General features: G+C 46.0%; 1 protein-coding gene, 1 long non-coding RNA gene and 1 pseudogene across 2 annotated transcripts in view; all 3 read left to right on the forward strand.

The window, feature by feature from the left end:
* LOC132808620 (zinc finger protein 420-like) overlaps positions 1 to 2,999 on the forward strand; it is an 8,545-nt gene extending 5,546 nt beyond the window's left edge. Inside the window, exon 2 of the mRNA XM_060822182.1 lies at positions 2,352 to 2,999. Within this exon, the coding sequence (XP_060678165.1) occupies positions 2,352 to 2,960 (609 nt within the window). The 3' untranslated portion in view covers positions 2,961 to 2,999. The remainder of the gene's footprint in view (positions 1 to 2,351) is intronic.
* An 8,224-nt stretch (positions 3,000 to 11,223) lies between these two features.
* LOC132808621 (gastrula zinc finger protein XlCGF26.1-like) lies at positions 11,224 to 32,323 on the forward strand (annotated as a pseudogene).
* An 8,896-nt stretch (positions 32,324 to 41,219) lies between these two features.
* On the forward strand, positions 41,220 to 43,780 carry LOC132808614 (uncharacterized). Its single transcript, XR_009642123.1, has 3 exons — positions 41,220 to 41,327; positions 43,000 to 43,083; positions 43,559 to 43,780. It is a non-coding gene; the product is annotated as an uncharacterized LOC132808614 (long non-coding RNA).
* The last annotated feature ends 28,309 nt before the right edge of the window (positions 43,781 to 72,089 follow it).

Here is a 72,089-nt window from a genome sequence, read left to right on the forward strand (position 1 = left end):
CTACCCTATCCAGTCATTTCTGCTGGTGGGTGAGACCAGACCTCAAGATTAGTTGGAGTAGATGAGGAGGAACTGCTTTTCCCAGAGAATATATGTAATTCTCTGCCCAGGGAAGCAGTAGAGGCAGCTTAATTAAGTATATTCAGGACACAGTTAGATGGGTTTTTGCATGGTAAAGGTATTAAGGGTAGTTGGGACAATGCAGGGAGGAGGAGGTGAGACAATGGAGAGATCAGTCATGATCTAAATGAATGGCGAAGCAGGCTCGACGGGCTAAATGACCTACTCCTGCTTCTATTACTATGAAACTCTAACCCTGCATTTCCCATGGCTAACCCACCTAACCTGCACATCTCTGGACACTATGGGCAATTTAGCATGGCCAATCCAAATCAAGGCCAGTGAGCAATACAGTGATGTGAAAAATGAAGATCTGAGAATGACAGAAAGACATGGAGAGTAAATGTACCGGTAATCAAAATTGGATTCTAAAGATCACAAAAATTGAAACTAAAAATGGTATGTCTGAATGTGTGCTGCATTGCAACAAAAACGAATGAATTGACTGCACACATTGAAGGGAATAATTAAAATATGGGACTCCTTACAGAGATGACAAGGATTGGATCCTCAATATTGAGGAGGTGATCAAATGGAAAGCAAGATAAAGGTAGAGGGTTAGCACAGATAATCAAAGCACTGATCACAGGGTAATCTGGTGTCACCTCAGATTTCAGGTCCTGATTTCTCACCCCTCCTGGATTTCTGCTGATGCTTTGCCCCCCCCTTTTTTTTTACACCTTCTGGAACAATAAGTCAATCCAGACCCCCAATCTCCCAGCCTGTTAACCATCCAGACCCCCAATCTCCCAGCCTGTTAACCATCCAGACACCGAGTGTAGTCACGGCAGGGAATAAAACAAGAAATGTGAACCAAAATTAGAAATAAGTAGGTGCTTGTGCTTAATATTGTTCAATAGGAAGTAAACCAGAAATACTACTCTCCCAGGATTCCTACAGTGCCTTATTTGAGGAATTCTCTCACCCTTACATCAAGCTATTAGTACCCACTATGATTTACAACAATATCATCAAAAACAAATTTCTGTTGTCAAATTGACAGAGATATACAGCATAGAAACAGACTTTTTCTCTCTGTCATGCACACACCTGCACAAGTCCATGGGGGTGAATTTGTTTGCAGAATGATATTTGCATATGCATTCTATTTTCCTCAAAAAATGCACAATCTGCAGGCAGTTAATACATGTAATATTTTGTAAATTTCACATTGGAAATAGAACCAGTCTGACTCTAGACTGGGATACAGACAGATTCTGACCTCACGCCTTTAATGCATTGTTTGAGCAGAGGTGTCTCCTTTTGTTATAAAGCCTTAAATTTATCCTGAGAAGGTGCCTTACAGGAAGTTCTGAGATTTACATATTAATGATATCTGCAATCCATTGTAAAAGATGAAAGAATTAACGATCCAGGTTTGTTCAATATATCATTTCAATGCCAGGACATTGTAATATTTTTCCATTTTGTGTCTGGTTGTTCATCAAAAACCTGCATTGCAGGCTCACCCTGTATTGACATTTTTTTTGCTTCCCAAAATCAGACCTGCTCACTCTCCGCAATATCCCAGTGTTGTGAAAGATATTAAATTTCAGGTGGAGTTATCCAAAACTCAGATGTCTATCTTGACGTTTTTGCTTTTCTGCCCCTATACAATCCTGAATCAACACCTTCAGGAGAAGGAGTTAGAGCGGAGGGCAGGAGAGAGAGAGAGAGAGAGAGAGAGAGAGAGAGAGAGAGAGAGAGAGAGAGAGTGGGATAGTGCTTTCAATTTTGTGGAATAACAACACAAACAAATTGCTTGTTCTGAATTTTTATTCTGGACGGACAGTAATGAATTTTGTAATCTCCTTTTACAGAGTATTTGAAGATCTGAAGACGGAAGTTTCAAAATCAACAGATGAAGGACTTATGCCCAAAATGTCGACTCTCCTGTTCCTCAGGTGCTGCCTGACTTGCTGTGCTTTTTCAGCGTCGCACTTTTCGATACTGACTCTCCAGCGTCTGCAGTCCTCACTTTGATGTCAATGTCTGACAGTCACTCAATCCATTGGGACCACAACAATTTTTGACTGATTCTGTGAGAAGGAGCAAAGCTTTTTGGTTCCTGTTTCAGTCCGTTTTCAGCATCAGTGGGACTGGATGAGAGACCCTACTGTTGGAGTGCACTGAGTGTGGAGCCTGAAATAGTTATAAGGCCTGGGAAGAGGAATTCACGGAGGGGAAGAGCTCTACACGTGTTGTGTGTGGCTGAAGCTTCGGCCATGGAGAAACCGTGGAAGTGTGGAGACTGTGGGAAAGATTTCCGTTTCCCATCTGCTCTGGAGATTCATCGTCGCAGTCACACTGGGGAGAGGCCATTCCCCTGCACCGACTGCGGGAAGGCCTTCAGCAATTCCTCCAACCTGGTGAGGCACCGGCGAGTCCACACGGGGGAGCAGCCCTTCAGGTGCTCCACATGCGGGAAGGGCTTTACCCAGGCCTCCACCCTGTTGGCCCACCGGCAGGTCCACACTGGGGAGAGGCTGTTCATCTGCACCGAATGCGGGAAGGGCTTCAGCAATTCCTTTGCCCTGCTGACCCACCAGCGGGTCCACACGGGGGAGAGGCCATTCCCGTGCACAGAGTGCAGGAAGGCCTCCAACAGTTCCTCTGACAGGCTGAAGCACCAGCGGTTCCACATGGGGGAGAGGCCCTACAGCTGCCCAGAGTGCAGGAAGGGCTTTACCCAGGCCTCTGACCTGCTGAGGCACCGGCGGGTCCACACAGGGGAGAGGCCATTCACCTGCTATCAGTGCGGGAAGAGCTTTAGCCGCTCCTCCCACCTGCAGAGTCACCTGCGGAGATCACATGCCATCGCAGGGGGTTTAAAGCAGTGACGGCTGGAGACAAGGTATGGATTTAAATTGGTGCATGAGGCAATACTTCTTCTAATTTATGGTTATGCCAAGGATCCAATTACAAAAGGACAGCTCTGTGCTGACAAATAGTAAAGAAAGTGGGGGTGAGGGGGCAGGGGGAGAAGTGTGTGCACTTAGACCCTGAGCTGTTTTTAAAAAAAAAGATACTTTTTCTACACCTTTTTGCTGAGGGGATCTGAAGCTGTAACAAAGTTGGGTTGCAATAAAGGGTTACCTGAACTTACCATCGGGCTCAGACTCTCATTGAAAGCTTTGAGCTCCAGATGGTTTTTGTTTTAAAGCTGCTCTATTCGTTCAGCCTCCTGCACTAAGTTTCCAATGTCATGTATCAGATGGAGCAGTGAATGAGTAGCTGGTATCATTAGAAATTGTAAATTTTTTAGGGATGCAGGTTTTGCGTTGTTTTATCAGCATTGTAAAGTTTCCTGGTGGAAGTGTGGGCTGTGTTCACTAGAAACGTTGTGGAGGTGTCAGTGTTGGACTGGTGTGCACAAAGTTAAAATCTCACAACACCAGGTTATAGTCCAACAGGTTTATTTGGAAGCACTAGCTTTCAGAGCGCTGCTCCTTCATCAGGTAGCTGTGGAGCAGGATCCTAAGACACAGATTTTATAGCAAAAGATCAGTTTCATGCAACTGATAGGAGATATTGAACAAACCTTGATTGCTGTTAAGTCTTCCATCTTTAGAATACGCTGCAGGTTTCTGTTCATTAATATGTAAATCCCAGAACTACTTTTAATTCATGTTCTCAAGATGACTTAAGGTTTTATAAAAATAGGTGACATCTCAGCTCAGACAATACATGAAAGGTGTGAGGTTTGGTCTGTCTGTATCCCAATCTTGAATCAGACTGGTTCTACTCCCAAAGTATGAGTTGATAAAATATGACATGGATTGATTGCCTTCATTAACTGCCTGCCGATGTTTCCACAAAAAGCACACATTGAATCTATCTACAAATATAACACTGCAAATGCAAATTCATCCCATGGACTTGTATGTGTGTGCGTGCATGAGAGAGTAGTGTGAGTGCGTGTATTTTTGCATGTGTGTATGATGGAGTAGGAGCCTGTGAGGGTGTGTGCATTGGTGGATTTGTGTGTGTGTCTGAGAGAGACCATATGTACGAGAGAGGGTTTGCGTGAGTGTGACAGAGTGTAGGGTGTAGTGGGGTCACCAAAGGTTATTCTCATGCGTTCTGAACTTGGCCATCAACCTCTGCTCAGCCACTGAAAACAGTTAAGCAGTGACACAACACACATCGGAGAGGACAGAGTGGCACTTGTCTCACAGAAGGTGGGAGGCTCTGCATGCTATCATCCAGGGTAAACACATACTGGAGGACCTTCGGCTCAGATAGAGTCAGCTGGAAGCCAGGCTGCAGACACGGTGGTGGTGGTGGTGGGTGGGGGGATCTTAACCGGACACTTTATTCTGGGAGATGGTCATTCCCCTCAGGACAGTCTTCTGATTGGGTCTGGGATTGTCTCTGTTCTCTGCAGTTGCCAGCAGGAGGCCAGATGATATTATTGTCTGTCTGGTGCCAGGATTCAGGAACCGATAAGAAGAGGGAGAGAGAATGGATGGTGATGACTCTACCTGGGAAATGGCTTATTTTTAAAATTAAGAATAGCTAAAATGATATATTCAGAAACATTAGTAAAGCATGTTCAATTTCATTAAAAAGCTGCAGACATCTTTTGAAACTTGCATTGAAATATGTGCAGTTAGGCCACAATTGAGGACAGGCTGTCATGGGTGAATGGCTTATTCCTAGTCTTGTGAAATTGGCTCTGACTATGTCGAAAAAGAATCATAGAATTGTCGAGCACAGAAACAAAGCCTTCGGTCCCGACTGACCAGATATCCTAAATTAATCTAGTCTCATTTGCCAGTACTTTGCCCATATCCCTGTAAACCTTCCTGTTCATGTCCCATCCAGATGCCTTATAAATGTTGTAATTGTACCACTTCCTCTGGCAGCTCATTCAATACACACACCACTCTCAGCATGAAACAAGTTGCCCCATAGGACACTAAGTTTTCCCCACTCACCCTAAAACTAATGTCTTCCACTTCTGGACCTTGCCACCCCAGGGGAAATACCTTGTCTATTTACATTATCTATGCTCCTCATGATTTTATAAACCTCTATAAGGTTACCCCCTCAGCCTCCAATACTCCAGGGAAAACAGCCCCAGCCTATTCAGCCTCTCCCTGGAGCTCCAACCCTAACAACATCCTTATAAGTCGTTTCTCAACCCTTCCAAGTTTCTCAACATTCTTCCCAATGAGTGATCAATAGAGCTGTGAACAATCTATTTTTGTTGGGGGTGTAAGAGAGGGCATTTCTTGAGGCCAATGAACTTTCACACTGTTTTTATTTCTAATCCGAGGTCCCTCAAATTTTTCCCCATTTACCCTAAACCTTTGCCCTAAGCCTTAGGACCCCGACCCTGGGGAAAAGATATACAAAATTTGAGCAGCCAGACAAAATGCAGTAGGACTAAAAAGTCGAGCCACAGATGGGGAAAAGAAAGTGGCTCCAGCCTTTTTTCCTCCTCCTGGCATTTGGACACTTCAAACCTGTCAGTAATACCAGCTCCCAGGATCTCCAGCCTCTCTGTCAGCAAGCACTGCGCATGCTCCTCGGAGTCAGCAAAAAAACTGTGCCGCCAGCTGCTCGGTGTCCGCGCACACGGCTCGCGTCCTTCTTTTGATGGACCAATAGGAAGCACTGGAGGACCGGAAAGAGACTGGTCCTCCTGCCAATCAGAGCGCCCCTATTGTCCGAATACGGAAGTTGGAACATGAGCTTCGGAAGTTGCTGTTGTTGCTCCTCTCTCTGAATGAAGATTGAACTTCACTCTAGATTGCAACCTCCTTCCTCTGTCCAACATCTGTGAGTTTGGCACTCTCTTTTCTCACCATATTTTTCGTTTCTTTTCTAAATTCTGAGCTTCAGTTGTTGACTTGCAGCAGCTGAAAGGAAATGGGGTGAATCGGGGGTTGGGGGAACAGACTCTGCAAACGTTGGTCCAGGTCTGTCTCCATTGGCAAACGCATTAACACAACGTGATGATTTTGCCTTTGCTGTGGAAGAAAATGCAGAAAAAATGTCATTGTTTAGATGCTTATAAACTGGGATGTGGAGAAAGTGAGGGCTGCACATGCTGGAGATTAGAGTCGAAAAGTGTGGTGCTGGAAAAGCACAGCAGGGCAGGCAGCATCCGAGGAACAGGAGTGTTGGTGATTTGGTCACGAGCCCTTCATCAGGAATGATGTGTGGATGTACAATGGGGTCTCAGCGTCCTTCCACACCAGTCACTGCCAGTTGTCAGACAGGTGTAGCAAGCAATCAGCAAGGCAAGTGATATATTAGCAAGAGTTCAGAAGTTGGGATGGCTTTCTGTGATCAGGCAGTCATTGAATATATTCAAGCCTGTGTTCATCTGATTTCTGAACAACAAAGAAGTGGATGGTGATGGGGGAAGGTAAAAATAATGGTTTTAAGACCAGTATAGAACAGTTACAGTCATACAGCACAGAAACAGACACTTCAGTCCAGCTAGTCCATGCTGCTATATTCATAAACTAAACTAGTCCCACGTAGTTTGGCTCATATCCCTTTGAACCTTTCCTACTCATGTACTTATCCAAATGTCTTTTAAATGTTATTACTGTACCTACATCCATCACTTCCTCAGGACATTGATTCCACACACAAACCACTGTCTTTCGAAAAGAAGGTGTTCCTTGTGTGTTTTTTTAAATCTTTCTCCTCTCCTTGAAAGTTTGCACCCTAATCTTGAAACCCCCACCTGAAGGAAACAGCACCAGCCACTCACCTCATTGACACCCCTCTTGGTTTTATAAACTTTATAGGTAACCTCTCAACTTCCTGTGCTTCAGTGAAAAATGTCCCAGCCTATCCACCTAGATGTAGGTATATTCATATCCAGTTATGATCTGTTCGATGCTGGTGCATGCTCGAAAGACCAAATGGCCTACTCCTGCTCCCAATTCTCTCACTCTGTGTCCAAGACAGCAAGAGACCATAAGGCAGAGGATCAGAAAGTAGGCCATTCAGCCCATCAGGTCTGCTCATACCACACAATCGTGGCTGATATGTTTCTCAACCCCATTCTCCCACTTCCTCCCCATAACCCTTGATACTCAAGAACTTATCTATCTCAGTCTTAAATATCCTCAGTGACCTGGCCTCCACAGCATCGTGTGGCAATGAATTCCATGGATTCACCACTCTCAGGCTGAAAAGTTTCTCCTTATCTCCCTTCTAAAAGGTCTTCCCTTTTCTAGTCTCTTTCAGGTCCTGGTCTCTCCCACTAATGGAAACATCTTCCCAACGCCCACTTTGTTTAGGTCTTTCAATGTTCTGTATATTTCCATTAAATCTCCCCTGAGTGAGAGTGTGGGCCTGTGTCATGGTCTAAGCCAGACCACTCAAAACATTCTTAAGCAGGCAGCCCCAGACCATAACTTTGTAATTTGATTTGGTAAGTGGACAGTGAAAATTATCTGGAGTAAGTGAGCTCAGTTGACTACTAGATTTTAAAACAGACAAATATTATTCTCAAAATTACACAATGCAACACAAAGATCAGAATAAAGAACGCCTACAGAACTCAGCCTATCCAACTAGACTCAGTTATGCTGTTCTGAATATACACAACAGTCCCAATAAGCCAACTCCCTTTGAAAACCATTATTAATGGAACACATGCTTATAGGTTGAAGTTGAGAGACAGGAAAGAGAGAGAGAGAGTTTCCACACAGCTCCCTGTTGAACTTGCAACCAGTTCAAAACTGAACTAAAACTGCTCTGGTCACTCCCTTTTCTTTATACAGGTCACTTCTAAAACATGACCAATTTGGCCTGAAGTTGCATCTGTTTACATATAAACAAAAGACCTCTCAAAATTCTTTTCATCTCTGTTCAAACCAGACTGATCAGAACCTGGCCGGTTTATTACCTCTCTGAAAAAAGTCATGGACAGCGTCTCCTTGAGCCAGGGAAAAGCTTTTAGTCCAAAAAAGGAACTAGCTTTGTGACACCTGTTAATCAGCATGAACCAGACCCTTCAGGATGAGATGCAGCAGGAATTAGGTTCAACAAAATGTGAATGGAGGGAGATTGCGTGGGATGGAGATTTTCAGCTTCCAGGGAATAAGAGAGGAAAAAGAGTTTGCTGTTAATTAGAATTGATCGGATGGGTCAATGGATAGAGGAGTGGCAAATGGAGTTTAATTTAGAGAAATGTGAAGTGTTGCATTTTGTTCAAGCAATCCAGGCAGGACTGACACAGTGAAGGGGAGTGTCACAGAACAGAGAGACCTTGGAGTACAGGTTCATGGTTCCTTGAAAGTGAGTCCTAGGAGGTCATGGAGTGGCTGTACAGGACATTGGTTAGGCTACTTTTAGAACTGTGTTCAGTTCTGGTCTCCCTACGCCAGGAAAGATGTTGTGAAACTTTGAAAGGGTTCAGAAAGGATTTTCAAGGCTGTTGCCAGAGTTGGAGTGTTTGAGACACAGGAAGAGGCTAAATAGGCCAGGGATATTTTCCGTGGAGCATTGGAGGTTGAGGGGTGACCTTATAGATGTTTATAAGGGGCAGGATAGGGTGAGTACCCAGGTTAGGGGAGTTCAAAACTAGGCAGCATATGTTTGCGGTGAGAGGGAATGATTTAAAAGGGACCTGAGGAGCAACTTTTTCACGGAGGGTGGTAGAGGCTGATACAATTCCTACAAATTTTAAAAGGTATCTGGATGGGAATATGAAGAGGACGGGTTTAGGGGGATATGGGCCAAATGCTGGCAAATGATTTAGATTAATTTAGGACGACTTGTTGGCTCAGATGAGTTGGGTCGAAGGGTCTGTTTCCGTGCTGTATGACTGTAATCGTCTTTGGTGAAAGCAGAAGTGTGGTTGTGAAGACTGGACTTTCAGAGCAGCTTTCAAAGATGTTTTGCCTTGATTTGGAACAGAAGAAGTTGCAATGAAATCTTTCATTTGTGAGACAGCAACTGAGTGAGTGAGTACATCCTGGAAAGTGGAAATTCATTGAATTGTGGGGATGAAGCCCTACCCTATCCAGTCATTTCTGATGGTAGATGAGACCAGGCTTCAAGATGAGGGGGAGTAGATTTAGGAGAGAGATGAGGAGGAACTGCTTTTCCTGGAGAGCAGTGAATCTATGGGCAATTCAGCACGGCCAATCCAAATCAAGGCCAGTGAGCAATGTCGTGATCTGGAGAATTAACATCAGAGAATGATAGAAAGGGACAAGGAGAGTAAATACACCAGCAATCAAAACTGGATTCTAAAGATCACAAAAATTGAAAATAAAAACGGTGTGTCTGAATGTGTGCTGCATTGTAACAAAAGCGAATGAATCAACTGCACACATTGAAGAGAATAATTATGATCTGAGATTCCTCACAGAGACATGGCTTCAGGATGACAAGGATTGGATTCTGAACATTGAGGGGGTCGTCAAATGGAAAGCAGGATAATGGGAGAGGTGCTAATGAAAGCACAGATCACAGGGGAATCTGGTGTCAGCTTGGATTTCAGGTCCTGGTTTCTCTGTCTTCTGTTGATTTTCCTGTTCCAACAGAGTAAGATGTGGGTCTGCTCTCAGCTCTGTTGGATTTGTGCTGAAGCTTTGACCCCATCCACCCCCACCCCCACCCCTTTACACTTCTGGAACAATAAAACATTCAGTCAATTGAGACCCAACCAACAGTCTCCCAATCTCTCAAACCAATCAGACACAAGAGTGTAGTCATTGCATGGAATCAAACAAGAAAAATGAAACAAAGTTAAAAATATATAGGTGCTTCTGCTTAATTAGATTAGATTCCTATAGTATGGAAACAGGCCCTTCCACCCAAAAAATTCAAACTGATCCTCCAAAGAGTAACCAACCCAGACCCATTTCTCTACATTTACCCCTACCTAATGCACCTAACAGTATGGGCATCGTGGGTGGCACGGTAGCACAGTGGATAGCACTGCTGCCTGACAGCGCCAGAGACCCAGGTTCGATTCCCGCCTCAGGGAGTTTGCACATTCTCCTCGTATCTGCGTGGGATTCCTCCGGGTGCTCCGGTTTCCTCCCACAGTCCAAAAATGTGCCATGCTAAATTGCTCGTAGTGTTAGGTGAAGGGGTAAATGTAGGAGAATGGGTCTGGGTGGGTTGTGCTTCGGTGGTGGATTTGTTGGACTGAAGGACCTGTTTCCACACTGTAGGTAATCTAATCTAAATTTAGCATGACCAATTCACCTGACCTGCACATGTTTGGCCTGTGGGAGAAACTGGAGCACTCGGTGGAAATCCGCTCAGACCCGGGGAGAATGTGCAAACTCCCTGAGGCGGGAATGGAACCCGGGTCCCTAGTGCTGTGAGGTAGCAGTACTAACCACTGAGCCACCATGCTGCCCCCAAATGTTTGTTCATTGGGAAGTAAACCAGAAATAGAGCTTTCCCAGGATTCTTATAGTGCCCTACTTGAGGAATACTCTCTCCCTTACATCTAACTATTAGCTATTATTTACAACAATATTTACACCAACCTAAATAAAGCATCTGTTATCATATAGACACAGAGATATACAGCACAGAAAGAGACTTTTTCTCCCTCATGCATGCACACACGTAATTGGCAGGATGTTCTAGGATTTACACATTATTGATACCTGCAACCCATTCGAAACGATGAAAGACTTAATCCCGGTCTGTTCAATATGTAATTTCAATGGCAGGATGCTGTAATGTTTTTTCCATGAATTCTGTGCCTTGTGATCTTATTCTCCACAATCACCTGATGAAGGAGCCGCGCTGTTAACACCAGTCCTTCCAAATAAACCTGTTGGGTGTTTGATTTTTAACTTTGTCCAGGTTAGGTTGGATTGGCCAAGCTAAATTACCCGTAGTGCCCAGGGATGTGCACGTTAGGTGCATTATTCAGGGTGGTAGGGAGATGGGTGCAGGTGGGTTACCCTTCGGAGGGGCGGTATGGACACCTTGGGCCGAGTGGCCTGCTTCCACACTCTGGGAATTCTCTGAAAGGAAGGGATTACCCTGTTGCAAACTGCAGGGCTGCGCAGGCGCAGTGCGCGGAGCTGTTGTCGGCCTTTCCCCGCCCCCTCGCTTCATCTATGACGTCACAACGCGGAAGTGGCCCTGTCAGTTTCAGAGTGAAACTCCCTCCCTCTGGGCAACTCTTCATCCTGGGAGGGAGTGGGGGTAACATCTGTTCACTTGAAGCAACTGGAGTGATTCCAGGGAGGGGGCACACTCTGCAAACTCAGGTATGTGTCTGAATTACCCGGGTGAGGAGGGACGGAGGGATGGGATGGGGCTGTTTTCCCCATCGCGCCAGAGTCTGGAGGGTGACATTACAGACTTTTTATAAAAGCATGAGGGGCATGGATAGGGTCAAATAGACAAGGTCTTTTCCTGGGGATGGGCAAGTACAGGACTAGGGGGTAATAGGTTTAAGGCGGGGTTGGGGGAAGACTTAAAAGGGATCTAAGGGGCAACTTTTTCATGCAGAGTATGATGCGTGTAAGGAATGAGCTGCCAGAGGAAATGGTGGATGCTGGTACAATTACGGCATTTAAAAGGCATCGGGATGGGTGTTTGAATAGGAAGGGTTCAGAGGGATATGGACCAAGTGCTGGCAAATGGGACTAGATTGATTTTGAGTATCTGGTTGGCGTGGAAGAGATTAACCGAAGGGTCTGTTTCTGTGCTGTTTATCTCTATGACTCTGGCTTTCTACTAACATTTGCCACGTCTGTATGTTCAGTTTCTCTCTGGTGTCGGTGTTAATGCTTTCCCCCCTCCCACTTCCCAGGGACGTTAATGTGAGAACAGAGGGGGAGAGGGAGGGAGAGAGTGAGATGGTGCTTTCAAATTTGCGGAATAACGAAGGAAACGAATGTTCCCCCAAAAGTAGAGTTGCTTGTTCTGAATTTCTACCCTGGACTGACGCTGATGACTTTTGTAATCTCTTTTTACAGAGTATTTGACGATCTGAGGACAAAAGTTTCAAAATTAACTGAAGAAGGGCTTATGCCTGAAACGTCAACTTTCCTGCTCTTCGGATGCTGCCTGACCAGCTGTGCTTTTCCAGCACCGCACGTTTCAGCACCGACTGTCCAGTAACTACAGTCCTCACTTTGTCGTCAGTGTCTGACAGTCATTCAATCCATCGAGACTGTAATAATTTTTTACTGTGATTCTGTGAGAAGGAGCAAAGTTTTTTTGTTCCTGTTTAAGTACGTTTTCAGCATCAGTGGGACTGGATGAGAGACCCTACTGTTGCAGTGCACTTGAGTGTGAAGCCAGAAACAGCTCTACAGCCTGGAAAGAGGAATTCACGGTGAGGAGGGGCTCTACACGCACTTGTGTACAGCTGAAGCTGCGGCCATGGAGAAACCTGAGGAATCCCACCCCGTGGAGGAATCGTGGAAGTGTGGTGACTGCGGGAAAGGCTTCCGTGCTCCATCTGCCCTGGAGATTCATCGGCGCAGTCACACCGGAGAGAGGCCATTCATCTGCCCCAAGTGTGGGAAGGCCTTCAGCAATTCCTCTGCCCTTATGAGGCACCGGTGGGTCCACACAGGGGAGAGGCCCTTCAGCTGCCCCGATTGTGGGAAGGACTTCAGCTATTCTTCTGACCTGCAGACCCATCGACGGGTCCACACGGGGGAGAGGCCGTTCTCCTGCACTGTGTGTGGGAAGGCCTTCAGCACCTCCTCCACCCTCCTGACCCATTGGCGGGTCCACACTGGGGAGAGGCCATTCACTTGTTCCGAGTGCAGGAAGGGATTCACTCAGGAGGGCAAGTTGCGGATGCACCAGCGGGTCCACACTGGGGAGAAGCCTTTCAGCTGCCCCGAGTGTGGGAAGGCCTTCAACGATTCCTCTTTCCTTCAGACCCACAAGTGGGTCCACATACAGGAGAGGCCGTTCCCCTGCACAGAGTGCGGCAAGCTCTTCAGCAATTCCTCCACCCTGCTGAAGCACCAGCGGGTCCACACAGGGGAGAGGCCCTTCAGCTGCCCCGAGTGTGGGAAGGGCTTTACCCAGATGTCCGTCCTGCTGATCCACCAGCGGATCCACATCGGCGAGAAGCCTTTCTGCTGCCCTGAGTGTGGGAAGGGATTGGATTCACTCAGAAGGGCAACTTGCGCACGCACCAGCGGGTCCACACCGGGGAGAAGCCCTTCAGCTGTCCCAAGTGCGGAAATGCCTTCAGCGATTCCTCCACCCTACTGAAGCACCAACGGGTCCACACGGGGAAGAGGCCATTCCCCTGCCCCGAGTGTGGGAAGGCCTTTAGCAATTCCTCCGACCTGCTGAAGCACCAGCGTGTCCACACGGGGGAGAAGCCCTTCAGCTGTCCCGAATGTGGGAAGGCCTTCAGCGATTCCTCCGCCCTGGTGAAGCACCGGCGGGTCCACACGGGGGAGAGGTCCTTCAGCTGCCCCGAGTGTGGGAAGGGCTTTACCCGGGCAGCCACCCTGCGGAGGCACCAAGGAGTTCATGTGCTATCACAGGGGGATTGAAGGAGCGACTGCTGAGTGCCATTATGGACTGGGCTATCAACCCAGTTCTGGAACTCCCAGGTTTGAATCCCACCGCAGCAGATCGCAGATTTGGAATTCGGTCAGAAATCTGGAGGTCAGAATCGAACAATGAAACCATTGGGCGGGGTCGGGGGAAGCCCCATTCTGATTCAGTCACATCCTTTTTAGGGAAGGAAACTGCTGTTGTTGTTCTCTCAGTCGTCCCAGCTGCATCCTTTACCTGGTCTGGCCTACACGTGACTGCAGACCTACAGCAGTGTAGTTGACTCCACCTGCTCCCACCCACTTCTTTCCCTCCCGGCAGATGGGCAGGGAGAAACTTACTTGGAGACAGGGTATGGGTTGAAATCGCTGAGTGAGGCAATACTTCCTCCAGGTTAAGGCTGTAACAAAGATCCAATTACAAAGGGACAAGTCAGTGGTGACCAATAGTAAAGAAAGTGGGGGGTTGGGCTTTGATCTTGAGCTGTTTAAAAAGCAGCTACTTTTTCAACACCTTTTTGCTGAGGTGATCTGGAGCTGTAACAAAGTTGGGTTGCAATGAAGGTAACCTGAACTCTCTGGACGAGCTGACCAAGGCCCTTGAGTCCTTCGAAAAGAATAAAACTCCCGGAAGCTACGGCTTACCGGTCGAGCTCTATTCCGCTCTGTGGGACTTGATTGGCCAGGACCTGCGGAGGTGTATGTCAGTATGCTTCGAGCAGGTACCATGAGTGAATCCATGAGGAAAGGCATCATCACCTTCATCTACAAGCGGAAGGGGGAGAGGGAGGAATTCAAAAATTGGAGACCAATTTCACTGTTGAATGCGGATTACAAAATCCTGTCAAAGGTAATCGCCAACCGGGTCAGGTCTGCTCTGGGGTCGGTGATTCACCCTGACCAAACCTGTGCTGTGCCAGGCAGGAAGATCACTGAGAGTATCGCACTCCTCAGGAATACGATCGCCTACAAGCAGGACAGAGGGTTGGACACTTGCCTGATCAGCCTGGACCAGGAGAAAGCCTTTGACAGGATATCACACAGGTATATGAAAGATGTTCTCTCCAAAATGGGCTTTGGGGAGGGAATCTGCAATTGGATCAGACTGCTCTACACCAACATCATCAGTGCAGTCTCAATCAATGGGTGGGAATCAGATAGCTTCCCAGTCCGATCTGGAGTCAGGCAGGGCTGCCCTCTCTCTCCTGCCTTGTTTGTGTGCTGCATAGAGCCATTTGCCAAGTCTATCAGGAAGGATGCAAGCCTGAGAGGGTTGACTATTCCTAGTAGCGGGGGCCTGCAGGTTAAGGCCTCCCTGTACATGGATGACGTTGCCATTTTCTGCTCAGATCCGCTGTCCGTGCGCAGACTCATGTCCATTTGTGACCAGTTCGAATGGGCCTCGAGGGCCAAGGTAAACCGAGGCAAGAGCGAGGCCATGCTCTTCAGGAACTGGGCCGACCAATGCTCGATCCCCTTCACCGTCAGGACCCACCACCTGAAGGTGCTGGGTATTTGTTTCGGGGGGGCTGGGGCGCGTGCCAAGTCTTGGGAGGAGCGTATCAGCAAAGTGAGGCAGAAACTGGGCAGATGGAAGCTACGGTCGCTCTCCATCACGGAAAAAAACCTGGTCATCAGGTGTGAGGCACTGTCATTGCTATTATACATGGCACAGATCTGGCCTATTCCCAGAATCTGTGCAGCTGCAGTCACCCGGGCCATCTTCCAGTTTATATGGAGATCAATGATGGACTGGGTCTGAAGGGACTCGCTGTACAAAGATCTGGGCAACGGGGGAAAAAATACACCCAATGCCACCCTCACCCTGATGGCCACCTTTGTGTGTGGCTGCATCAAGCTGTGTGTGGATCCCTGGTACGCAAACACCAAGTGTCACTACGTACTGAGGTTCTACCTGTCCCCGGTGTTGCGAAGGATGGGCCTGGCCTCGCTGCCGCGGAACGCTCCGAGTAGTTGGACCGTTCCGTATCACCTGTCCTTCGTGGAGAAGTTTATGAAGAAAAACACCTTTGACCACAAGTCCATCAGGAAGTGGTCAGCACGTAGTGTCCCTGAGACCCTTTGGAAAAGGAGAGGGCGGATCCTATCGAGTGGTTCCCTGAGCAGACTGTCAAAGCCATTTGGCAGAATGCCTCATCGCCAGAACTTTCCAACAAGCACCAAGACATGGCTTGGCTGGTGGTGAGAAGGGTTCTACCTGTGAGATCCTTTATGCACGCCCGGACTCTCTGCCGCACCGCACGCTGCCCTCGAAGCGGCTGCGGGGGTGGAGGGGTGGGGGGGAACGAGACTGTCACACACCTCCTTCTGGAATGTGCCTACGCAGATGAAGTCTGGAGAGGAATGCAAGTGGTGTTTGTCGAGGTTCGTTCCGAGCAGCGCCGTGACGCGGGACTCCGTGCTCTACGGCCTGTTCCCCGGGACGCACACCGAGACAAATATCAACTGTGCCTGGAGGATCATCAACTTGGTGAAGGACGCTCTCTGGGTGGTCTGAAACCTGTTGATCTTCCAGCTGAAGGAGTTGACCCAGACTGAGTGTTGCAGACTGGCACATTCCAAGGTCCAGGACTACGTGTTGAGGGACGCGCTGAAGCTTGGGGCAACTGCCACTAAGGCACGGTGGGGAAAGACCACTGTGTAACGTCTGCCTGCCTAATGAAGAACAGGGGGCCCATGCAGTCATTTGGACTCTGCTGACACCTCAGCTCAATATATGGGCATATGATTGAAAAATGTACAGACCTGTATATAAAAATGATAAATTCTGATCTTTGTATGTAAATGTTTACATATGTATGGCATGACCAACTGTACAAACCATCAAATTATTTTATGAATATATTTTTGAAATAAAAAATTATTGTATCAGACATGCGAGCTGTGCAAGGTTACCTTATGACATCTCCCACTTAGTTTAGACTGGCACTTCTTTATAGGAACTTATCTCGGCACCAGACACCTAACTCAGCTGGGTAGGTTTCTCCCACCTGATGGACAGCTCAAGGCCTGTAGGAGTGATCAGTCAAGCACACACAGATCTGTCAATTAACTTCTCTTCCTTATGAATTATTGTCTTTCACTGTTATCTGTCTAATTAAGAACATGCAATGTTTTTGTAAACTTTTGTATAAAGGAAGCCACTTTGTATCAGTACATTGGAGTAGCCTGCTGGGGCACTTGAAGAGCTGCTACCCTACACTGCTAGGTTATTAGAACCTAGTTAGTTCAGCGTTTGGGTATCAGTGTTACATTGTAACAGTGATGCTACGAGTGAATAAAGGGGATGACTAAGATTAAACTAAACTGTCTGTAAGAGGTTTTTATTCCAGACCTCCAAAGAGTATGATCTTTGGGACGAACCAAGAAAGAGAGGCTTACGGGTTTGAGTCCATAAGGGCTTCCCTAGGCCATGTCAAATCTGTACTTTAACAATAGCAGGGGATAAAACAAGAAAAATGAAAGAAAATTAGACATAAATGCACATTTGGTGCTCATGCTTAAAGGTTGTTCATTAGATAGTAAACCAGAATTGGAGTCTCCCAGGATTCTTATCATGCCCTACTTGTGGAATTCCCACTCCCTTACATCTAAGTATTAGTACCCAGCTATGACTTATAACAATACTTTCATCAACAGAAATAAAACGTCTGTTATCTAATAGACATAGAAATATACAACACGGAAATAGACTTTTTGATCCAACACATCCATGCTATCCTATATAAGTCTAGTGACCCATTTGCCAGCATTTAGCCCATATCCCTCCAAACCCTTCCTATTCACACACCCATCCAGGTGCCTTTTAAATGCTGTAATTGTACCAGCCTCCACCACCACTCTGGCCTATTTACTCTACCCACCCTTCAGGATTGTATGAACCTCTACCCGGTCACCCTCAGCCCCGACACTCCAGGGGCAACAGCCCCATCCTATTCAGCCTCTCCTTATACCACAAATTAACCAACACTGGCGACATCCTTATCAATCTGTCCTTCACCCTTTCAAGTTTTACAACATCCTTCATGTCCTATAGCAGGGAAACCAGAATCGAATGCAATATTTCAAAAGCGGCCTAACCAGTGTCCTAGACAGCTGCACTGTGACCTCCCAACTCCTACACCCAATGGATTCAATGGGCCAAATGGCCTTTTTCTGCACTGCAGGGATTTTATGATTGCTTCATATAGTGTATATCTGATATTCACTGTTGTACAGGCTGCATGGCTATGAATGTTCACCTTCTAATGTTGTAATGGAATTACATCCTGTATTTCTTGTAATAATTTTTATTTAATAGGTCAGCAGGAAGTCATTCAGCAACTTTACTGGCTTTCTTTTCTGAAGGATCCTTGACATGTCATTTTCAAAACCTTGACTCAGCTCCATTTCCAGCCTCTTTGTAGGAAGGTTGTTCCAGGTCATTGTCACCTAAATGAAGTTTTCCTCTTAATATATACTTCACGCTACCTGGCTGCGTGAGGGTTTTCGGATTTTTGTGTCATGGATAATATATGATCAGCAGGTATCTGGCAATCTACAGGAATTGTCACCGATGTTATGTTCATTTGACTGGACTGACCGTGATCAATTATTTTGTGATTTTATTTGCAGGAAGACATGGGGAAGAAATCTGAAACCAAAAGACACATCAACTTCTGACAGAGCCACTTGATTCACTGGGACTTTAATATCAGCAGCCATTCACATCGAGAAGACATGTTTGCTTTTATTTGCTTGAGAGATTTTGGACACTGGTGTGGCAGGAAGAATACTGAGACACCTGAGTGAGGGAGATTCAATGCGCTAACTGTGGAAAGTGCTTCATACCATTTACTCAGCTTGGAGGATCAAAATCTCACCCCTCACGGTGGGGAGAGACTGTGTACCCTTTCCGTTTGTAATTTGAAACACAGAGTGACACAAGGAAAGCTTCCCCCCATGTGGAAATGTTGGTACTGTGGGAGAAGATGCCCTTTCCTATCGATGTTGGAACCCCACAGACGCGTTTACATGGAGGAAAGGGGAGAGGCTGTTCACCCGCTCCGTGTGCAGACAGGGATTTAGTGAGACGGGCCATCTGCAGACGCACCAGCGGGTCCATGTGGAAGAGATGCCGTAGAAGTGCTCCATGTGCGGGAGGGAGTTCACTCGGTCATCTACACTGCTGGCCCACCAGCGGGTCCACACCGGAGAGAGGCCATTCACTTGCTCACCGTGCTGGAAGGGCTTCACCCCCTCCTCCCACCTACAGAGACACCAGTGAGTTCACCTGCCATTGAAGGAGCTTCAGCCGAATGCCATTATCGACTGCATTAATAACTCAGTTCTGGGGACTCCTGAGTTTGAATAGCAGACGGTGGAGTTGGAAGTCAGTCAGAAACCTGGAGTTCAGAACCCCATGATGAGAAAAACATCCCTATCTGATTCACTCATGTTTTAGGGAAGGAAACTGCTGTTGTGGGAAAGGAATCACTCAGTCGTCCAGCTGCAGGCTTTACCTGGTCTGGTCTACACATGACTCCAGACCCACAGCAGTCTGGTTGACTCGCGACAGCCCCACGGCAAATGAGCGGGGAGAATCTTACTTGGAGACAAGGTATGGGTTGCAATTGCTGAGTGAAGCAATACTTCCTCCGGGTTACGGCTGTACCAAGGATCCAATTACAAAGGGACAACTCAGCTGACCAACAGTGAAGAAAGTGGGGTGTAGGGGAATGTGTACGCTTTGACCTTGAGCTGTTAAAAATGCAAATAAACTACATTTTCTATGCCTATTTGCTGGGGAGATCTGAAGCTGTAACAAAGTGGGTCACAATAAAAGTTAGGCAGCATCTGAGGAGCAGGAAAATCGACATTCCAGGCAAAAGCTGATTCCTGATGAAGGGCTTTTGCCCGAAATGTCGATTTTCATGCTCCTCTGATGCTGCCTGACCTGCTGTGCTTTCCTAGCACCACTCTAACCTAAACTCTGATCTCTAGCATCTGCAATCCTCACTTTTGCCACGATAAAGGTTACCTGAACTTACCGAAGGACTCAGACATGGAAGGCTATGAGATCCAGCAGGTTTTTCTTTGAAAGCTGCTTGTTTCTTTCAATCTCCAGTGTGAGGTTTCTAATTGAAGGAGCAGTCAATGTGTAGCTCGTATTATTCGAAATTGTTCATTTTTCAGGACTGCAGGTTCATCATTTCCTCAGCATTGTAAAGTTTACTCACACCGGTGGGAGGTGTGGGCTGTTTTTATTAGAAACAAAGTTAAAAATCACACAACACCAAGTTATAGTCCAACAGGTTTATTTGGAAGCACTAGCTTTTGGAGCGCTGCTCCTTCATTGGGTAGCTGTGGAGCAGAATCATAAGACAGAGTATTTGTAGCAAAAGGACATTGAATGTTATATTGAACAAACCTAGATTGCTTTGAAGTGTTTCATCTTTAGAATGGGTTTCAGATTTCAGTTCATTAATATATAAATCCCAGAACTTCTTTTAAGTCACAGTCTCGAGATAACTGAAGGTTTTATAAAAAGAGGTGACTTCTCAGCTCAGACAATGCATGAAAGGTGTGAGGTTTGAGCCTGCCTTGAGTCAGACTGGTTCTATTTCCAAAGTAGGAATTGATAAAATATTACATGGAGTGATTGCCTGCAGATTGTGCACTTTTTGAGCAAAATAGAATGTATCTACAAATATAATTCTGCAAATGCAAATTTACCCCATAGTCTTATGTCTTTCTTTGCTGCACAGGACCTCCAACCAACACTATACCCCAGATATATTGATGATCTTTCTTCCTCTGGACCCATGGCGAGAGTCACTGAACTAACGACACTGTTATTAACAAGTTTCATCCCACCATCACACTCACCATGGACTACTCTTTCATATCTGTCTCATTTTTGGACACATGCGTCTCTATCAAGGATGGGTATCTCAGCACTTCTCTGTATCACAAACCCACGGATAACCTGACAGTGCTACACTTCGCTAGTGAAACATATTAAATAGCCATCCTCTATGGACAAGCCCTTCACATACACAGGATCTGTTCAGGTGAAGAGGAACATGACAGACACTTGGAAGTACACAAGCATGCTCTCATAAGAACGGGATACAATGCTCAACTCATCAACTGCCAGTTCCAATGTGCCACAGCGAGAAACTGTCATGATCTCCTTAGGAGACAGATATGAGCTGCAACCAATATGGTTCTCTTTGTTGTCCAGTCCTATTTGGGAGCCGAAACACTCTGTCATGTTCTTTGCAGCCTGCAACATAGTACAGATGCGGATGAGCACCTCGCCAAGTCCTTCCCCATACCTCCACTTCTCGACTTCAAACAACTGCCAAACCTTAAACAGATCATTGTTCACAACAACCTGCTTGGTCTTCAGGGCAACATGATACAACCCTGCCATGGCAGACGATGCAAGACGTGTTAGAGTGACGATACGATTGACACCATTACACGTGGGGACACCACCCACCATGAGTATGGCAGGTACTCACGTGACTCAGCCAGCATTGTTTGTCTCATACGCTGCAGGCAATGATGCCCTGAGGCATGGTATCTTGGCGAGACCGAGTGGAGGCTACAGTAACGGATGAATGAACACTGCACAATCATCAGCCAGGAATGTTCCCTCCCAGTCGGGGAACACTACAGCCGTCCGGGACATTCAGCCTCGGACCTTCGGGTGACCATCCTCCAAGGCAAACTTCAGGACAGGCAACAATGGAAAGTGGCAGGGCAGAGGCTGATAGCCAAGTTTGGTACCTATGGGGATGGCCTCAACCAGGACTTTGGGTTCATGTCACACTACAGGTGACCCCACGACACTAAACACTCCCCCACACATACACGCACACAAGCACGCATTCACACAAACACATGCTCCCCCAGCCCAACACACTCATGCAGACCCTCTCTCATACACATCCACTCTCTCTCAAATGCTCACACACACACATCCTCTCACAGCCTTATACCCCATTACACTCGCACACAGACACAGACACAATCACTTGGTTTCGCCTGTACACACACACATTTATGTTTGTGGGTTGAATTTGTACTTGCAGAATTACATTTTATTTTGCTCAAAAACGCTGTACCTCCCACTTTAGAAATAGAATCAGTCTGACGTAACATTGGGACACAGACAGACTTTAACTTAACACCTTCAATGCATTATCTGATTGAGATGACACCTATTGTGAAAACCTATCTTGAGAACATAACTTTTAAAAAGTTTTGGGATTTACATACGAAGGAATCAAAACGAACATGGTCATTCTAAAAGATGACAGAGGTCAGCTAAATTTGTTTAATATTACATCCCATGACTCTGCAATCCTGTTGCTCAAGAGTCTGTGTATTATGAGTCTGCTCCACAACCACCCGATGAAGAAGCAGCGCTTCGAAAGCTAGTGATTCCAAATAAATCGGAAATAAGTAAATAAACGGTTGGACTATAACTTGGCACTGTGTGATTTATAACTCTGAAACTCTGTCAGTAATAACCAGCATCTCCATACTGCTCGCGTTGCTCATGCGACACGGGGAAACGCCCCACGGTCTTGTTTTGGTGAACCAATGGGACGCTCTGGAGGACCGGATGGGGACTGGTCCTCCTGCCAATCACAGAAAACCCATAGACTGGATGTGGAAGGAGGATCATGTGCTTCTGGGGTTGGTGCTGCTTCTCTCTCTCTCTCTGAGTTAAGATTGAGCTTCAGGGCAGACTGCAACCTTCTTCCTCTGTCCAACATCTGTGAGTATTGTGCTCTCTTTTCTCACCCCATTTTCCATTCCGGGTTCAGCTGTTGACTTGCAGAAACGGAAGCGAAATGGAGTGAATCCAGGGAGGGGACAGATTATGGGAAAGTTAGTTCAGTTCTGTGTCTCAATTGAAAAACACCAGGGCAAATTCAGGAACCTTTTATCAGAAATGATGTGTAAATGTACAGATGTAGATGTCATTCTGCACCAGTCACTGCCAGTTGTCAGACAGATGCAGCGAGCAATCAGCAAGGCAAGTGGTGTATTAGCAAGAGGAATTGAGCTGAGAGGTGGGGACGCCTTCCTGCAGTTAGGGCGTCATTGAATGTGTCCAAGACTGAGTTCATCTGATTTTTGAACAACAAAGAAGTGGATGGTTATGGGGGAAGGCAAAAAAAATGGTTTTAAGACCAGTATAGATTGGTTACAGAAACAGACCCTTCAGTCCAACTAGTCCATGCTGATCAATTATCCTAATCTAGTCCTATTTACCAGCACTTGGTCCATACCCCTTTAAACTCTTCCTATTTATAGACTAATCCAGATGCCTTTTACATGCTGTAATTATACCAGCCTCCACCACTTCCTTTGGCTGGTCATTCCATACATGCACCACTCTCTTGTGAAAAAGCTCCCCTTAGGTGTCTCATGTCTTTTCCCCCCTCACTCTAAACTTTTAGTTCTGGACTCCCCACCTCACAGAGAAGACTTCTTCTATTTGTCCTCTCCATGCCCCTCTGTAAGGTCACCCCTCAGCCTCTGACACTCCAAGGAAAACAGCCCCAGCCCATTTAGCCTCCCCCAAGAGCTCAAATCTTTCAAACCTGGTAACATCCTGGTGAATCTTTTCTGAACCCTTTCAAGTTTCACAACATCCTTCCGATGGTAAGAAGACCAGAGTTGCACGCAATATTTCAAATGTGGCCTCACCAATGTCCTGTACAGATGCAACATCACCTCTCAACACCTTTACTCAATGCTCTAACCAATAAAGGACAGCATACCAAATACTGCCTTCACTGTCCTATCTATCTGTGGGTTTACCTTCAAGGAACTATGAACTGCACTCCAAGGTCTCTTTGTTCAGCAACGCTCCCCAGGACCTTACCATAAAGTGTATAAGTCCTGCTCTGATTTGTTTTTCCAAAATGCAGCACCTCACATTTATCTGAATTCAACTTCATTCATGTACTTATCCTAATGTCTTTTAAATGTTCTAACTGTACCTGCATCCACCCCTTCGTCTGGACATGCATTTCACACACAAACCACTTTGTGCTTTAAAAATTAAAGTACCTGTTATGCCTTTTTAAAATCTTTATCCTCTCACCTTCAAATTTGCTGCCTAATATTGAACCCCCACCAAGGGAAAAGATATCTGCCATTCACCTTATCTATACCCCTCATGATTTTATAATCCTCGATAAGGTCACCTCTCAACCTCCTCTGCTCCAGTGGAAATATTTCCAGCTTATCCACCTCGATGTAGGTATCTTCCTATCCACTTATGTTGGTGCAGGCTCGACAGACTAAACAGCCTGTTCCTGCTCCCAATTCTTTCTCTCTGTGTCCAGGAAAGCAAGAGACCATAAAACACAGAGAATAAATTAGATGTCTCAGCCCAATGGGGCTGCTCTGCCATTAAATCATGGCTAGTAAGCTTCTCAATCCCTTTCTCCCCGTGACCCATGATTTCCCCCATGATACTCAAGAACCTATCTACCTCCGTCTTAAACATACTCAGTGACGAGCGTCCACAGCATTCTGTAGCAGTGACTTCCACATGTTCACCACTCTCTGGCTGAAATGATTTCTCTTTATCTTTGTTCTAAAAGGTCTTCCTTTTATTCTAATGCTGTGCCCTCAGGTGCTAGTCTCTCCTACCAATGGAAACATCTTCCCCATGTGCACTCTGTCTAGGCCGTTCAGTATTCTGTCTGTTTCAACTAGATTCCACCCACCCCCTCCCGAGTGTGGGCCTGTTGATCAGCATGAACCAGACCCTTCAGGATGAGGTACAGCAGGAATTACGTTCAGCAAAGTCAGAATGGAGGGAGTGTGTGTTGGATGGAGATTTTTCAGCTTTTCAGGGGTGAGGGGAGAAAGAAAATTCAATATAAATTAGAATTGATAGGATGGGCTGATGGGCCAAGGAGTGGCAGAATGAGTTTAATTTAGATAAATATGAAGTGTTGCATTTTGTAAGGCAACTCAGGGCATGACTTACACAGTTAATGGGGAGTGTTGCTGAACAAAGAGACCTTGCAGGTTCTAGTTCCTTAAAAGTGGAATTGCAGGGAGACAGGATAGTGAAGAAGGCATTTGGACGTTTTCCTTTACTGGTCAGAGCATTGAGTATAGGAGGTGGGAGGTCATTGTCATGGCCGCACAGGACATTGGTTAGGCCACTTTTGGAATAGTGTGCGCAATTCTGGGTCCCCTCCTATGGAACAATGTTGTGAAACTTGAAAGAGTTCAGACAAAATTTACAAGGATGTTGGCAGAGTTGGAGGGTTAGAGCTAAAGGGAGATGCTGAATAGGCCAGGGATAATTTTCCTGCAGCATCTGAGGCTGAGGGGTGACCTTACAGAATCTTATAAGGGGTATGGATAGGGTGAATAGCCAAAATCTTTTCCCCATGGCAGGGGAATCCAAAACTGAAAGGCATAAGTTTCACGTGAAGGGGGGGAAGATTTAAAATGGACCCGAGGGGCAACTTTTTCACACAGAGGGTAGTGCATGTTTGGAATGAGCTGCCAGAGAAAGTGATGGAGGCTGCTACAATTACAACATTTAAAAGATGGGTATGTGAATGAGAAGGATTTAGAGGGATACAGGCCAAATGCTGGCAAATGGGACTAGATTAATTTAGGATATCTGGCTGGCACGGATGAGATGGACTGAGGGCTCAGTTTCTGTGCTGTATGACTCTAATCATCTTCCATGAAAGCAGAAGTGTGATTGTGAAGACTGAACTTTGAGAGCAGCTTTCAAAGATGTTTTGCCTTGACTGGAAGCAGAAGTTACAATGAAATCTTTCAATTGTGAGACAACAACTGAGTGCATCCAGGATTCTGGTGGAAAGTGGGAAATCATTGCACTGTGGGGATGAAGTGGTTTAAGGTTTACCAGCAGTAAGTAAAGTGTGCTGAGCGGGGAGCCTAGTGAAGGGTTAGGTGGATTTTTGAGTTAAACTGCTCATTTCATTCAGCCTTCGACATTGTATTTCCAATGCTGTACATCAGAAGGAGCAGTGAGTCAGTAACTGGTATCGTTAGAAGCCTCACGGGTTTCAGTACTGCAAGAATTACATTGTTTCATCAGCATTGTATTGCTCTTTGGAGGGTCAGTGTGGACTTGTTGGGCCAAAGGGCCTGTTTCCACATTGTAAGTAGTCTAATCTAATCATTACCGGCAGCAGTGAGAGGTCTGGGCTATATTCACTATAGTGACTCCATGAAATTCTCTGCCTATGGAATCGGTAGAGACAGCTTCACTAGGAATATTCAAGACACAGGTGAGTAGGTATTTGCATGGTGGGGATTTAAGGGTAGTTGGGATAATGCAGGTAGGAGGAGCTGAGATGATGGATAGATCAGCCGTGATCTTAATGAATGACAGAGCAGGCTCGACAGGCCAAATGGCCTACTCCTGTTTCTATTACTATGAAACTATAACCCCGCATTTCCCATGGGTAACCCAGCTAACCTGCACATCCCTGGGCAATTTAGCATGGCCAGTCCAAATCAAGGCAGGTGAACAATGTTGTGATGTGAAAATGAACATCAGAGAATGACAGAAAGGGACAAGGAGAGTAAATGTACCAGCGATCAAAGCTGGATTCTAAAGATCACAAAAATTGAAACTGAAGACTGTGTCTGAAGGTGTGCTGCATCATAACAAAAGTGAATGAATAGACTGCACACATCGAACACAATAATTATGATCCAAGACTCCTTACAGAGACATGGCTTCAGGGTACCAAGGATTTGATCCTGAATATTGAAGGGATACGTGGCATTCTAGTCAAATGAGAAGCTAGGTAAAGGTAGAGACACTGCCAATCAAAGCACTGATAACATGGTAGTCTGGTGTCAGCTCGGATTTCAGGTCCTGATTTCTCTGTCGTCTGTTGACTTCCCTGTTTCCACAGAGTAAAATGTCGGTCTGTTCTCAGCTCTGCAGGGTTTCTGCTGAAACCTTTTACACCTTCCGGAACAATAAAACATTCAGTCAATCAAGGCCCAACCCACAATCTCCCAGCCTGTCAACCATCCAGACAGAGAGAATCATCGTAGCAGGGAATAAAACAAGAAAAATGAAACACAATTGAGTATAAACAGGTGCTTGTACTTAATGTTTGTTCATTAGGACGTAAACCAGAAATTGGTGTCTCCCAGGGTTGTTATAGTGCCCTAATTGAGGAATTCTCGCTCCCTTACATCTATGCCAGGTACTGGCAGGTGGGACTAGCTTGTGTTGGGATGTCTGGTCGGCATGGACAGGTTGGACCGAAGGGTCTGTTTCCATGCTGTACATCTCTATGACTAAGTATTACCACCCAGGCATGGTTGATAAAAATATTTGCATCAACAGAAATAAAGCACGTGTTATCAAATAGACATGGAAACATACAGCACGGAAATAGACTTTGTGATCCAACACATCCTTGCAGACAAGATATCCTATGTAAATCTAGGTCCATTTGCCAGCATTTGACTGTTATCCCTCCAAAGCCTTCCTATTCACATACCCATCTAGATGCCTTTTAAATGTAATTGTACTGACCACTTCCTCTGGCAGCTCAGTGCATAAACGCACCACCCTCTGTGTGAAAACATTGACCCTTGGGTCACTTTTAAATCTTCCCCTCCCACCCTAAACCTATGCCCTCTGGTTTTGGACACCCCCACCCTGGGGAAATGTGCTTCCCTATTTATTCCATTCATGCCCCACATGATTTTATAAACCTTGACAAGGTTGTCCCTCTGCCTCTGATGCTCCAGGGAAACAGCCCCATACTATTCAGCCTCTCTCTTTATACCACAAACCCTCCAACACTGGTGACGTCCTTATCAATCTGTCCTGCACCCTTTCAAGTTTCACAACATCCTTCCTACCCAATAACAGGGAGACTGGAATCGAATGCAATATTCCAAAAGTGGCCTAAACAATGTCCTGTACAGCTGCATCATGACCTCCCAACTCCTATACCCAATGCATTCAATGGACCAAATAGCCTTTTTGTGCATTGTAGGGGTCTTATGATTTTATTGTGTCCCAGTCAATTTTAGTCATTATCTCTGGTGCATGGCGTGTCAGGGTGGGATCACTGGTAACAGAATTGTGTGCAATCCTACAAAAGTGGCCTAACCAATGTCCTGTGAAGTGTACCAAACACCACCTTCATTATCCTGTCTACCTGTGACTCCACTGTCAAGAACTAAAAGCCTGCCATAGTCATACAGCATGGAAACAGACCTTCAGTCCAACCAATCCATGCCAACCATAATCCCACATTAAACCAGTCTCTCCTGCCTGCTCTTCGACTGTATCCCTCAAAACCTTTTCTTATTCATATACTGAAATAAATGTCTTTAAACTCTACCGGCATCCACCACTGCCTCAGGAAGTTCATTCCACACATGAACCACCCTCTGTGTAAAACTAGTATTTGAATATCAAGGATGGAACGGTTCAGAAAAGCTTTACAAGGATGTTTCCAGGGTTGGAGAGTTTGAGCTACAGGAAGGGGCTGAATAGATTGGGCTGTTTTCCCTGGAGTGTTGGAGGCTGAGGGGTGATCTTACTGTAAATTCATGAGGGGCATGGATAGGGTAAATAGACAAGGTCTCTTTCCTGGGGTAGGGGAGTCCAGAAGTAGAGGGCAGAGGTTGAGAATGAGGGGGGAATGATGTAAAGTTCCATGCAGAGTGTGGTGCGTGTATTGATTGAGCTGTCAGAGGAAGTTATGGAGGCTGGTACAATGATAACATTTACAATGCCTCTGGATGGGTGTTTGAATAGGAAAGGTCGAGAGAGAGAGATGGGCTGGTAAATGCAGCTAGATTAATTCTGGATATCTGGTCAGCATGGGCAAGTTGGACCGAAGGGTCTGTTTCCAAGCTGTATATCTCCATGACATTGAGATTGAATAAGTCCTGATCTGATTTGCAATTCCAAAATGCAGCACCTCTCATTTATCTGAATTAAACTCCATCTGCCACTCCTCAGCCCAAGATCCTATTTTAATCAGAGGCAACCTTCCTCGCTGTCCACTGAATCTCCAATTTTGGTGTCATCTGCAAACTTATTAACAAAACCTACTATGTTCACATCCAAATCATTTTTATAAATGACAAAAAGTAGTGGATTCAGCACCGATCCTTGTGGCACACCACTGGTCACAGGCTCCAGTCTGAAAAGGAACTCTCCACCACCACCCTCTTTCTTTTACCTTCAAGCCAGTTCAGTATCCGGTTGACTAGTTCTCCCTGTATTTCATAAGATCTTACCTTGCTAACGAATCTTCCATGAGGAACTTTGTTTGATTGATTTCCTAAGCACAAAGCCATGCTGACTATCCCTAATTAGTCCTTGCCTTTCCAAATACATGCAAATCCTGTTTCTCGGGATTCCCTCCAACAACTTGCCTATCACTGATGTCGGCTCGCTGGTCTATAGTTCCCTGGCTTTTCCTTACCACTGTTCTTAAATAATGGCACCACGTTAGCCACTCTCCAGTCTTCCAACACCTCACCTGTGACTAAGGATGATACAAATATCTCAGCAAGGGGCCCAAGAGTCACTTGCCTAGCTTCTGGGGATTTATCTACTTTTGTGTTTCAAGACATCCAGCTCTACCTCCTCTGTAATGTGGACATTTTTCAAGACGTCACCATCTATGTCCCCACATTCTATATCTTCCATGTCCTCCTTCACAGTAAACACTGATACTCATTTAGTATTTTCCTCATCTACTCCGGCTCCACACATAGGCTGCCCTTGTTGATCTTTGAGGGGCTGTATTCTCTCCCAATTACCCTTTTGTCCTTAATTTATAAAAACCCTTCTAATTCTCCTTAACCCTATTTGCCAAAGCTATCTCATGTCCCCTTCTTGCCCTCCTGATTTCCCTCTTAAGCATACCCCTACCGCCTTTATATTGTTCTAAGGATTCATTCAATTTGTCCTGTCCATACTTGTCATATGCTTCCTTCTTGTTGTTAGCCAACTCCTCAATTTCTCTAGTCATCCAGCATTCCCTACACCTACCAGCCTTTTCTTTCACCCTAACAGGAACATACTGTCTCTGGACTCTTATTATCTCATATTTGAAGGCTTCACATTTTCCAGCCTTCCCTTTACCTGTGAACATCTGCCTCCCAATCAACTTTTGAAAGTTTTTGCCCAATACCATCAAAATTAACCTCCCTCCAATTTACTTTGAGATCCGGTCTGTCCCTTTCCCAAAGTGGTCCAGCACTGACATGTCAGTCACCTGCCCTGCCTTATTTCCCAAAAGTAGGTCAGGTTTTGCAACTTCTCTAGTAGGAACATCCACATACTGCCTCAGAAAATTGTCTTGTCCGTGCTTAACAAATTCCTCTTGATCTAAACCCTGAACGCTGGCAGTCCTAGTCAATGTTTGGAAAGTTAAAATCCCCTACCATAACCATCCTAGTATTCTTACAGATAACTGAAATCTCCTTACAACTTTGTTTCTCAATTTCCTGCTGATTATTAGAGGTTTATATTACAATCCCATAAGGTGATCATCCCTTTCTTATTTCTCAGTTCCACCCAAATAACTCCCCTGGATGTATTCCCAGGAATATCCTCCCTCAATACTATCCCTTATCAAAACACCACTCCCCACCTCTCTTGCACCCCCCTCCCCCCCCGTATCTTTCCTATGGCATTTGTATCCTGGAACATTGAGCTGTCCATCCCTGAGCCTCATTTCTGTAGTTGCTATGATGTCCCAGTCCCATGTTTCTGACCATAAACCCTGATTTCATCTGCCTTCCCTGTTAGGTCTCTTGCTTTGACGTAAATGCAGTATAACTTCAGTCCTACATTGTTCTCTGCATTATTCCTTCCTGCCCTGACTGTTTGATTCACTCCCTTTCCCAACTGTACGATTCTCGGGTTAGTCTCTTTCCTCACTGTTTCCCTGGGACCCATCCCCCACCTTACTCATTCAGCAACTTCACTGGCTTTCTTTCTGCAAGCAGTCTTGGCATTTTATTTTCATATCTTGATCCAGCACCTTTGTCGGCAGCTTGTTCTAGGTCATTGTCCCCTGAGTGAAGTTTTCCTCCATACACACTTAAGGCTATCTGGCTGCATGAGGGTTTTCAGGTTTCTGTGACCTGGATAATGTGATCAGCAGGCACCTGGAAATCTACAGGAATCGCCATCAATGTATCTTTATTTAACTGTACTGACCGTGATCACTTATTTTGTGAGTTTATTTTTGCAGGACACTAGTGTGGCAGGAAGAATACTAAGACACCCGAGTGAGGGAGATTCAGTGGGCTGACTGTGGAAAAAGTGCTTCAAACCATTTCCTCAGCTTGGGGGAATCAAAATCACACCCCTCACGGTGGGGACAGACTGTGTACCAGTTCTGTTTGTAATTTCAAACCCAGGTGACACAAGGAATACTCTCCCCATGGGGAAACCGTGGAAATGTGGGGACTGTGGGAAAGGATTCCCTTCCCCCTCAGTGCTGGAAATTCACAGACGTGTTCACAGCGGGGAGAAGCCGTTCATCTGCTCAGTGTGTGGGAAGGGATTCACAAATTCTTCCAACCTGCGGGCGCACCAGTGGGTCCACACGGGAGAGAAGCCCTTCACCTGCTTGGTGTGCAGGAAGGGGTTCACGCATTCATCTGCACTGCTGACCCACCAGCGGGTCCACACTGGGGAGAGGCCGTTCGGTTGCTCAGAGTGCGGGAAGGCTTTCCGTCGTGTGAGCAACTTGAGGAAGCACGAGCGGGTCCACACGGGGGAGAGGCCGTTCCCCTGCCCCGAGTGTGGGAAGGGATTCATTGATTCTTCCAGCTTGCTGAACCACCAGCGGATCCACACAGGGGAAAGGCCATTCACCTGCTCTGTGTGCGGGAAAGGATTCAATCATATGAGCAATTTGCGGCAGCATAAGCGGGTCCACACAGGGGAGAGGCCATTCACCTGCCCCGAGTGTGGGAAGGGATTTACCAACTCTTCCCACCTGCTGACCCACCAGCGGATCCACACTGGGGAGAGGCCATTCACCTGCTCCAAGTGCAGGAAGGGCTTCACCTGCTCCTCCGACCTCCAGAGACATCAACGAGTTCACGTGCCATCACAGGGAAATTGAAGGAGTGACAGATAAGTACCATTTTTGACTAGACTATCAACCCCGTTCTGGGGTCTCCCAGGTTTGAATCCCACCGTGGTAGATGGCGCAATTGAAATCTGGAGTTCAGAATCAAATGATGAAACCATTTTCAGGGGAAGAAAAACCCCACCTTATTCACTCATCTCCTTTTTTAGAGAATGAAGCTACCTTTGCAGGAAAGGAATCACTCGGTTATTCCAGCTGCGTCCTTTACCTGGTCTGGCCTACCCCTGACTCCAGAGCCACAGCAGTGTGGTTGACTCTTGATTGCATCCCCCTCCTGTATATGAGCTGGAGAAACTAACTTGTACACAGGGTGTAGGCTGAAACTGCTGAGTGAGGCAATACTTCCTCCAGGTGAAGGCTGTACCAGGGATCCAGTTCCAAAGGGATAATTTGGTGCTGACCAATAGTAAAGTAAGTGGGGGATGGGGAGTGTGTGCACTTTGACCTTGAGCTTTTTATTTAAAAAAACGCTACTTTTCGTGCACTTTTTTTTTCTGGGAAAAATTGAAACTGTAATGAAGCAGGGTTGCAATAAACGTTACCGGAATTCACCGTCTGACTCAGACACTCATTGAAAGCTGCTTTTTGCTTTAAAGCTGCTAATTTCTTTCAACCTCCAGCACTAAGTTTCCAATGTCCTGGATCAGAAGTGAATGAGTGGCAGAATTGTGAGAAATTGTAAATTTTTCAGGAGTGCGGATTCATTGTTTCACCAGCATTGTAAGGTTTACTGGCAGCAGTGGGAGGTGTGGGCTCGAAACAAAGATTAAAAGTCTCACAACACCAGGTTACAGTCCAACAGGTTTATTTGGAAGTATTAGCTTTTGGGGCACCGCTCCTTCATCGGGTAGCTGTGGAGCAGGATCATAAGACACAGAATTAAAATTAAAACTGTTAAGTTTTTCATCTCTGCAGGTACTGCATCATTTCATCAGCATTGTAAAGGTTACTGCCTGCGGGAGAACGTGTGGGCTGTGTTCATGAGAAACAAAGGTAAAAATCAGACAAAGGTATTGGAATATAATCTGATATTATTTGGAAGGACTAGCTTTCAGAGTGCTGTTCCTTCATCAGGTAGTTGTGGAGCAGGATCATGACATAGAATTTGAACTAAAAAATTACAGTGTCATACAACTGAATGGAACAAATCTAGATTGCTATCAAGTCTTTCATCTTTTAGAATGGGTTGCAGGTTTCAGTTCATTACTATGTAAATCCCAGAATGACTTATAAGGAACGTTCTCAATGTAATTTGAAAGTGACATTTCAGCTCAGAGAATGTATTAAAGGTGTGAGGTTAGAGCCTGCCTGTCTCCTAATGTTGAGTCAGACTGGTTCTACTTCCAAAGTTGGAACGTATAAAATATTAATGGATTGACTGCCTGCAGATTGTGTGCTTTGAGCAAAATTGAATGTGTCTGCTATCTCACACCTCCCCACACACAACATGGGTGCTGGGGAAAAAATGAGCACTATCGCAGTAGTGTTAGTGAGGGGATTTTAAAAAAAGTTTAACCAAGAGATTTAGCCACCTCAGTTTTTAAAAAAAAAACCCCAGGAGATTGGAATCTCCTCCATTGAGGACTGACTCTCAGCTGGCTGGCTACAGCCAGCGTACTGTGAGCAGGAGAAGAGGAGGAGAGGCATTCAAAGTTTGGGAGAAGATTTGTAGCTCGGGTGTTCGTTGTTGTGGTTCTGTTCGCCGAGCTGGGAATTTGTGTTGCAGATATTTCATCCCCTGTCTAGGTGACATCCTCAGTGCTTGGGAGCCTCCTGTGAAGCGCTTCTGTGATGTTTCCTCCGGCATTTATAGTGATTTGTATCTGTCCACTGCAGCTGACAGCTGGAACTGACAACTGGAAGTGGCAGATACAAATCACTATAAATGCCGGCAGAAAGATCACAGATGCACTTCACAGGAGGCTCCCAAGCGCTGAGGATGTCACCTAGACAGGGGACGAAACGTCTGCAACATGAATTCCCAGCTTGGCGAACAGAACCACAACGAGGGGAGGCATTTTGACCTCAATTATTTTTTTCAAAGTTCTAGCTCAAAGGTAGAAGACAGGGAATGGTGGTGGTGGAGGGGTGCTTTTCAGACAGGAGGCCTGTGACCAGTGTGTGCTACGAGGATTGGTGCTGGGTCCATTACTTTTCTTCTTTTATATAAGTGGTTTGGCTGTGAACATAGGTAGAGTAAGTTTGCAGAGGACACCAAAATTGGAGGTATAGTGGACAGTGAAGAAGTTTACTTTTGATTAAAACAGAATCTTGATCAGATGGGCCAATGGGCTGAGGAGTGGCAGATGGAGTTTAATTCAGATAAATGCGAGGTGCTGGTTTTTTTCAAAAATGCAATCAGAGCAGGACTTAATGGTAAGGTCCTAGGGAGTGCTGCTGAACAAAGAGACCTTGGAGTACAGATTCATAATTCCTTCAGAGTTGCAGTTAGATAGGATAGTGAAGATGATGTTTAGTATGATTTCCTTGATTCCTTTCCCAATGAATCAAGTGGCTCCATCAGAGGTTGATGTGATATTTGGTTTCAGATTTCTTTCCCCATGTCTTCCTGCAACAAAATTCACAAAATAAGTGATCGCGGTCAGTACAGTCAAATAAATATAATGTGGGCAGCACGGTGGTTAGCACTGCTACCTCACAGTGCCAGAGACCCGGGTTCGATTCCTGCCTTAGGCGACTGTGCAAACTCCACGCAGTCATTCTCCCCATGTCTGCATGGGTTTCCTCCAGGTGCTCCGGTTTCCTCCCACAGTCCAAAAATGTGCAGGTTAGGTGAATTGGCCATGCTAAATTGCCCGTAGTGTTGGGTGTAGGGGTAAATGTGGGAGAATAGGTCTGGGTGGGTTGCGCTTTGGTGGGTTGGTGTGAACTTGTTGGGCCGAAGGGCCTCTTTCCACACTGTAAATAATCTAAAAAAAAGACAACTCCTGTAGATTGCCGGATGCCTGCTGATCACATATTATCCAGGACACATCGGGCAGCCAGACAGCCTTAAGTGTGTATTGAGGAAAACTTCATTTGGTTACAATGACTTGGAAATGAAGCTGAATAATGATATGAAAATGAAACATCATAGTCATACAGATGTACAGCATGGAAACAGACCCTTCGGTCCAACCCGACTAGATATCCCAACCCAATCTAGTCCCACCTGCCAGCACCCGGCCCATATCCCTCCAAACCCTTCCTATTCATATACCCATCCAGATGCCTTTTAAACGTTGCAATTGTACCAGCCTCCACCACATCCTCTGGCAGATCATTCCATACACAAACTAGAGTGAAAAAGTTGCCTCTTAGGTTTCTTTTACATCTTTCCCCTCTCACCCTAAACCTTTGCCCTCTGGTTCTGGACTCCCCCACCCCAGGGAAAAGACTTTGTCTGTTCATCCTATCCATGCCGCTTATGATTTTATAAACCTCTATATGGTCACCCCTCAGCCTCCAACATCCAGGGAAAACAGCACCAGCTTATTCAACCTCCCCCTATAGCTCAAATCCTCCAACCCTGGCAACATCCTTGTAAATCTTTTCTGAAGCCTTTCAAGTTTCATGACATCTTTCCGATCGGAAGGAGACCAGAACTCTTATTTCCTAAACGCTGAAAACTCCATCCCACACATTCTCCCTCCATCCTCACTTTGCTGAACCTAGTCCGTGCTGTATCCTGAAGGGTCTGGTTTACGCTGATTTACAGCCCACGCTTGGGGGATCTCATTGAAACATACAGAATACTGATTGGCCTGGACAGGGTGGATGTTGGGAAGATGTTTCCATTGGTAGGATCATTGAGAAGAAGGACCAGCTTTTAGAATAAGGACCAGCTTTGTGACAGAGGGATATGGGCCAAACACTGGCAGATGGGATTAGTTTAGTATGCAAACATAGCATGGACTAGTTGGACTGAAGGGTCTACTTCTGTGCTGTATGATTCTGTAATGGTCTCAAAACCATTTTCTTGCCTTCCCCTATAACCATCCACTTTTTTGTTGTTCAAAAGTCAGATGACCTCAGTCTTGAATATATTCAATGACACCCCCCCTTCCCCCCCCCCCCCACAATTGCAGGAAGTCATCCCCATTTTTGAACTCAATTCCTCTTGCTAATATGCTACTTGCCTTGCTGATTACTTGCTGCACCTGTCTTGACAACTGGCAGTGACTGGTGTAGGAGGACACTGAGCCCCCTTTGTACATCCACACATCATTCCTGATGAAGGGCTCGTGCCCGTAACGTCGACTCTCCTGCTCCTCGGATGCTGCCTGACCTGCTGTGTTTTCCAGCCACACTTGACTCTGATCTCCAGTCCTCACTTTCTCCACATACCAATATATTATCATTTAAACCATGCACCTCCTTTCTGCATTTTTTTTAAAAAGCAATAGGCTTTAACTTTACATTGTGGTACTGCATTTGCTGTGCGTTTGCCAACGGGGACACAGACCTGGACCAACTTTTCCAGAGTCTGTCCCCTCCCTGGATTCACTCCCTTTCCCTTCAGTTCGTGCAAATCAGCAACTGAATCCCAGAACGAAAGAGAAATGAAAAAGTGGGTGAAAAGAGAGTGCGGTACCCACAGATGTTGGGCAGAGTTGCAGTCTGGGGTGAAGTTCATTCAAAGAGAGAGAGGAACAACAGCAACTTCAGAAACTCACGGCCCAACTTCCGCATTCAGACAAAGAGGCGGTTCTGATTGGCAGGAGGACCAGGCTCCTTCCGGTCCTCCGGCTCTCACCATTGGTCCTTCAGAAGAAAGTCAAGCGCCGTTTCCGCGGACAGCGACGAGCATGCTCAGTGCTTTTGTTGACACCGCAGCACATGCGCAGTGCTTTTGCTGACACTGCAGCACATGCGCAGTATGCTCTGTGGAGGTACTGGCGTTACCGACTGATTTGAATAGGAGAAAAAAAGCTGCAGCCACAATTTTATTTTTCCCTGTGGCTCGACAGTTTATTCCTTTTGAATTTCGTCCGGCTTTGTATGTCTTTACCTCAGGATAGAGGAGGTCCAAAACTAGACGGCATATGTTTAGGGTGAGAGGGGAAAGATTTAAAAGGGACCTCAGGGGTAACTTTCATGGTGTGTGTATGGAATGAGCTGCCCAGAGGAAGTGGTGGAGGCTGGTACAATGACAGCATTTGAAAGGCATCAGGGTGGGTATATGAATAGGAAGGTGTGAGAGAGATATGGGCGAAATGCTGTCAAATGGGTCACGAGATTAATTTAGGATATCTGGAGGGCATGGGCGAGTTGGACTAAAGGATCTGTTTCTGTGCTGTATGACTCTATGCGTCTATTTCAGTGCAAGTTTCAGAAACATGACTGCAGCTTTTAAAAACACTTAATATATTTTAGCTGTTCTTAATTTTAAAGATCAGCCATTTCTTGCACACCCCTGTCTTCCAGGTAGAGTCATCACTACTGATTCTCTCCCTTTCCTGAGAAAGAGATACAGCAATCAAAGAGTGCATGAGAAAGCATGGGGGAATGGTAGAAGGGGGAAGAGAATGGACAGGGGAGCGGGGTAGAGAGGAGGAGAGAATGGACGGGGGAGTGGGGTAGAGAGGGGGAGAGAATGGACAGGGGAGCGGGTAGAGGGGGGAGACAATGGACAGGAGAGTGGGGTAGAGCGAGAGAGAGAGAGAGAGAGAGAAAATTACAGGGGACAGAGGGTCGGGTGCAGAAAATGAGGGGAAGAGAGAGAAGAAGGCTGAGGACAGAGAATTGGTGAGTACAGAGTGTGAGGAGAGAGAGTGGATGGGGACCAAATGGTTGGGGGACTGACAGCACAAATCCCACCTTCCTCAGAACTGGTGTCAGTGTCTCATGAATTGGAACCCACTCCACCCACAGCAGACCTGAGGCAATCGTTTCTCAATAGATGCTTGGCTAACGCAGTAGAATCATATAATCCCGACAGGCCATTTGGCCCATAAAATTCAGACTGACCTTCCAAACAGTATCCCAGCCAGACCCACCCATTTTTCCTACAGTTCCCCATGGTTAACCGACCCTCAGTTGCACATATGTGGACACTTCAGCACGGCCGATCCACCTTGAACTGCAGATATATAGACTGTGAGAAGAAACTGGAGCACCCAGAGTTAACTCACGCAGACAGAAGAATGAGAACGTGTTAAAGTCCACACAGACAGCTGCTCAAGAGTGGAACCGAATCCAGGTCCCTGACATTGTCAGGCAGTCGTACGAACCACTGAGCCACCCAGAGCTTTGATGTTCTGCTTTGTCCCAGTAGTTTGTAACTTCTCATGTGCCCTCAGCAGAGGCTCTCTCCTCCTGACATTGTTGAACCACACCCACTGCAACCTCCCTTTCCCACTCCTCCAGCCCTGAGCACATCGGTTCCTGAATCCTGGCACCAAACAGACACCAATGCCATCTGTGCTCCTCCTGACAACTGCAGAGAACGGAGACCATCCCTGTCACTGTTCTGTCCCTTACCACCACCTCCCCCTCCCCAATGTTGTTTTTACTCCCACAGCCCAACCAGTTAGCTCCTCCCACCTGCAGCCCTCTATCAGATCCCCTTTACCTGCCAGACCTGCACTTACACCCTCCTGACCCTATCCACTGATGCAAACAAAAGGCTCTCTCCAGAGGGGAATGACCATCTCCCAGAATAAAGTGCCTGGTTAACTTTCCCACTTTACCCTCAACATGTGTGCAGCCTGGCTTCCAGCTCCATCTCTCTGAACGAATGTCCTCTAGGATGTGTTTGCCCTGGATCACAGCATCGAGGGCATCCCACCTTCTGCAAATTGTAAGACAAGCCCCACCCTGCCCTCTCCAATGTGTGTTGTATAACTGATAGCCAAGTTCGGAACCCATGAGGATTGCCTCAACAGGGACCTTGGTTTCATGTCACACTACAAGTGATCCCACTCACACAGGCTTGTACCCCATTACTCACATACGTTACCAAGCACGGTCGTATGCAAACACATGCTCTTTGCACATACACACACACTAACATGCACACCAATCAGTTTCTGGGGTGAAATTGCAATTGCAGAATTTTATTTGCAGATACATTATATTTTGCCCAAAAAGCACACAATCTTCAGGCAGTCAATTCATGTGACATGTTATAAATCCCTAATTGTTGTGGTTCTGTTTGCTGAGCTGGGAATTTGTGTTGCAGACGTTTCGTCCCCTGTCTAGGTGACATCCTCAGTGCTTGGGAGCCTCCTGTGAAGCGCTTCTGTGATGTTTCCTCAGGCATTTATAGTGATTTGTATCTGCCGCTTCTGGTTGTCACTATAAATGCCGGAGGAAACATCACAGAAGTGCGTCATTGTAGGCTCCCGAGCACTGAGGATGCCACCTAGACAGGGGACGAAACATCTGCAACACAAATTCCCAGCTCGGCGAACAGAACCACAACAACGAGCACCCGAGCTACAAATCTTCTCACAAACTTTGAAATCCCTACTTTGGAAACAGAACCAGTCTGACTCAAGATTGGGTTGCAGACAGACTCTAACATGAGTGAATCAGATGGTTTTCTTTCCCCAGAAAATGATTTCATCATTAGATTCTGAACTCCAGATTTCTGACTGAATTCCAATTCCGCCATCTGCTGTGGCGGGATTCAAACCCAGGTGTCCCGAGGAGTCCCCAGAACTGGGTTGATAGTCCAGTCGATAATGGCACTCAGCCCTTGTTCCTTCAATCACCCTTTGCTGGCACATGAACTCACTGGTGCCTCCGTAGGTTAGAGGAGGGGGTGATGCCCTTCCCACACTGAGAGTAGGTGAGCATGCTGTGCCTGGTGTGGACCCGCTAGTGCGTCTGCAGGCTGGAGGAATTGATGAATCCCTTCCTGTGCTTGGAGCAGGTGATTGGCCATTCCCCTGTTGTGGACTCGCTGGTGAACTTCTAAAATCTCTAACCATATAATCGAGAAAAAAACCCACTCTATTCACTACTGCAGACTTACAGCAAGGTTACACGTTAAAAAGTGTGCACTAATCTGTTCCTGTGCTGTGAGCTCTCCTACACATTTTCCTCCAAGATCAGCTGTGAATTTTGCTGTTTTTAAATTTTTCCAAGATGTTCAGAGAGACATGATTTCAAACAGCAGAGGCAGTAACTATGCAGATTCACTGCTGTGTCCGTTAGTAATATACGTTTCTTTCTCTCTCTCTCTCTCTCTCCCTTACAGACCATGTGCTCACTGCCTTTGGCTGTCTTTCTCCATTTTAAAATTGCTGTTGTCTTGATTTTTTTTACTCCAAAGTTCCAAAACAATGCATCAACATATAAAACATTAATAGCTGTTCCTGGAATTCAAGGAAATCGCCTCCAAAACTCAAAATACCTCAAAAAAGGAGCAGCTCTTACAGCCACAAATTTTCCGGTCCTCCATCTCCATGACTCTATAACAAATGTTCAACGAACTAGTCTGCAATTTCCCACATATGGCCTCCCTCCCATTTTGCATACAAGTGTTACATTAGCATTTTTCCAAACCAATGGAACCATAAGATCATACGACACAGGAGCAGAAATTAGGCCATTCAGTGCATCGAGTCTGCTCCACCATTCAATCATGGCTGAGATGTTTCTCAACTCCATTCTCCAGCTTTCTTCCCGTAACCTTTGATCCCCTTGACAATCAAGAACATATATATATCAAGTCTTAAATAAACGCAATGAATCTTTCCCATGTTTAGAGATTTTTGGAATTTTGTAACTAATGAATTCACTATCTCCACTGCCACTTCCTTCAGGACCCAGGATGTAGGCCATCAGCACCAGTCGACTTGTCTGTCCTCAATCCAAATAGCTTGCTGTGTACCTTTACCCTCTCAATGTTGATTGTTTAAGTTCTATCCTTTCTACAGCCTCTGACTTGCCAATTCTAACAGGAATAGTTCTGTTGTCTCCCAACGTAAAAACTGAGATCATCTCTGCCACTTCAGTGTCCCCAATGAACTAACAGTTTTCATCTTCCAAGGTACCACACTTAGCTCAGCGACTCTGTTCCCATTAACATACCAACAGAAGCTTTTGCTGTCCTTTTTGATATTTAGTGCGAGGTTTCTTTTGTAAGTTAACTTACCTATTTTTATTTATCGTTTTTACTATCCCTTTGTTTATGTTTGAAACTTTCCTAATGTTTGACCCTTCCAGAGGTCTAGAATAACATTTCACAACTGGCTGAAAAGTTTTTAAAAAACTACTTTGAAACTTTTTTAAGTAACACCTTTCTGGCGGCTGGGGGCCGGAAACACGATCGCCCCGCCCCCATTGTCTCCGATTGGTTGGAGGGCTCCCCAACCACGCCCTTTCAATTGGTGACGACGTTGTCTGGACCCCGCCCCTTGTTTGCTGGCGCATGTGCAGTGTAGGTCCCGCGGCCGGACAAAGCCAGTGTGACTGAGTGTGGGAGAGGAATGGCGCCGGCGGCTGAAGGAACAAGAACAGAAACCGCTGGAAAAGCTGAGCAGGTCCGGCAGCTCGTGTTGAGAGAAATGTGAGGACGTGTTTCGGGTCCGGGGATCCTTCTTCAGAACAGGACCAGGTTTCAGAAACATCCCGGGGAGGTCGCCAGGTCCGAGCGCCAAGACCTGGCTCCTGCCCCCGGGGAGAGGAGACAGTGAGACAGGGTAGGATTGGGAACCGCGGGAGGAGGGAGACTGGGGAGTTTATAAACTCCTAGGGGGAGGCCGCAGGCCGCGAATAAAAGCCCCACAGGCCCAGTGTTTACTTCACCGGCGAGTTGCCTGGCAACCGGGCGCCATCTTTGTGAGGGCAAGGCGCATGTCTTGGGGCGGGGAGCGCGGGCGGCCATCTTGGTGAGGGCACCATCAACTGTCATTTCCGGGAGAGAATTCCAACCTCGTGGCAGCCCCGGCCTTGGCCGAGCTTCATTCCCCACACAGTGTAGTGATGTGCAGGTTAGGGGGGCTCAGCCATGCTAAATTACTGATAATGCCCAAGGATGTTCTGGTTAGTGTATGTTGACCATGCTAATTTACCCCCAGTGTCCAGAGATGTGCAGGTTAGAGTGGACTGGCCGAGGTAAGTGTATCCATAGTGTTCGGGGTTCTGCAGGTTAGGGTGAAGGTCTGGACCCCCGAGATCGGTCAAAAGAATCACTGGGAGCTGAATGAAATAAGGCAGCCTAGCACAGATTTGTCCAGCAACACAGGTTAAAAACTTTATGTTCCGTGGCAAAATTACACAATTCCTTTTGAAAATTACTCATTATTTATTTTTGAGACAGCACAGCCTTAATGACAAGAAAAGACCAATAAAATGTGATAAGGTGACATGATTGACAGCAGGTTAGTCCAATGATATTTCCTGGGAAACAGATTGTTTTACGTGCAAAATCATCCCATGTTTGCTAGTTCAAGAATAGTTCGAATACCAAATTACTTATGATTCACATTATACAAACTCCATTGTTCTCTTTTATTTCTAAATCCAACCAACTCAGCAAAGCAACAATTCAAGTTCAATGTCAAATCATAACCTGAAGCCATTTTGTTATATTATTTTAAAATATTATTTAAAATTGAAATGCCATTTTGTGGTTAATAAAAACCTACATACACCTGTTGCTCCTAACAACAGCCTAAATTCAAATTTTAAATCCTGATCTCAATAAAGCAGCAGTTGTCTCATTACCCAAAAGGGTGAGACCACAAATGATATAATTACGGTTTTGATGGCTAATAACTCCTGAAAATCCTTCTACAAAAAAAGGTCACTGAGAGCTGCATATTCCAAAGTGTGCTATTCCTGTTTTGTAGAGCTTTTGGATTCTTCCATTCTGTGCAAAACTCAGGGAGGACTATGTTCCTACAGTTACAGCACGAGGAGTACTTACTTTATTCAAAATAATAACCAAGTTTAGTGTAGGTAAGGGAGGGACCTTGCAAATAAGAGGCATGCCTATCTTTGTGACTTCCTTGAGGCTGTTCAATAGATGGGTCTTTCGGTAAGAGATGCAGTTATTGTCCCAGAACAGTTCCACCCATTCCATAATTGGGAAGACATTGGTGCCATTAGGGGTCAAAAAGTCTTTTGCTGAAGTCAGCACATAACAGACCACTTCATCCCTGCCAAATATTCTGTTGTGTCTTTGAAGAAACAAATTGTAACCGAAAGATAACATTTCCCTATTTTCTCTTTTGCAGTGTGACCTATTTGGATAGGGCAAGGCTTACCAGGGTTGCCCACAGCACAACTGGTATCAAACTGGCACACAACACCTTTACAGGGTAAAGACCGTTTAGACTTGTTCTGTAAATGAACTGTTCAAGCTCTGACCACTGCAATAGTCATTCTTGGTAATGTTCAATCTCCCAGCATTTGGATGGGTATATGAATAGGAAGGGTTTGGAGGGATATGGGCCGAGTGCTGGCAGGTGGGACTAGATTGGGTTGGGTTATCTGGTCAGCATGGCCGGGTTGGACCGAAGGATCTGTTTCTATGTTGTACATCTCTGTGACTCTATAAATGGGTGATCTAATTGTTCGTTCACAACAGTAAGTAAACATCCTTCAACATCCATCTTTTGAAGACCATTCAGGCTCATAGAAACTTCAATCAAATCACCCCTTGCTATTCCAAACTCTGGTTGAAAGTCAGACCTGCCTGACTAATGATTTCCCATAAGACAGTCTGTTCATTGTGGGTGTCAATCCAGTTTACCTTCTGTGAATTGCCTTTTATGCATTTTCATTCTTCCTTAGGTAAGGATATCAAAACTGAGCACCGTGTTCAAGATGTAGTCCCACCAATGCTCTGTAACTGAGGCATAATCTCCTTACATTTATGTCATTGGCCTTTCTAATCACTTGCTGCGCTTGCATTCTAACTTGTGACTTATTTGCAAGGCCCCTGGATCCCTCTGCATCTCAGAATTATGCGGTTGTTCTCCAAATAGGTAATAAATTGCATTTTACCATATTGTACACCACTTGCAAGAGTTTTGCTTATTTATTTAACCAATCTAACAATCTGCATCCTTGATATGTCATCCCCACAATGTACTTCTCAATCTATTTTTGTGTTTCCTGCAAATGTAACCACATACCTTTGATCCCCTCCTGTAAGTCATCTATATAATTGTAAAAAGTTGAGGAGCCAGCAGAGATGCCTGTTGGAACCCCACCATACTTTCAAATATACAACCAATTTGACAAAAGAACCATTCTTGCATATCCTGTTTTCTGCCAGTCAGTTGATGTTCTATAATATACTTTACACCATGAGCTCCTCTGTGCAATTTGCTTTTCGTGAAAACATGTCAAACACCTTTAGGATATTCAAGTTCAGTATATCCACAGGCTTCAATTTACATACTCTTCCAAAGAATTCCTTTAGGACGGCATGGTAGCACAGTGGCTCCCTCTCACGGCCAGAGACACCTGTTTGATTTCAGCCTTGAGTCGACTATCTGTTTGGAGTTTGTATGTTGTGTCTATGTCTTTGTGAGTTTCCACTGGGGGCTCCACAGTCCAAAGATGTGTAGGTTGGGTGGATTAGCCATGCTGGATTGTGTAATGTCCTTGGATGTACAAGCTAGGTGAGTTAGCCATGCTAAATGCAGGGTTACTGGAGTAGGGTGGCAGTCTGGATCTGGGTGGGATGCACTTGAGGGTTGGTGCAGGACTTGATCGGCCAAATGGTCTCTTTCCGCACTCTCGGAATTCTATGAATAAATTGGTGAAACAGCATTTTGTTTTCATATTAGCATGTTGATTCTTTTCAATTACCACGAGTTTTTTGACATGGTGGTTATAATCTCCTTAATTGATTCAAAAACAAACGTTTAATTGCCATTGACTCAAGGGATTCATTTTCCATGATGTATCTTTCCCTTCTAGAACAGAAGTATTAAATATGTTACTCTCCAGTCTGAGGAAAATTTGCCTGATCTAATAAATCTTGGAAGATTAACATTAATGCAAATATGAACTCATTAGCCACCTTTTAAAATTCTATGATGAAGTCCACCTGTACCCAGAGATTTGCCAGCCCATAGCACTATCAGTTCGCTCAATAGCATTTATCTAATGATTCTCATTTCACCAAACTCCTTTGTTTGTTCAACCTATGGGGTTAAAGGCAGGATTCTTGACAGTGTGGTGGAACAGAGGGATCTTGGAGTCCAAGTCCATAGATCGCTCAAAGTTGCCACCCAGGTTGATAAGGTTGTTACAGAGGTGTACAGTATGTTGGCTTTCATTAGCAGGGAGATTGAGCTTAAGAGCTGCAAGGTTATGTTGCAGCTGTATGGAGTACTGGTTAGATCACACTTGGAATATTGTGTTCACTTTTAGTCACCTAATTTTAGGGAAGATGTGTAGGGAAAATTTCCAGAGGAAACATCACAGAAGCGCTTCACAGGAGGCTCCCAAGCACTGAGGATGTCACCTAGACAGGGGACGAAACGTCTGCAACACCCATTCCCAGCTCGGCGAACAGAACCACAACAGGAAGATGTGTAAGCTGAGAGAGGGTACAGAGGAGATTTACCTCGATGCTGCCTGGAATGGAGGATATGTCTTAGGTTGAGGGAGCTAGGGCCTTTCTCATTGGAACAAAGAAGGATGAGAGGTGACTTTATAGAGGTATACAAGATGTTGAGAGGCATAGATAGAATGAATAGCTAGAGACTTTTTCCCCAGGTCAGAAATGTCTGTCATGACGGGGCATAATTTTAAGGTAATTGGAAGAAGGTTTAGGGGAGATGTCAGAGGTAGGTTTTTTACTCAGAATGATGAGTGCATGGAATGCACTTCCAGGGTTGGAATGAGAGTCAGATACATTTAAGGACATTTAAGCGACTGCTGAACAAGCACATGGACGGCAGTAAATTGAGGGGTGTGCAGGCTCTTCTCATCTTCAAGTTGGATAAAAGGCTGGTACAACAGCGAGGGCTGAAGGGTCTGAACTGTGCTGTATTGTTCTATGTTCTCGCTCCAGAACGATGCAGCAGCAGTATTGGAAGAACAAAATTGCATCAAACCCCTTGACACTTCCAGAGATGGGCACTGTCGATGGAAACTCAGTTAAATTCTGCAGGCAATCAGGTGATAGCCAGGGTGGCGGGGGGGCGGGGGAGGCAACAATCGGGGAAAAGGGTTTGAAACATTTTTTTATAAAACGCTTGGACAATGAAAGGACGGGTCTCCTTTTTGTTAACCCTGATTTGGTTTGAGTTTTAGCGAGCAGTCTGTCTGAAGCTACTGGGGGAAGAAAGGTTCCCTGATTCAACAAATGTTTCTGGCTGACTGTTTCTCACTTACAATTCCTGAAGAAGGGCTTATGCCCGAAACGTCGAATCTCCTGTTCCTTGGATGCTGCCTGACCTGCTGCGCTTTTCCAGCAACACATTTTCAGCTCTCTCACTAATGTCTCTCCTGTAAGAACCTGTGTTTGAACTGACCGTTCTTTTTTGCTGTAGGGGTGTGTTTATGAGAATGCTTCAGGAAATCTGAACAGCTCCTTTTTAAGTTGCGGGGAGGTTGTGACGGTCGGGTTTATAAATGGATGCTATTCTAAAGTCTGTTTTCTTTTGCTTGTGTTTTCATGCAGAGGGTGGTGTATGGATGTAGTGAGCTGCCAAAAGAAGTAGTGGATGCTGGGACAGTGGCAATATGCAAAACCCTTGGGCGGCATGGTGGCTCAGTGGTTAGCACTGCTGCCTCACAGCACTAGGGTTCCCACGTTCGATTCCAGCCTCTGGCAACTGTGTGTGGAGTTTGCACATTCTCCCCATGTCTGCACGGGTTTCCTCCGACAGTCCAAAGATGTGCAGGTTCGGAGAAATTGGCCATGTTAAGTTGCCTGTAGTGTTAGGGTGGGTTACTCTTCGGAGGGTCGGTGAGAACTTGTTGGGCCGAAGGGCCTGTTTCCACGCTGTAGGGAATCTCATCAATAGGCACCTGGATGGGTGTATGAACAGGAAGGGTTTAGAGGGGTACAAGCCAAGTGCTGGCAAACGGGACGCGATTAATTTCGGATATCTGGTCAGCATGAATGAGTTGGACCAAAGGGTCAGTTTCCAGCACTTGGCCTATATCCCTCTCAACCATTCCTATTCATGTCCCCATCCAGATGCCAATTAAAAGTTGCCATTGTACCAGCCTCCACCACTTCTGGCAGCTCATTCCATACATGCATCACCCTCTGTATGTAAAGGTTGCCCTTTAGATCCCATTTAATTCTTTCCCCTCTCACCATAAACCCTCTGGTTCTGGACTGTGCAACCTCCAGGGAGATTATTTACCCTATCCATACCCCTCATGATTTTATAAGCCCATATAAGGTCACCCCTCAACCTCTGACACTCCAGGGAAAACAGCCCCAGTCTACTCAACCTCTCGGCAACATCCTCGTAAATCATTTCTGGTAGAGAAGTCAATGATTTGGGTTAATACCTGAAACACTGACTTCACTGCTGCTGCTGCCTGGCTTGCTGTGTTCTCCCAGCCTCCTGCTTGCCTACTCTGGATTCCAGCATCTGCAGTTTATTTTTGTCTCTAACGAACGGCAGAGCAGACTCGATGGGCTGAATGGCCTAACTTCTGCTCCAATGGCCTTGCAGGCTTAGGTTTGTGCAGATTGTTTCAGTGGGAACGTGCAGTCCTGGGCTCAACGAGCAGCAGCGCCCAATGGATCAAAGTTCATGGAATCACAGAATCCCTACAGTGTGGACACAGGCCCTTCAGCCCAACAAGTTCAAACTGACCCTCTGAAGAGTAACCCACCCAAACCCATTTCCCTACCCTATTACTTGACATTTCCCCTGACTAATACACCACACCTACACATCCCTGAACACTGGGAAAATTTAGCATCGCCAATCCATCCTACCTGCACACCTTTGGACTGTGGGAGGAAACCGGAACCCCCAGAGAAAACCCACACAGGCACAGGAGGAGAATGTGCAAACTCCACACAGATAGTTGCCCCAATAGTGGAATCAAAGCTGAGTCCCTGGCACTGGGAGGCAATGCTACTCACCACTGAGCCACTGTGGGAGTGGGTGCAGTCCAGCAGAAAACAAAACAAGCCCACCAACTCTCCCACTATCAGACTGGGCAGGAGGTTCAGTCCTGGGGGTGACCCACAGCAGCCTCACTGGCAGAATCCGATTGTTGGGAGCACTGGTGCCCCCGCTGGTGCCTCTGCAAGTTGCAGGACTGGGTGAAGGCCTTCCCACACACAGGGCAGCTGAAGGGCCGCTCGCCGGTGTGAACCCCGCTGGTGCTTCAGTAAGTCAGTAATTCAGTAAGTCAGAGGAATTGCTGAAGGCCTTTGCGCACTCAGGACAAGTGAATGGCCTCTCCCCGGAGTGGACCCGCCGGTGGATCACCACGTGGGAGAAATTGCTGAAGGCCTTACCACACTCGGGGCAACTGAAGGGCCTCTCCCTGGTGTGGACCCACCGGTGGGTCAGCAGGTTGGAGGCATGGGTGAAGGCCTTCCCACACTCAGGGCAGCTGAAAGGCCTCTCCCCAGTGTGGACCCGCCGGTGGGTCAGCAGGGCAGAGGAATCGCTGAACCCCTTCCCGCACTCTGGGCAAGTGAATGGCCTCTCCCCTGTGTGGACACTCTGGTGCCTCAGCAGGGAAAAGGCCTGGGTGAAGGCCTTCCCACACTTGGGGCAGCTGAAGGGCTTCTCCCCTGTGTGGACCCGTCGGTGCCTCAGCAGGGTGTAGGAACTACTGAATCCCTTCCCACACTCAGGGCAGGAGAATGGCCTGACCCCAGTGTGACTGCGCCGATGAGCATCCAGGACAGACGGGACATGGAAGCCTTTCCCACAGTCTCCACACTTCCAAGGTTTCTCCATGGCTGAAGCTTCAGCGGTACACAAACACGTGTACAGTCCCTCCCCACCGTGAATTCCTCTTTCCAGGCTGGATAACTGTTTTAGGTTCCACACTCAGTGCGCTGTAACAGTAGGATCTCTCATTCCATCCCACTGATGCTGAAAACGGACTGAAACAGGGACCAAAAAACTTTGCTCCTTCTCACAGAATCTTAGTCAAAACTCGTTACAGGCCCAATGGACTGAACGACTGTCAGACATTGACGTGAAATTGAGGACAGCAGACGCTTGGGAGTCCGAGTTGAAAAGTGTGGAAAAGCACAGCAGGTCAGGCAGCATCTGAGGAGCAGGAGAGTCGGTGTTTTGGGCGTAAGCCCTTCATCTGTTGATTTTTAAACTTCAGTTTTCAGATCAAATACTCTGTAAAAAGAGATTACAAAAGTCATCATTGTCACTAAGACGGTCTATAGCCTTAAAACTTGTCTTTAAACATTTAGACTAAATGTAATGCTGAATTATAGAACACATTTATTGCACTAGAAAATAGACAGCAAGGCTCAAAAAAGGGGGAATCTTAAAGAATGCAAAAGACAGGGACACCTGGACTTACCAAGTGATAACAGGATGCTGTAAGACAATTAAGAATGTTTGCCTTAGCATTGGTGAATCTGTATGAACAGGACACCAAGTGATAACATTCACAGCCGTCCCCTTGTGAAATTAATGAGAGTGTTTGATTCTGACCCTGAAACGAAACTTGGTACTATCAAAAGCTTTGTAATTAACGGTCAGTTGCTGTCAGTTATAATGGATTCTTATACCCCTTGCAAGCAGGGCAGTCACAGAGAAAATAAATCTTTGCTGTTACAAAACCCTGACCTGAGAGTTCAAAAGGACACCAGTTTTGTGCTGAGGCTGTTGAATCCAGTAGAAAATTAACTCTTAGTGCTTAGCTGCTATGGATTGAATTTAATTGCATTTTGAGAATTTTTGATGCTTTTGAGTAGCCAATTCTGGTTATGAAATGCAAACTCTCTAAAAGGAAGTATTGATAAAGCTTTAACTTACTTGCTGTTTTTACAGACCTTACAGACTGCCTCACTATCAATTCTAACTAATCAGATCTTATGTCTTACTTGAATTTCAATCACAAACTTGAAAAGAAGGCATGTTTCATTCGAAGACGAATGAATCAGTTGAAATGAAACCTCACGGTAACATCTCAGCCTCAGGGACAGAATGATTTAGGGCTTAAAAAGCAGGAGTCTGCTCCGAGCTTAGAAATTTATTCTAGGTTGAATATTGAAGAGATTCTTGCACAATGTGTCGGGAAACCATTTTATGACTGAACATTTGCCCTCCTTACTAAGAAGCCGTTTTATAAAACAACTGTATCTGACATGTGAGCTGTGCAAGGTTATCTTGTGAACTCTCCAATTAGCTGAGACTGGGACCTCTTTATGAGAGGAGTTTATCTCGCGAGCAGGTGCCTAACTCAGCTGTTTTTCCCACCTAGCGAATGGCTTCGGGCCTGTAGGAGTGATTAGTCAAGCTTCACAGATCTGTCAATGAGCTTTTCTTCCTTATGAATTATTGTCTTTCACTGTTATCTGTCTAATTAAGAACATGCAATTCCTTTTTCAAACTTTTGTAGAAAGGAAGCCACTTTGTATCAATACATTGGAGTCGCCTGCTGGGCATCTGGACAGCTGGTAACCTACTCTCTTAGATTATTAGAACCTAGTTAGTTTAGCTTATAGGTATCAATGTTATGTTGTCACAGTGATGCTATTAGTGAATAAAGGGGATAACTAAAATTATACTAAACTGTCCATAACAAGTTTTTATTCCAGACTTCCAAAAAGTACAACTTCCGGGACGAACCGAGAGAGAGGCTTTACAGGTCTGAGTCCACAAGGGATTCCCTGGGCCGTCTCAAATCTTCACTTTGACATCAGTCCAGGTAGAAATTCACAACAAGCAATTCTTTTTCTGCAGAACAAATCTTTTCTTTTGTTATTCCACAAAATTGAAAGCACCATCCCACCCTCTCTCCCCCCCCCACCCCCCCCCCATCCATTCTCACTCCACTCTAATTCTCCTGAAGGGTGCTAATTCAGGATCTTACAGGGCCAAAAAAGTAAAAACATCTCTTTAGAATAACTCTACCTGAAAGTTAACATCTTTCACAACATTGGGATACTGCTCAGTATGAGCAGATCTGATTTTAGGAAGCAAAGAAAAACTGTATAAATTCAGGATAAACCTTCAATACAGCGTCTTTAGAAACGACCAGGCACGGGGTCAAGGCATTGACACCAACACCAGAGAGAAACTAAACATACAGACATGGCAAACCATCAGTCTTTAATCTTTCAGAATGGGTTGTAAGTATCATTAATATGTAAATCTCAGAACTTCTTACAAATCACCTTCTCGAGATAACTTAAGGTTTGTAACGAAAGGTGACATCTCAGCTCAGACAATGCATTAAAGGTATGAGGTCACAGTCAGTCTGTATCCCAATTTTGAATCTGACAGGTTCTGTTTCCAAAGTGAAATTTACAAAATATTATATGCATGTACTGCCTGCATTGACTGCCAGCAGATTGCGCATTTTTTGAACAAAATCAAATTTTTGGATCAGAAATTGGCTAGCTGAAAGAAGACAGAGGGTGGTGGTTGATGGGAAATATTCATCCTGGAGTTCAGTTACTAGTGAGGTACCACAAGGATCTGTTTTGGGTCCACTGCTCTTCATCACTTTATAAATGACCTGGATGAGGGCATAGAAGGTGGGTTCGTCAATTCGCGGATGATACTAAAGTCGGTAGAGTTGTGGATACTGACTAACGATGTTGCCAGTTACAGAGGGACATAGATAAGCTGCAGAGCTGGGCTGAGAGTTGGAGTTTAATGTGGAAAAGTGTGAGGTGATTCACTTTGGAAAGAGCAACAGGAATGCAGAGTACTGGGCTAATGGTCAGATTCTTGGTAGTGTAGATGAGCAGAGAGATCTCTGTTTCCAAGTACGTAGATCCTTGAAAGTTACCCAGGTTGATAGGGCTGTTAAGAAGGCATACGGTGTGTTAGCTTTTGTTGGTAGAGGGATTGAGTTTAGAAACCATGAGATCATGCTGCAGCTGTCCAAAACTCTGGTGCGGCCAGATTTGGAGTATTGCGTACAGTTCTGGTCACCGCATTATAGAAAGGATGTGGAAGCTTTGGGAAAGGTTCAGAGGAGATTTACTAGGATGTTACCTGGTATGGAGGGAAGGTCTTAGGAGGAAAGGCTGAGGGGCGTGCGGCTGTTTTCTTTAGGGAGCAGGTTGAAAGATGACTTAAGTGACTCAGAAGATAATCAGAGAGTTAGATAGGCTGGACAGTGAATGCCTTTTTCCTTGGGTGGCAATGGCTAGCACGAGGGGATATAACTTTAAATTGAGGGGTGATAGATATAGGACAGATGATCAGAGGTAGTTTCTTTACTCAGAGTAGTAGAGGTGTGGAACGTACTGCCTGCAATAGTAGTAGACTCGCCAACTTTAAGGGCATTTAAATGGTCATTGGATAGGCATATGAACGAGAATGGAATAGTGTCGGTTAGATGAGCTTCAGATTGGTCCCACAGGTCGATGCAATATTGAAGGCCAAAGGGTCTGCACTGTGCTGTAATGTTCTATGTATCTCTAAATATAATTCTGCAAATACAAATTCACCCTATACACTTGTATGCATGTGTGCGTGCATGAGAGAAAGCAAATGTCGATGTCTATGCTGTTTGTCTCTGTCTATTTTGATAACAAATGCTTTATTTCTGTAAATGTTGTTATAAATCAGCGTTGGGTACTAATAGTTAGATGTAAGGGAGAGAGAATTCCTCAAGTTAGGTACCATAAGAATCCAATCCATCTGAAACTGCAGATGTTTGGACTGTGGGAGGAAACCGGAGCACCCAGAGGTAACCCGCGCAGACAGAAGGGGGAGAACATACCAAAATTCACACAGACAGTCACGAGAAGATGGAATCAAATCGCTTCTAACAATTCTCCCACACCTGCAAAACCCTGAACACTGTGGGTAATTTAGCAGGGCCAATTCACCCTAACCTGGGCAAAGATAAAAATCACATGACACCAGTCCAACAGGTTTATTTGGAAGCACTAGCTTTTGGAGCGCTGCTCCTTCATCAGGTGGTTGTGGAGTATAAGATCATAAGACACTGAGTTTACAGCAAAACACTACAGAGTCATGCCACTGAAATTATACATTGAAGCACCCTGGATTGTAAAGTCTTTCATCCTTTAGAATGAGTTGCTGGTGTCATTAATATGTAAATCCCAGAACTTCTGATAAGACACCTACTCGAGATAACTTAAGGTTTTATTAGAAAAGATGACAACTCAACTCAGACAATGCATTAAAGGTGTGAGGCCAGAGTCTGTCTGTATCCCAGTTTTTGAGTCAGACTGATTCTATTTCCAAAGTGGAATTTATAAAATATTCTATGTATTGTCTGCCTGCAGATTGTGCATTTTGCTCAAAAAATGCACAATGTATCTGCAAATACAAATTCACCCCATAGACCTGGGTGTGTGTGTGTGTGTGTGTGTGTCGCGCACATGAGAGAGAGAAAAAGTCTCGTTCCATACTGTATTGCACAACAGATGCTTTATTTCTGTTGATGTAAATATTGTTATAAATCACAGCTGGGTACAAATACTTAGATGTAAGGGAGAGAGAATTCTTCAATTAGGGCACTATAAGAATCCTGGCAGACCCCTATTTCTAGTTTACTTGCCAATGAACAGACACAAGCACCTATTTAATTCTAATTTTTCGCCTTTTCTGTTATATTTTCTGGTATGATGATATTCTGTGTGTGGATGATCTACAGGCTGGGAGATTGTAGGTTGGACTTTGATTGAGTGAATGATTTATTGTTCCAGAAGGTGTCAAAGGAGGTTAAAGCTTCAGCAGAAATGAAGCACAGCTGAGAACAGACAACTGTGTGGGAACAGGAAGATCAACCAAGGACAAAGAAACCAGGACCTGAAATCCGAGCTGACACCAGACTGCCCTGTGGTCAGTGCTTTGATTAGCAGTGTCACCACTCTACCTTTACCTAGCTTCCCATTCGACTTGAATGCCACATCTCCCCTCAATATTTAGGATCCACTCCTTGTCACCCTGAAGCTATGTCTCTGTAAGGAGTCTCAGATCATAATTATTCTCTTCAATGTGAGTAGTCAATTCATTCATTTTTGTTACGTTGCAGCGCTATTACGACACGGGTAACCCCCTCTGCTAAATTAAACCAGCAGTATAGAGATAATTCACCCCATGCAGTAATATGTTAACGTTCGAGAGGCAAAGAACTATCCCAAAGGTAAATATTTAAAGTGAAAATTTAACAACTTTACTCTTTACGTCCAACAGAGAATTTTAAAACTCACAAAAATGCCCGGTTTTATAGTCCAAACATCGGATCATTTTATTGGTGTTAATATTATCAAAATACTTAATTCAAACTTGATTGGACTTTGGTATTTTGGGGCAAAATTTAAACTGATTGGCCAAATTTAAATTTGTTTGTGCCTCATGGCAACCCAGTTGCTCTATTTGTGTTGACCAAATATTACATTCCCATCTTGTTTAGAACACTTTGTTCTGCTCGATTTGTTAACTCTCTTCAAGGTACAGTACCTCTACCCCTTCATAACAAGCACACAGTCAGATACTGACCTTTTAGTTTTATTGTTTGTAATGTTTTGAATCCAGTTTTAATTGCTGGTACGTTTATTCTCCTTGTTCCTTTCTATTGTTCTCTGATGTCCATTTTCCACATCACTACAATGCTTATCCACCTTGATTTGGATTGGCCTTACTAAATTGCCCATAGTGCCCAGGGATGTACAGGTTAGGTGGCTTAGCCAATGGGAAAGGCAGGGTTATAGTTTTGTCATAATAGAAGCAGGAGTAGGCCATTTGGCCTGTTGAGCTGCTTCACCATTTATTAAAATCGTGGCTGATCTATCCATCATCTCAGCTCTTCTTACTTGCATTATCCCGACTACCCTTGATTCCCTGATGGGTGGGGGCAGGAGCAGGATGCTCTCTGGAGGGGTCAGAATGGACTTGATGGGCTGATTGGCCTGCTTCCACACTGTAGGACTTCTATGATTTACCGCAGTTGTGTTTGCCTCAGATCACAGCTCCCAGAATCTCCCACCTTCTGCAAATCAAAAGACAAGTACCCCCCCGCCCTCTTGTATGTATGTTATCTAAACATACGCTTAATCATTTCTAGTGAACACAGCCCACGCTTCCCGCTGCTGCCTGTAACCTTTACAATGCTGATGTAACAATGCCATTCCTGCAGTACTGAAAACTGTAAGGCTTCTAACAATACCAGTTACTCATTCACCGCTCCTGATGGACAGCATTGGAAACAAAACATCGAAGGCTGACAGAAATGAGCAGTTTAACTCAAAATTCCACCTAGCCCTTCACTGGGCACCCCAATCAGCACACTGTCCTTACTGCTGGTCAGCCTTAAAGCTCTTCACCCCCACAGTGCAATGAATTCCCACATTCCACCAAAATCCTAGAAGTACTCATGTACTCAGTTGCTGTCTCACCAATTAAATATTTCATTGTAACTTCTTCTGCTTCCAGTAAAGGCAAAACATCTTTGAAAGCTGCTCTGAAAGTCCACTCTTCACAACAACACTTCTGCTTTCACGCAAGATGATTAAAGTCATACAGCACAGAAACACAGCCTTCGGTCCAACTCATCCTTGCTGACCAGATATCCTAAACTCATCTAATCCCATTTGCCAGCATTTGGCCTGTATCCCTCTAAATCCTTCTTATTCACATACAACGTTTAAAAGGCATCTGGATGGGTAATTGTAGCAGCCTCCCCACTTCCTCTGGCAGCTCATTCCAAACATGCACTACTCCCTGTGTGAAAAAGTTGCCCCTCAGGTCCGTTTTAGATCTTTCCCCTTTCACGTGAAACCTATGCCCTCTAGGTTTGGAGTCACCTACCATGGGGAAAAGAGTTTGGTTGTCCAATCTATCCATACCCCTTATAAACTTCTTTAAGGCCACCCATCAGCCTCCAATGCTCCAGGGAAATTATCCCTGGCATATTCAGCATCTTCGTATCGCTCAAACCCTCCAACTCTGCCTACATCTTTGTAAAGCTTTTCTGAATCCTTTTAAGTTTCACAACATTCTTCCAGAGGGCGGCAACTGGAATTGCACACAGTTTTCTAAAAGTGGCCTAACATGACCTCCCAACCCCTGTACTCAATGCTCTGACCAATAAAGGAAAGTGTACCAAATGCCTTCTTCACTATCCTGTCTCCCTGCAATTCCACTTTCAAGGAATTATGAACCTGCAAGGACACTTTGTTTAGCAACACTCCCCTTTAACTATGTAGGTCGTGCCCTGATTTGCCTTACAAAATGAAACACCTCACATTTATCTAAATTAAACTCATTCTGCCACTCCTTGGCCCATCAGCCCATCGATCAATTCTAATTTATATTGAACTTCGTTTCCTCTCTCATCCCCTAAAAGCTGAGAATCTCCATCCCACACACACTTCCTCCATTCTGACTTTGCTGAACCTAATTCCTGCTGTAACTCATCCTGAAGGGTGTGGTTCATCCTGATTAACAGACTCTCACTCGGGGAAGGTGGAGATCAAATTGAAACAGACAGAATTCTGACTGGCCTGGACAGAGTTCAGGGGAAGATGTTCCTATTGGTAGGAGAGTCTAGGACCTGAGGGCACAGCATCCGAGTAAAAGGAATATCTTTTAGAACAAAGATAAGGTGAAACATTTTCAGCCGGTGAGTGTTGAATATGTGGAATTCATTGCGACAGAAGGCTGTGGAGGCCAGGTCACGGAGTAGATTTCAGATGGAGATAGATGGTTCTTGAGTATCAAGGGGATCGAGGGTTACAGAGAGAAAGTGGGAGAATGGGATTGAGAAACTGATCAGCCAGAACCTAATAGTGGAGCAGCCCTGATGGGCTGAGAGGCCTAATTTCTGCTCCTGTGTTTTATGGTCTCTTGCTGTCCTGGACTAGGAGTGTGCAAATTGGGAGCAGGAATAGGCCATTTAGCCTGTCGGGTTTGCACCAGCATTGAACAGATCATAAGTAGATATGATCTAAAGGGTATAAACAAGGACTGCAGATGCTGGAAACCAGAGTCTAGATTAGAGTGGTGCTGGAAAAGCACAGCAGGTCAGGCAGCTCCTCGGATGCTGCCTGACCTGCCATGAATATACCTACATTCAGGTTAATAGGCTGGAATTTTTTCCACTGGAGCAGAGGAGGATTATAAAATCGTGAGGGGTATAGATGAGGTGAATGTCCAAAATCCTTTCTCTAGGCTGGGAGTTCAAGACTACGGAGCAAATTTTGAAAGAAAGAGAGGAGAAAGATTATAAAAGGACATGACGGTCTCCATTTATTCCGCCCCCAAGAGAGTGGTTTGTGTGTGGAATGAATTTCCAGACAAAGGGGTGGATGCAGATACAGTTAGAACATTTAAAAGACATTTGGATTAGTACATGAATGATGAAGTTGATTTTAAATAAATGTGAAGCACTGGATTTTGGAAAAGCAAATCAGAGCAGGACATATACACTTTATGGTAAGGTCCTGGGGCGTGTTGCTGAACAAAGAGACCTTGGAGTGCAGGTTCATAGTTCCTTGAAGGTATGCTTTCCTTTATCGGTTACAGCACTGAGTAAAGGAGTTGGGAGGTAGGTGAACCTCTAAGGGGAGCCTTTTCACACAGTAGTGTATATATGAAATGACCAGCCAGAGGAAGTGGTGGAGACTGGTATAATTACAGAATTTAAAAAGGCATTTGGATTGGTCTATAATAGAAGGGATATGGGCCCGGGGCTGGCAAATAGACTACATTAGGATAACTGGTAGGCATGGACAAATTGAACCAAAGGGTCTGTTTCTGTGCTGTACATCTCTATGATTCCAATATAAAAGATTCAGAGGGATATAGGTTTAACACAGGCAGGTGGGTCCAGTTTAGTTTGAGAACATAGTCAGCGTGGATTAGTTGGACTGAAGGGTCTGTTTCTGTAACTGATTTGTACTGGTCTTGCCTCCCCCATAACCATCACTTCTTTGTTGTTCGAAAATCAGATGAACTCAGCCTTGGATATATTCAGTTACTCCCAAACTGCAGGAAGGCGTCCCCACTTCTCAACTCAATTCCTCTTGCTAATATCCCACTTGCCTTGCTCACTACTTCCTGCACTTGTCTGACAACTTGCACTGACTGGATTAGAAGGACGCAGAGACTCCTTTGTACATCCACACATCATTTCTGATGCAAGGCTCGAGCCTGAAATGTCAATTCTCCTGTATTTTCCATTGAAAAAAGACCTGGACTAACTTTCCCAGAGTCTCTCCCCTCCCTGGATTCACTTCGTTTCCCTTCAGTTCCTGAATGGAAAAGGGGTTGAGAAAAGAGCGTGCTGTACTCACAGATGTTGGAGAGAGGAAGGAAGTTGCAGTCTGGGGTGAAGCTCAATCTTCATTCAGAGAGAGAGGAGCAGCAGCAGCAACTTCAGAAGTTCATGGTCCTACTTCCGCATCCAGACAATGGGTTTGCCGTGATTGGCAGGAGGACCAGTCGCCATCCGGTCCTCCAGAGCTTCTCATTGGTCAATCAAAACAAGATCACGGAGTGTTTCCGCCTTTTGCGTGAGTATGCGTAATGTTTTGCTGACACCGTGGAACATGCGCACTGGGTTGCTGACACCGAGTAGCATGCGCAGTACGGAGATGTTGGCATTACTGACAGATTTTCAAAGTTAAAATTCACACAATGCCAGGTTTTAGTCCAACAGGTTTATTTGGAATCACTAGTTTTCTAAGCACTGCATCTTCATCGGTTGGTTGTGGAGCAGAATCATAACACACAGACTTTATAGCAACAGGATTGCAGTGTCATGGGATGTAATATTAAACAACTTCAGCTGACCTCTATCATCTTTTAGAATGACCATGTTAGTTTTGATTCCTACGTATGTAAATCCCAGAACTTTTCAAAAGTTACGTTCTCAAGATAGCTTTTAACAATAGGTGTCATCTCAATCAGATAATGCATTGAAGGTGTTAAGTTAAAGTCTGTCTGTGTCCCAATGTTAGGTCAGACGGATTCTATTTCTATCGTAGTATTACAGAATCTTACGTTTATGCGTTTTTGTGCAAAATAAAATGCGATTCTGCAAGTACAAATTCAACCCACAAACTTGTGTGTGTGTGTGTGTGCAGGAGAAACTGAGTGATCATGTGTGTGTGTGAGAGTATAATGGGGTATAAGTCTGTGAGAGTGGTGTGTGTGTGAGTGAGAGAGAGAGAGGGTGTAGTGGCGTCACCTGTAGTGTGACATGAACCCACAGTCCTGGTTGAGGCCACCTCCATGGGTATTGAACTTGGCTATCAGTCTCTGCTCAGCCACTTTCCTTTTTTGCCTATCCTGAAGTCTACCTTGAAGGATGGTCACCCGAAGGTCCAAGGTTCAACTGGGAGGGAACACTCCTGGCTGGTGATTGTTGTGCAGTGTCCATTCATTTGTTGCTGTAGCCTCTGCTCGGTCTCACCAATATACCAAGACTCAGTGCATCGTTGCCTGCAACGTATGAGGTAAACAATGCTGGCTGAGTCACATGAGTACCTGCTGCACTCATGGTGGGTGGTGTCCCCATGTGTAATGGTGGTAAGCGTGTCAACACTCTGATACGTCTTTCATCATCTGCCGTGACAGAGTTGTATCGTGTTGTCCTGAAGGCTAGGTGGTTTTCTGCGAACAATTATCTGTTTAAAGTTTGGTGGTTGTTTGAAGGCGAGAAGTGGAGGCATGGGGAAGGTCTTGGCGAGGTGCTCAACCTCATCAATAATGTGTTGCAGGCTGCGAAGAACGTGGCGTAGTGTTTCGGCTCCTGAGAAGTACAGGACAACAAAGGGTACCATTTTGGTTGCAGCTCACGTCTGTCTCCTAAAGGAAGTCATTACAGTTTCTTGCTGTGACACAATGGAACTGGCAGTTGATGAGTTGAGCATTGTACCCCGTTCTAATGAGAGCACGTTTGTGTAAAGTGTCTGTCACGTTCCTCCTCACCTGAACAGATCCTGTGTATGTGAAGGGCTTGTCCAGAGGGGATGGCTGTTTTAATATGTTTCACTAGAGAAGTGTAGCACTGTCAGGTTATCCGTGGGTTTGCGGTGTAGAGAAGTGCTGAGATATCCATCCTTGATAGAGCTGCATGTGTTCAAAAATGAGACAGATACTAAATAGTGTGACGAGTGTGATGGTGGGATGAAACTTGTTAATACCACAGTATTGTTGTTTCAGTGACTCCTCACCATGGGTCCAGAGGAAGAAATGTCATTCATATATCTAGTGTATAGTGTTGGTTGGAGGTCCTGTGCAGAAAAGAAGCCTTGTTCGAACCTGTGCATGAAAGCGTTGGCATACTGGAGTGCAAATTTGGTCCCCATGGCTGTTCCATGTGTCTGGATGAAGAACTGGTTGTTAAAGGTGAAAATGTTGTGGTTGAGAATGAAGCGGATGAGTTGTAGGACAGTGCTCAGAGATTGGCAGTTGTTGGTATTGAGTACTGAGGCTGTTACCGTGATGCCATGATCGTGAGGAATGCTGGTGTAGAATACTGACATGTTCACGGATTCAACTCGTCTGTGGATGCTGAGCTTCTGGAAGGATTGGATCAGAAGTCTTGATGAATGCTGTCAGTTCACGGTTGTGCTCTTTGGTCAGATCTTCTGGTAGTTGCCTGTCGTGTTCCTGTTCAGTTGTTTGTACACTTCCTTGCAGAACTGAAAATGTGTTGCTGGAAAAGCGCAGCAGGTCAGGCAGCATCCAAAGAGCAGGGGAATCGACATTTCTGGCATGAGCCCTTCTTCAGGAATGAGGAAAGTGTGTCCAGCAGGTTAAGATAAAAGGTAGGGAGGAGGGACTTGGGGAGGGGCATTGGAAATGCGATAGGTGGAAGGAGGTCAAGGTGAGGGTGATAGGCCGGAGAGGGGGTGGGGACGGAGATGTCAGGAAGAAGATTGCAGGTTAGGAAGGCGGTGCCGAGTTTGAGGGATTTGACTGAGACAAGGTGGGGGGAGGGGAATTGAGGAAACTGGAGAAATCTAGGTTCATCCCTTGTGGTTGGAGGGTTCCTAGGCGAAAGATGAGGTGCTCTTCCTCCAGCCGTCGTGTTGCTATGGTCTGACGATGGAGTCCCAGGACCTGCATGTCCTTGGTGGAGTGGGAGGAGGAGTTGAAGTGTTGAGCCACGGGTGGTCGGGTTGGTTAGTCCGGGTGTAGGTTGGTGGGGTGGTAGGTGAGGACCAGTGGGGTTCTGTCCTGGTGGTGATTGGAGGGGCGGGGCTCAAGGGCGGAGGAGCAGGAAGTGGAGGAGATGCAGTGGAGGGCATCATCGATCATGTCTGGGGGGAAATTGCGGTCTTTGAAGAAGGAGGCCATTTGGGTTTTACTGTATTGGAACTGGTCCTCCTGGGAGCAGATGCGGCGGAGACGAAGAAATTAGGAGTATGGGATGGCGTTTTAAAAAGACATGAGGGGCACCTTTTTTATTTTAAGACAGAGAATAGTTCTCATGTGGTACCAATGTCCAGGGGAGGTGGTGGATGCAGGTACAGTTACAGTGTTTAAAAGACATTTGGATAAGTACATAGAGTCATAGAGATGTACAGCATGGAAACAGACCCTTCCGTCCAACCCGTGCCTGCTGAGCAGATATCCCAACCCAATCTAGTCCCACCTGCCAGCACCCGGCCGATATCCCTCCAAACCCTTCCTATTCATATACCCATCCAAATGCCTCTTAAATGTTGCAATTGTAATAGGAAAGGTTCAGAGAGTCTGGGCCAAACACTGGCAGGTGGGACTAGTTTAGTTTCAGAACACAGTCAGCATGGACTAGTTGGACTTAATGGTCTGTTTCTGTGCTGTATGACTCTGTAACTGTTCTATACTGGTCTTAAAACCAGTTTCTTACCTTCCCCAATACCCATCCACTTCTTTGTTCTTCAAAGTCAAATGAACTCAGCGTTGAATACATTCAATGACGGACCTAACTGCAGGAAGACATCGCCACTTGTGAACCCAACTTCTCTTGCTAATATATCACTTGCCTTGCTGATTGCTTGCTGCTCCTGTCTGACAACAGACAGTGACTGGTGTAGAAGGACGCTGAGGCCCCTCTGTCCATCCACACATCATTCCTGATGAAGGGCTCGTGCCCAAAACATTGACTCTCCTCCTCCTCAGTTGCTGACTGACCTCCTGTGCTTTTCCAGCGCCACACTTTTCAACTCTGATCTCCATCATCTCACTTTCGCCACATCTCAACAAATCACCATTTAAACAATGCGCCTCTTCTCTGCGTTTTTTAATATCAAAAGCTTTAGATTGTGTCAATTCATTTGCCATGTGTTTGCAAATTGAGACACAGACCTGGATCAACTTTTCCAGAGTCTGTCCCCTCCCCCACGCCTCAATTCACTCTTTCCTTTCAGTTGCTGCATGTAAACAATTGAACCCCAGAATGAAACAAAAAATGGAAAAAGTGGTCATAAACAGACTGTTGTACTTACAAAAGTTAGACAGAGGAAGGAAGTTACAGTCTGGGGTAAAGTTCACAGAGGAAGGAGCAGCAGCAGCTTCAGAGCTCACGGTCCAATCTCCACATTTCGACAATGGCCGGCTCTGATTGGCAGGAGGACCAGTCTCTTTCCGGTCCTCCAAGGTTCTTCATTGGTGAATGGAAAGGAGCTGACGCACAGTTTCTGCAGGCACCAAGGAATATGCGCAGTGTTTTGCTGACACCGGCGGTCATGCGCAGTGCTTGCTGACACCGCGGAGCATGCTCAGTATGCAGGAAGTTGTTACAAATTTTAAAGTTAAAAATCACAAAACACCTGGTTATAGTCCAACAGACTGATTTGGAAGCACTAGCTTTCAGAGCGCTGCCCCTTCACCGGGTGATTGTGGAGTGTAAGATCGTAAGACACAGAATTTATGATCTTATACTCCACACCGCCTGATGAAGGAGCGGCGCTCCGAAAGCTAGTGCTTCCAAACAAGCCGATTGGACTGTAACTTGCTGTTGTGTGATTTTTAACCTCGTACACCCCAGTCCATCACGGGCACCTCCACATCATGACAAATTTTAAGTGTCCAACTGCGAATATGAGAGAAAAATACCAAAGCAATTTTTTGTCGAAATGTTTTTTTCCCTGCGCCTTGACATGTTATTCCTTTTGCATTTTGTCTGGCTGCTCAATGTTTCTGTCCTTTCCCCAGGGTAGAGGTATTCCAAAACTACAGGGTATAGGTTTAGGGTGAGGGGAAAAGATTTTAAAAGATTTAAAAGACTAAGAATATAACATACATCCCTTACAGTGCGAAGGTGAGGACTGCAGATGCTGGAGATTAGGGTCGAGACTGTGTGCTGGAAAAGCACAGCAGGTCAGGCAGCATCTGAGGAGCAGGATATTCGATGTTTTGGGCAAAACCCTTCATCAGAAAATAGCCATGGGGAACTGGCTTAATCGAGTGGTCTGGGTGGGATGCTGTTGGGAAGGTCGATGTGATGGCCTGCAGGGATGATATGCCTTAGCCATGCTTATATTGAAAAAGGATTGCCTTAAATCTGCTATGGGACGAGTGGGTTCCAGTTCGTGGGACACTGACACCAGTCCTGGGAAAGGTGGGATTTGTGCTGTCTCTCGCTTCACATTCTGCCCCTTGTCCATTTTCTCCCCACCCACTGCCCCCTGCCCTTTCTCCCCTTTTCACACTGCACCCCGATTCTCTCCCCAACCCTCTGAACCCCGGTCATTCTCTACTCCCCAACCTCTGCCCCTCTCCATTTCTCTCCCTTCTCCACCACCACCAGTGCCCCCGCCCATCCTTTCTCGTGCCTCAGCCCTCTTTGATCTAGTGGCCGAGCAGAGGCTGATAGCCAAGTTTAGAACACATGAGGATGGCCTCAGCCGAGACGCTGGGTTCATGTCACACTACAGGAGACCCACCTACACAATATACTCTCACACACACAAGCACACTCTCTTACATACGCACACGCTCGTGCAGACCCTCACTGATAGACATGCTCTCTCTCTCAGACACACAGTAACATAACCCCACACTCAAACCCACGCACACACCATCTCACATGCTTATACTCCATCACACACACATACGCACACTGTACCGAGCATGCACACGCAAACTCAACCACTCTCTCTCATGCATGTACTCGCATAGAGAAGTATTTGGGGTGAATCTGCGTTTTCAGGATTATATATTTGGAAATAGAACCAGTCTCACTCAAGATTAGGATACAGAAAGACCGTACCCTCACAGCTTTCATGCATTGTCTGACCTGAGGTGTCACCTCCTTTTATAAACCTTAAATTACCTGGAGAATGTGACTTTTAAAACGTTCTGGGATTTACAGATGAATGAATCGAAATCTACAACCCGTTTTAAGAGGTGAAAGACTCTACAGCAATCTAGGTTTCTTCAATATATCATTTATGTTACATGACACTATAATCTTTTATTCTATATTCTGTGTCTTATGATCCTCCTCCACAGAACCAGAGGTCCAAGGAGATCTGTCCCAACTTTCCAATCTACCTTCATTGCTGACACTCCTCAGGCACGGCACCATTCACGTCAACCTGTTCATACCCTGAGACCAACGAGCCACATGCCATGGGCGCAGCCAGCTCCAGAAGCAGCTGAGACTTGCTCAGCACGAAATACATTGTATATTGCTCCCAGAATTTCAAGCAGCAACGAGTTTCAAGAACATCTGCTTCTCAATCTGTCTCCCTGTTCCCAGAACACTGCTGTTAGTCCCGTCCCCAGGGGCCGGGCTCTCTCCACTAGCGGATAATTGAACCATTTTGTTTCTACTTACAAGCTGTGCTGGTGGAAGGCAGAGCCCATTCGCTCTTCTGCTCCCTCTCACTATCACATGGGGTAGAAGACGAATGCATCAAAGGACAACTTTGAACTTGCTCCAAAGGTCTGTTATGGGAGAAATGGCAAGGTGATGTGCTATCGGGACAGACAGAAATGGAGACCGGAGAGTCCTCCCTCAGGTAAATTGAGACGAGTGCCTTCTTGTGCAGCCTGTTTGGTGTTCAGAATTTGCCTTGACACAGCAATCCTGCAGAAAGTATTTTGTTACACAGGCGTCTGTTTCTTTACCGCAGGAAATGGACAAAAAACAGCAAGTCACGTGTTTCAGCTTCACCAGTTCATTACCATCTGAGAGAAGAGGTTTCACACTTGAGGTCAGAACACACCGACAGAAGAGGACAAGACAACTCAGAGCTCCACAAGGGAGCCAGCGCAACTGTGTAAATCTGACCCGAACCACTCTCTGCACGAAAACGTTCTTCATAATGTCATTTTTCCTTCCTTTCCTCAAGACTCTGCCTAATTGTCAGCGATCCTTTCAGGCGTGGTACCATTTTCACGATATTATTTTCTCTGTCTAGACCTCTCATGTCTTGGAAAACGTCAACTGGGACAGATTTGAAACTTCTGTTCTCCAAGGAGAACTGTCCCAACTTACCAATCTGCCTTTATTATTGACATTCCTCATACACGAGGAAAAAATGAGGTCTGCAGATGCTGGAGATCAGAGCTGAAAATGTGTTGCTGGAAAAGCGCAGCAGGTCAGGCAGCATCCAAGGAACAAGAAATTCGACGTTTTGGGCATAAGCCATTCCTGCTGCCACGCCTGGACCACTGTCCACAGGACACTTCAGGTGTTCATTTGGCAAGCGTCAACTTCTTCAACACGATCTCCAACCATTTCACTTCCCTGTTTTCTGCTTCGTTCGGACTCCAGACAGCCCAACCTCGATTCACCAAGGTGCTCTTTGAGAAACTTATTGAGGCAATTTTGCACAAGTCAAGTTAAAATACGTGGGCTCGTCCGGGATTTTAAACCGGGACCTCTTGCAAGTCGGCACGGTAGATGACCCAAAGCGAGAATCATACGCCGAGACAAACGAGCCAGAAAGCATGCCAGTGACCAACGCCCCACACCACTTGACTGTGTGGGAATGCTTCATGCGGCCCACCTTCGCTCTGCTGGTTCTATACTTCAGTCAACGTGTGTCTATTCGTTTCATTCTCTCGCATTCTCAGCGTAAATCTGCACATCTGAACGTGACCACCGAATTCCCTTTTGTGTTCATTGAATCTTCCTCTTTGTCAATGTCCGACAGGGACTTACTGACACTAACCACTCCCTGTACGAAAACGTTCTTCCTCCTGTCATTTTTACTTGTTTTCCTGGTGACCTTAAAATTCGGCCGAATCGTTGTGGACCTTTCAGGTGTGGGAACATTTTCACAACATTATTTCCTGTTTCTAGGTCCCTCATGACTTGGAAAACTTCGGTTCTCCGAGGAGAGCTGTCCCAATTTTCCAATCTACCTTCATTGCTGACATTCCCCAAACACCGCACAGCTCACGTCAACCTGTTCGACACGACATCCAACCATTTCACTTCCCTGTTTTCTGCCTTGTCCGTACTCCAGACAGCCCAACCTCGTTTCACCAAGGTGCTTTTTGAGAAAATTAATCAGGCAGTTTTGCACAAGTCAAGTTTTAGAAAAACCTCGGGCTCGTCCGGGATTTGAACCCGGGACCTCTCGCAACTCATCACAGTGAAGCACCCAAAGCGAGAATCATACGCCTAGACCAACGAGCCAGAGAGCCGGCCCGCGACCGATGGCCCACACCGCTTGAGTGACCTGAGACGTGCTCACTATGAAATACATTTGAGATTGCTCTAAGAATTGCTAGCGGCAAAGGGTTTCCCGAACAGCTGCTTCTCATTCAGTCTCCCTGCTGCTGTTTGTCACGTCCCCAGGAACCGGGCTCTCTCCACTGGCAGACAATTCAAACATTTTGTTTTGAAATTTTTCTATGACACCCGAGCGGCCAGTGACAAGCATTACCCTCCTCACCATGGGATACAGAGAACAGGAGAAGACCACGCAGATCTCCACGAGTGTATCAACTCGACTGTGCACATTGGGCCAGTATATCACTGTGAAATATTTATGTCCAAGCCTTTTTTCGGAAGCAGATGAGAAGGCGAGGTGCAGAACAGAGCGCAGTTATAAGGGAAAGCTGCTAAAGACGACATTGAGTGAATAGGAGAGAGTGGGTTATGGTCCCAACACGCACCCGTTGTGCCAGGGGTTACACTTCGGGTCCACTCTTCCTTCACTCGCAACACCCCACACCCACCTCCCATAGTGCCAAGTCGCTTTCGCCTGAAACTGCCGAATGTGCAACACCTGCCCATTTACCGGCTCCCTCCTGAATATCCAAGGGCTCAAACATACCTGCCAGGTAAAGCAGCACTTTTGCCACAACCTAGTCCACTGCATTCGCTGCTCACAGTGTCGTTTCCCCAATGTAGCATGAAGCATAAACTGGGTGACTGCTTCGCAGAACATCCCGGTTCTGCCCGCAGGAAAAAGGCCCTGACCTGGCGGTTGTCTGCCACTTTAACACATCACCCTGTTCCCTGACCAACATCTCTGTCTCAGGCTTGCAGCAGTGTTCTAGCTCCAGATGAAAGAACAACAACTCATTTTCCACTTGGAGACCTTACAGCCCTCCGGTCTTCAATATCGAGTTCCATAACTTTAGGGCCTGAACTCCCCCATGTCCTTGACCCCTACCACACCAACGACTCCTTGTTATCACCTCGTCGGCTATGACAGACTACGTATTGTTAGCCACTAACAGTCTCCATGAGCAGCTATTCGCCCTCTCACGCGGATCGTTATTCACTCCTACGTCCTTCCTATTGTTCTCTCTCTCTGAGCTGGCGGCAAACACAGCAATGTACATTGGAGACTCTGAGCCAGCTGAAAGTTGCTCAGTGTGAAGTACATTCCACATTGCTCCAAGAATTGCAAGCAGCAAAGCGTTTCCAGAACTTCTGCTTGTCATTCTGTCCCCGGGGCGCTGATGTTTGTCTCATCCCCAGGAACTGGACTATCTCCACTGCTCGATAATTAAACCAATTTATTTCTACTTGCACGTTGTTCTGGGGTGGGGTGGGGCGTGGTGTAGGGTGGGGGCGGGTAGAGTCTCTCTCTCTCTCTCTCTCTCTCACTCTCTGAAACCGTTGGGGTGAGAGGTGTCAGTTGCATTAATGCGGGGAACATGAACAACTTTGATTGTGAACTTTCTCCAAAGGTCTGTTATCTGAGAGATGGAAAGATGCTGTGCTGGAAGGACAGAAAGAAATGGACACCGAGGACTCTTCGCCCAGGTAAATTCACATTGTTGTGCAGCCTTCTTGGTGTTCAGAAATCGTCTTCACGCAGCAATCTTACGGAAAGTCTATAGCAAAGTGGGCATCGCTTTCTTTGTTGCTACCGCGCAGCAGTTAACATCTGAGCCCCAAGTGTCCCAGATGAAGAGAATCCGAGTGAAACCTTCACTCACTGAGAGTCCTCCCCACGGCCCTGAGCTGAGGGACTGCAGGCAGTCCAACACGGAAGGGACGGTTAAAAATGAACCAGTTTTGCTCCCTCAGCCTCTCTGTCCCAGAGACAGGCAGTGGGATGGCATAAACACGTAGCACCATTCTCGAGTAGACACAAGCCGTTCAACCCATCGAATCCACGCCGTTTGCCTGTCTCTCTCTCTCTGAGGTTATTCACAATCGGTGGGATCCGTCCTAATCGTGGGGGAACTGTGTCTGAGTCGTGATGAGGTTTTTGACATGCTTGTCATTCACGTCTGAACCAGGGTAGCGAATTACTGCAGGGAATGGACGAAACCGCAAGACATTTGTTTCAACTTGACTAACTGATTGGCATCGCAGAGAACTGGTTTTGCGATCCAGTTCAGAATAAAAACCGCCGAACAACAGAATGCCACTGAGACCTCTAAAACCACGCACCTTGCATGGAGTGGATTTGCCATTCGGGTATGCAGCTGGCAGAAGAGAGCACCGATCCAAAGGAAATCAGCTCGAGGTGACATTGAATAATAGCAGAGGATGGCTTCGATCCATCGACCTCTGGGTTATGGGCCCAGCACGCTCCCGCTGCGCCACTCTGCTGCCGCGCTCTGGGCCCTGTCCACAGAGCGATTCAGCTTTTCATCTGGCACGCGGCTCGCACGTTCGAGACTGATGTCAAAGACCTCCGCTGCTGTCGTGTGATATGCTGTTTCGCAGACGTACGGAGGCTGTGCAAATAGAAACGTTTTTACTAAATTCCCACATTCTGTTGGTCGAACTGTGATTTCACACTGAATCACAACATGTGTCGCAGCGCAGACGGAGGCCATGCGGCCCACCTTCGCTCTGCTGGTTCTATACTTCAGTCAACGTGTGTCTATTCGTTTCATTCTCTCGCATTCTCAGCGTAAATCTGCACATCTGAACGTGACCACCGAATTCCCTTTTGTGTTCATTGAATCTTCCTCTTTGTCAATGTCCGACAGGGACTTACTGACACTAACCACTCCCTGTACGAAAACGTTCTTCCTCCTGTCATTTTTACTTGTTTTCCTGGTGACCTTAAAATTCGGCCGAATCGTTGTGGACCTTTCAGGTGTGGGAACATTTTCACAACATTATTTCCTGTTTCTAGGTCCCTCATGACTTGGAAAACTTCGGTTCTCCGAGGAGAGCTGTCCCAATTTTCCAATCTACCTTCATTGCTGACATTCCCCAAACACCGCACAGCTCACGTCAACCTGTTCGACACGACATCCAACCATTTCACTGCCCTGTTTTCTGCCTTGTCCGTACTCCAGACAGCCCAACCTCGTTTCACCAAGGTGCTTTTTGAGAAAATTAATCAGGCAGTTTTGCACAAGTCAAGTTTTAGAAAAACCTCGGGCTCGTCCGGGATTTGAACCCGGGACCTCTCGCAACTCGTCACAGTGAAGCACCCAAAGGTAAATTCACATTGTTGTGCAGCCTTCTTGGTGTTCAGAAATCGTCTTCACGCAGCAATCTTACGGAAAGTCTATAGCAAAGTGGGCGTCGCTTTCTTTGTTGCTACCGCGCAGCAGTTAACATCTGAGCCCCAAGTGTCCCAGATGAAGAGAATCCGAGTGAAACCTTCACTCACTGAGAGTCCTCCCCACGGCCCTGAGCTGAGGGACTCCAGGCAGTCCAACACGGAAGGGACGGTTAAAAATGAACCAGTTTTGCTCCCTCAGCCTCTCTGTCCCAGAGACAGGCAGTGGGATGGCATAAACACGTAGCACCATTCTCGAGTAGACACAAGCCGTTCAACCCATCGAATCCACGCCGTTTGCCTGTCTCTCTCTCTCTGAGGTTATTCACAATCGGTGGGATCCGTCCTAATCGTGGGGGAACTGTGTCTGAGTCGTGATGAGGTTTTTGACATGCTTGTCATTCACGTCTGAACCAGGGTAGCGAATTACTGCAGGGAATGGACGAAACCGCAAGACATTTGTTTCAACTTGACTAACTGATTGGCATCGCAGAGAACTGGTTTTGCGATCCAGTTCAGAATAAAAACCGCCGAACAACAGAATGCCACTGAGACCTCTAAAACCACGCACCTTGCATGGAGTGGATTTGCCATTCGGGCATGCAGCTGGCAGAAGAGAGCACCGATCCAAAGGAAATCAGCTCGAGGTGACATGGAATAATAGCAGAGGATGGCTTCGATCCATCGACCTCTGGGTTATGGGCCCAGCACGCTCCCGCTGCGCCACTCTGCTGCCGCGGTCTGGGCCCTGTCCACAGAGCGATTCAGCTTTTCATCTGGCACGCGGCTCGCACGTTCGAGACTGATGTCAAAGACCTCCGCTGCTGTCGTGTGATATGCTGTTTCGCAGACGTACGGAGGCTGTGCAAATAGAAACGTTTTTACTAAATTCCCACATTCTGTTGGTCGAACTGTGATTTCACACTGAATCACAACATGTGTCGCAGCGCAGACGGAGGCCATGCGGCCCACCTTCGCTCTGCTGGTTCTATACTTCAGTCAACGTGTGTCTATTCGTTTCATTCTCTCGCATTCTCAGCGTAAATCTGCACATCTGAACGTGACCACCGAATTCCCTTTTGTGTTCATTGAATCTTCCTCTTTGTCAATGTCCGACAGGGACTTACTGACACTAACCACTCCCTGTACGAAAACGTTCTTCCTCCTGTCATTTTTACTTGTTTTCCTGGTGACCTTAAAATTCGGCCGAATCGTTGTGGACCTTTCAGGTGTGGGAACATTTTCACAACATTATTTCCTGTTTCTAGGTCCCTCATGACTTGGAAAACTTCGGTTCTCCGAGGAGAGCTGTCCCAATTTTCCAATCTACCTTCATTGCTGACATTCCCCAAACACCGCACAGCTCACGTCAACCTGTTCGACACGACATCCAACCATTTCACTGCCCTGTTTTCTGCCTTGTCCGTACTCCAGACAGCCCAACCTCGTTTCACCAAGGTGCTTTTTGAGAAAATTAATCAGGCAGTTTTGCACAAGTCAAGTTTTAGAAAAACCTCGGGCTCGTCCGGGACTTGAACCCGGGACCTCTCGCAACTCATCACAGTGAAGCACCCAAAGCGAGAATCATACGCCTAGACCAACGAGCCAGAGAGCCGGCCCGCGACCGATGGCCCACACCACTTGAGTGACCTGAGACGTGCTCACTATGAAATACATTTGAGATTGCTCTAAGAATTGCTAGCGGCAAAGGGTTTCCCGAACAGCTGCTTCTCATTCAGTCTCCCTGCTGCTGTTTGTCACGTCCCCAGGAACCGGGCTCTCTCCACTGGCAGACAATTCAAACATTTTGTTTTGAAATTTTTCTATGACACCCGAGCGGCCAGTGACAAGCATTACCCTCCTCACAATGGGATACAGAGAACAGGAGAAGACCACGCGGATCTCCACGAGTGTATCAACTCGACTGTGCACATTGGGCCAGTATATCACTGTGAAATATTTATGTCCAAGCCTTTTTTCGGAAGCAGATGAGAAGGCGAGGTGCAGAACAGAGCGCAGTTATAAGGGAAAGCTGCTAAAGACGACATTGAGTGAATAGGAGAGAGTGGGTTATGGTCCCAACACGCACCCGTTGTGCCAGGGGTTACACTTCGGGTCCACTCTTCCTTCTCTCGCAACACCCCACACCCACCTCCCATAGTGCCAAGTCGCTTTCGCCTGAAACTGCCGAATGTGCAACACCTGCCCATTTACCGGCTCCCTCCTGAATATCCAAGGGCTCAAACATACCTGCCAGGTAAAGCAGCACTTTTGCCACAACCTAGTCCACTGCATTCGCTGCTGTCGTGTGAT

Source organism: Hemiscyllium ocellatum (genome assembly GCF_020745735.1).
Source record: "Hemiscyllium ocellatum isolate sHemOce1 chromosome 27 unlocalized genomic scaffold, sHemOce1.pat.X.cur. SUPER_27_unloc_8, whole genome shotgun sequence".
NCBI classification, from domain to species: Eukaryota; Metazoa; Chordata; class Chondrichthyes; order Orectolobiformes; family Hemiscylliidae; genus Hemiscyllium; species Hemiscyllium ocellatum.